This window comes from Juglans microcarpa x Juglans regia, chromosome 8S, assembly GCF_004785595.1.
Source record: "Juglans microcarpa x Juglans regia isolate MS1-56 chromosome 8S, Jm3101_v1.0, whole genome shotgun sequence".
NCBI lineage: Eukaryota > Viridiplantae > Streptophyta > Magnoliopsida > Fagales > Juglandaceae > Juglans > Juglans microcarpa x Juglans regia.
The window spans coordinates 6,653,078-6,725,166 of NC_054609.1; the positions used below are offsets into that span (position 1 = coordinate 6,653,078).

The following is a 72,089-nucleotide window of genomic DNA, read 5'->3' on the forward strand; positions in this document are numbered from 1 at the left end:
TTTAGTCTTAGGCTGGGTAATATTTTTATTACATCGACTTTTCATATTGGGTTTTGATTTCTAAAATAGACTGGTGTTTGGTTGAAATTAGATTAAGTATATTAAGTGGAAGTTGATGGATTTGGAAAATGATGGCTTTTTAGGGTTATGAGAATTTTAGGTTTTGAGGAATTAAAATAGGATGATTTTTAGCATTTCAGGTTTAGGTATCAAGATATGTGCTCGATCGAAAATTTACGGAAGTTACGTGATTATCTTATAGGTGATGATTGGTTTCGAATGGCACTGTTGTGAGAAAATTCAGAGAAGTTAAAAAATCTAGGTAAACGGGGTTTATAAGCTAGACTTTGCATAAAAAGAAAATGAACCAAGGTTGATTTTATGAAAAATATGAATGATATGTTTTCAAAAGAAGTGTAGAAACAACCACAGTTTTTTGTTCTGCATTATTCATGAAATCTGTATAAAAGAGGAAAGTATTTTTGTCATGACTGGTGTAGACATGAGCAAATTTTTGACATTTTGTTTTTGAACTATGCAAAAAGAGCGAATACGAAATTTATGAAAAATTTGTGCATGTGATGCAAAGATGTTCTGAACCTGTTTTTGAATATGTGAAATGATTTGAGTTTGTTTCGGTACTATGTTGAGATATGATGTGGCATCTGAAAATATTTGGTATGACTTTCTGATTCTGTATCTGATTCTATTTCTGGTCATGATTCGATGATTTTGTTTTGCTCTAATATATGGCCCTGCCACGGGTGATACTAGTGGTCTCTTGCCCTGTTAAGGGTGATAATAGTGACAATTGGCCCTGTCACGGGATACAATAGTGACCTTTAGCCCTGTCACAGGATATGATTGTGACCTCTGGCCCTATCACAGGACATAATAGTGATCTCTGGCTCTATGACATGATATAATAGTGACCTCTGGCCCTGTCACGGGATATAATAATGACATCTAACATCGCCACGGGATATAATAGTGGTCTCTATTCTTAGTGCAATCGCTTTAGTATTATGGTGATTTATGGTCTGCTTGACTTTCCACAGAATGCACAACCCTACCACGGGGGTTAAACATGGTCTTTGTTCTGATATGTTCTGATATGATATGATAAGATGATGATGTTCAGTCATGTTATGCGAAATGACATTTTTTAATATGAACATTTTGAACTATCACTCTGATATTCTGATAACATTTTTTGGATCTGCATTTTTGAAACTAAAATTTTTTGTTCTGCATTCTGAACTCTGTGAAAAGACTCATGTTTATATACTAGTATATGTTCTCTATTGAGTTGTTGATAACTCACCCCTTATATCCACAATATTTTTCAGATGGTTTGAATATTTCAGCTGAGGATCAAGATTATGAAGCATGGGTGGAATTGGTTAAGCATAGTGGTTGAAGCATAGAAGGTTTTTATGCTATTGAGAATTTGGAGTCTATAAATACATTGTTATAATGTGAGTTTAAGTGATAATAAGTAACTCTCCGACCCCATACGGGATTGGGGTATTACATTGCATATAAGATTTGAGAGATTCTCTCTGTCGACATCAGTTTCATCTTCATACCAATCAAGAAGCCAATCCAGTTGATGTGTCATAACGATCACACAATCATTGTTTCCAATCTTAATTACACAAGGTTTAACAATGAAGATATTCAGTCGGCAAGCAGAAGATTCAAGAGTGTTACGAATACAATACAAATAATTAAATCTACTTCTTCCCATCAGATTAAACTTTTGGGGGAAGTGGTGATTTCAAATGAGTTCAAACCCTGACTCCACACTTTAACCTATTTAATTAAATATTCTATGTATTGGGCCGACTCATTTTATGAGAGTTTGACCCACATTGCACACGGGAGGAGACATTGTTAAGAATATAATACAAATAATTAAATCAACCTCTTTAAAAATCTGATTTTGTTATCTTACTTGACCTAAGATAGGTATAAAAAAAATCTGATTTGACCTAAGATTACTTGTTTTATTAACTGAAATTCAAGGAGAGAAATATTTTTATGTCTAAAATATATATATTTAATGAATGTCATCCTAGTCTGTAACACTCGGCCCAATACGAAACGTGCGTTCGATTTTTCTTTTTAATTATGTACAAAGTCCACTTGGAATTTAACGAGTGATTTTAGGATTAGGCTTCGGGCCCAAAGTTTATTATGATGGAATGTGGACTTTTATAGGGCTTGAAATTACGTTTGATTCAGTTATTTTATTCGATTTTTGGCCAGACAAAGTTATGGAATGAGTTTGGCAAGTTTGGAATGCGAGTCGAGGTCCAATAGTATTTATGAAATACTCGACCCAGGAGAAAGATTGCGGGTAAACTAGATTTCTTTTGGACTGTTCTAACCGGCCTAATTTATTTATGAGGACCCAGCCCTTGATTTTTTTTTTAAATGTTGTTATCAATTTTAAATGGATTAAGGTTACAACTCTAGAGTTTCGTTCCCATTAAAATCCTTAAGCCTATTATACAGCCTCGTGCATTATGGTAGATGTTTTATTTTCAAACCCTGGTTAGTTCTTGGTTACCGTCACCACGTTCCCCACCATGCACATCTCCGCTCCACTAGGGTTTACAGTAGTTGGTATATCTATATACACGCATGATTTTGGACGTTCATCAAAACCTCATTTTTCCCAACCTAGGGTTGCCGTGCACTCTACCAAACTACCTATCGGTTTCCTTTGCTACTAGTTGCAGTAGTTTTGCTACCAGTCACAACCATTTCTCCTTAAGCCTTAGCCATGTAGCAAGACCACCAATTTTTCTTTTCTTTTCGTCACACCACCATATGACGCGAACCCCTCCAATTCTCACAAGACCACCATCACCGAAACCCTGACCGAACGCATTCGCGTTGCACCATTGTTGAGCCAGTTGCTAGTCACTGTCCAAAACCAACGACACAACCAGCCCACATGAAGCCGTAACCAATCCATACGAAAGCCCCCAGCCTCCATCTCTGCACCACCCTCAGAGTAGATCAATTGTGAGCCAGACTTCCTCCACCGTAAACATCTGCCCAGACCTCACCGCCATAGCCAGCAGTGAACCCACATTGGAAAACATCCTCAACCTCTCTGAAGGACCTCTGTTTTTTGCATCTCAAAACAGATCATTTCATCTTTTTCAGTGCCACCAACCACAGCAAGGGAAGCCCAGCGACACCGATGCCCCAACCACTTTGTGATCTGCCGCTGCCCAACCACCTTGTCGCCACTGCATTACTGCCCTCTCGGTGAGTATCCCCTGCGGCCTCTCTCCCTCTCACGGCTTACTCTTTTTCTCTCTCTCCATGTTTACTCTCTCTCATCTCTCTCTCTCTCCCCCTCACAGTTTGCTGCCCCTGCTACTATCCTCGCCGCCGTGGATAACCAACCAGGCCACCATTACTTGTGACTCTCGGTAAGCAGTTGCCATACGCCCCCTGTAGTAGAGATGTTTCAAAATAGGAAGTGTAATTTGTAGCCCTTGGGAGTATTACGTTGGTGCCCCTAAATGTTTTTTTTTTGATGGGCTTGGACAAATAAGTAATTTGATGGGTTTTGAGCTGAGTTTAATTGGAGTGGGGTTTTGTTAATGGGATTAGATTTAATATTTGTTAAGTGGGCTCCGACTTCCTTTAAAATAGTCCAAAAAGTTTGTTTTACATAAAATAGTTATGGTTCTTAAATTACTGTTGGTATTAAGGTCTAAAGAATTTAGAGTTTATGTCATGGTCGAGAAACTTTGAGTGAAAATTGATGTATTCGAGATTTGATGACATTTTAGGGTTACGAGAAATTTAGATTTTTAGGAAAATAGGTTACTTAGTGTTTAAGGTTCAAGTATTGAAAAATGTGTTAATTTCGGATGTTTATGGAAATTACGTGACAATCTTATTGGTGACGATTGATTTTTGTTTGGCATTGTTGTGGAGAAACTCAGAACAGTTAAGAAGTCCAAGTAAGTGAGTTCCTATGCTAGACTTTGAATAAAAATAAAATGGATTGAGGTTGATTTTTGGAAAATACGCATGTTTTGTTATGAACAGAAATCGAAATGACCTCAGTTATTTGTTTTGCATTACTCATGAAATTTTGTATAAGAGTAAAGTATATTCTGGCATGATTGGTGTAGACATGAACTTATTTTTAGCATTCTATTACTGAACTGGGAAAAAAGAGTGAATATGAAATTTGTTAATTTTTGCATGTGACGTGAAGATGTTCTGAATTTGTTTTGAAAAATGTGAAATGATCTGTATTTAATTTAGTACTCTGTTTTGATATGATGTGGTATCTGAAAAACCTTTGGTATAAATCTTTGATTCTATTCTAAAACTAATTCTGGTTCTGATATGGTGATTCTAATTCTGGTTTGCTCTAATATTTGGCCCTGTCACAAGATATAATAGTTACCTCTGGCCCTGTCACGAGATACAATAGTAACCTCTGACCCAGTCATGAGATATAATAGTGACCTCTGGCCCCGTCACGGGATACAATAGTGACCTCTAGCTCTGTCACGAGATATAATAGTGATCTCAGACCCCGTCACGGGATACAATAGTGACCTCTGGCTCTGTCACGAGATATAATAGTGACCTCTAGCCCTGCTACGGGATATAATAGTGGTTTCTGTTCTGAGTGAAATTCATTTTGATATCATAGTGATTTGTATTCTGCTTGACTTTCTGCAGAAACTAAAATGTTTTGTTCTAATATGGTCTCTGTTCTAATATGATGCACTGATATGTTATGATATGATATGATAAGATGATGATGTTCAGTTATGTTATGCCAAATGATATTTTTGAATATGAACATTTTAAACTGTCGCATTGATATTTTGATAATATGTTTTTGGATCTGCAGCTCTGAAACTAAAATGTTTTGTTCTACATTCTGAACTCTGTGAAAAGGTTTATGTTTATATAATAATATATGTCTTTTGCTTACTGAGTTGTTGATAGCTCACTCATTATCTCCACAATATTTTTCTGATAATTTTGTTGGTTAATCTGAAGAACAAGAGTATGAAGTTTTAGTAATGTTTGATGATCGTAGTAGAATAAGTGTCATTTGGTACAAGTATTTATTGGGTATGTTTAGTAGAGCTATTATTTTCGATTATTTTGGTACGTTAAGTTATGGTTATTTTTTAGTCTTTGGTGAGTTTTTAATTTATTTTATTGAGAATTTTTTTATTTTCTTAAAAAGGAACATGGATATTTGTATTGAACAAATGAATTAATATTTTATAAAATTTTTTAAATTTTATAATTATAATATTAGAGTTAATATTAAATAATAAAAGTTAACTCTCAACACGGGACCGGGGCATTACATAGTCAATTTAGAATATCCTATGTGATACTATTAATAGTGAAAATGATCTTCAGATTTCCTTCGTACTGACACCTATCCCACTGCTACTTTGCTGTTGACTTATACATAATTTACTTCCTACTGTTGGTTGTTTTTATCTGCTTTCGTTGTAAACGTGTAGGAAGTTAGCTCCATGCTATTTGAGAAGCTTGTCGCTGCAGGCATTGGGAATTGACCCGTTGTGATTGTGACTGACAGTTTTTTTTTTTTTTTCCTTCTTAAGAAGGAGAGTGTGGGTTCATGCCAGCCTGTGCGCATTCATTTGTTTGCTTGGTCGTACTGTATGGTCTTGATATTTTCTTCATTTTGATAGGCGTTGATGTGTGACATGATTATTTGATTAGGGAGTCTTTCTTTCCCTTGATTCGTTGCATGTTGAACAAATAAAAAATAGTGTCACACATTATTTACATGATGAGAATTGAAAAGGTTTTTCGGGAGGTAAGGTTGCTAAATTCCTGCAATTAGATGCACATTATGAAAGGTGCCCACATTTTTGCAGCAAACTAGCAGACATGCCTTGGCGATTGGGCCTCGTGTTTCGCCCTGCCCCCACTGTTTGTATATTGTCTTCAGAGACGAAACTTTTTTGGTACTTCAAATTGATCTGAATTGATATTAAGAAAAAATCTACTCAACCTCTTATTATTCATATAGTCTCTATACACCACACTTTATTTATTTTTTATTATTTTTTTAAATATTTAATATATGAATAACGAATAAAAACATTGAATTAGTTTAAAAAGAATAAATTCAAAAAAAATTGTAAAAAAGCTATTAAAAAATTAAAAAATTTAAAAACAGTGTGGTATGTGAAAGTTGTGAGGTTGTATAGCATTGCTGTGATATTAATAGCGTTTAGCTTGTATTGTTTATTAGATAGGGGAGCTAAGAAGTGGGTCACCTATATTAATAGAGCTCAATGTCTTCTTTTGACACCTTCATAAGAAAGGGATGCTTGATGTTCTCAGTTTCTCCGAGGAAGTCCACTGCCAGTTATATTATTGTATTATTCCCGTGTCTCTCACTGTAAATTTAAGAGGTAGTTGGTGACTGTTTTGCAGACCAAGGTAACTCCAATTGTTGAAGGTTATGGGGATGGGCTTTCCGAATGGAAGTAGTAGCCATTGAGTCTGCATATCCTGGATTTGATGATCTTGTTATAAGTATGACGTTGATAAACATGTCATTAAAAAAAAAAAAAAAAAAACACAAAAAGAGACTTCTTGTTTTTGTCCCGGACACCCGGTGTTAATAAAAAAAAATTAAAATAATTGGGGATGAGTTTAAAGTTTCATTGCTATTAGAGTGTTAGCTGCTCAATATCACTACATGCTCTATATCCCTCACCTCTAGCAATTGTTAGATACAATCCTCTATTAGAATTCATGTTGTATGTACTTGTTGGCACAGCAGGACTCGTGGATTTGATCCTGGCCTGCATGAGATTCTTTGTGAATACAGTAGCTATCCAGTATATCGAATAAATTTTGGTTTAGATGGTTGGCATCTTCCGACGTATGTGAACAGCCTTTGGGCTTATCCTTTTTTTTTTTTTATACGAAGATGACGGTACCCCAATCTTATTGATAGCCCGACCCTCACTTATAGTGGAGGAAAACCATAGTTACAACTAAGAACCTGGAGATTACAAATATTCAAGAAAGACCAAAATCCAGGCCTAAAACAAATCAAAACACCAAGCCAAAAACAAGACCAATAACAAACACTATATCATATATATACCCAGAAACCAGAATAAGTCGACCCAAAAAAAAAGATAAACATTAAAACATGTGAGGCAAACAAAACAGATCTAGTAACATAATAAAACAATCCTAAGTAGATCGAATAATAGGAAGACATAGTCTTTCTATAGGCAAAGAGCCCTTAAGGCGAGACGGAATATCCATAGAAGACCACCATAGGTCGTTGCTTCCCTACGCTCCCATCCTTGCCAGGAAAGCTCCCTCTCTAGAAATATGAAATACTCAGACCACGACCCCTTGATAATATCCATGACTTCATCCCAATAGTCGTCTAGGTACCAGTTATCACATCTATGTTCCTTTACCCACTTGACCACTAACAAAGAATCTAACTCCACATCAATATGCACAACACCCATATTTTTAACAATTCGAAGACCATGTAATAAACACATCAATCCAACATAGTTATTAGTGCTTGTGCCAATAGCAGTCGAGAATTCCATAACTAATTTACCATCCGAATCTCACAACACACCTCCAGCACCTGCCAAGCCAAGATTCCCTCTTGAGGCCCTATCAACATTGAGCTTCAATCTACCAGTTTGTGGACGCTGCCAACAAACTAAGTGAGAAATAGGCCTTAATAGGCCTTTTTGGAAGTTGGATAGGAATATTAAGCTCTCTCAGAAGAGCTTCATCCCGTGGAGTAAAACATTTTGTAGCCTTTAAGTTTACCCCAATTCTCGCCATCCAAAACTTAACTTGCATCCAAATTGACTCTGGCGACTGGAGCATCCCTTCCATCCGAGCATGACAACCCTACGCCACAAATGCCAGGTAATAATAGAGGGCAATATGCCTAGAATCTGCCCCATTTGAGAATTTCTTGATGCCCTAATTAACCAGCCATCAACAATGTGTTTCCACGTAGAACTTGAAACTCTTCCTAACCCAACCTGAGCTGCCACATATTGCCACACTTTAGGTGCAATTTCTCCAGTCGCAAGTATATTGTTTAAGTTCTCATACCCACCATTCAAACAACAATTACATTTAGAAACCACCTAAATGCCAACAGACTTCAATTTATCATCAACACTAGAGAGTTGTTAAAAGCTTCCACATGGTGACCGAAATATTCTATGGAACACAAGGGTGCCAAACCCACTCAGCCCCATGGATTTTGGGAGCTCGAAATATTGCTTTGGTAGTGTGTGTTACCAAAGCATTGATAAATATGTTGAAGAAGTTGTGTTATGATGAGTTGCAGATGGTGTTGTGTTAATCCAAAATTTCTACCTTAAGGAGATGAAATCACTTATTTAGGATGAAAATATTTGTAGGATGCATCCACTGCTAGGATAGCTCGACGCTTTCCGAGATGATCGGTTAAGGGATTGATCTTGGTAGATGTTGTAGTCTTTTATTCTGTTTTAAACGATTTACCACACATGCTTCATTTGGTTTTAGGAACTTGGCTTCAAATTCTTACTGTTTAAACATGACAAGCTTGAATCTGCTATCTTCTTTGTCAAGCTTGTTGTTTACCACGCTCCCTTTCCATCATGCCTTCACTGATATGTTTATATCTTTCATTTAGGTTTTAGAGTCAACCAATCATATTAATTCATGCAAATTGATCAGCCGCTCTGATCCTTCATATAAAGAAACACTAGAGTTTTTGTGGAAGATGAAAGCTCGTTGAAGAGATGCTTTCGTTATGGATTCTTTGCATAAAATTTGCCGAAGTGACCATGGCCAACTTCTGGAGCTGGGTTTTGAATGTTGTATTTAACACATCTAAACACAAACATAGAAGATGCAGAAGAAAAATTTTGACAATTCTGATTACAATTCATCGGGCAAGTTTGGCAGCCTGTTTATCAGAATACTCGAACTTCCATTGACGATGCCCTTAGACATGGTGTTGTTTATCATTGTCCAATACACAACATTTTTTTTGTAAATAAATCACAGATGTTCAGAATCTCATATCAGTTTCCCCTGTTTTTGTTTAGCTGTCTTGCTCCATTCCTAACAATTTTTTTGTTTTGTTTTCTTCTTAGTTTTACTACTGTCATTCTTTAGTGGTGCATCTGTGTGCTTGCTCCATTCCTAATGGTTCATTTGTTTTATTCATTTTTTCCTAGTTATTTTTCTCAACTCATATTGGCAAGCCTACTTCGATTAGGTATACAAAGGTGGTGCATGTACTTGAAAAGAGAAAGCAACAAGGCTCGTGCTTATTACTTTGGTGGTAGTGTAATAAGTAACTACGATCTTAACCTAGTGTTAAAAATAAAATGCAACCCACGAGCAGATAATGCGTAATATATCAGTCAAATATAATTTTATTACATCTAATTGAGTAATGTTAGATATAAGTTGCGAAGGTTGAGCGCTAGGGGTGAAAATCGAAGGTCTTGGTGCAGTTTTGGTCCAAAGTTGAAACTGTACAGATGCACTGAAAATATATTTATCTCGACTGAAACTGGCCAGTGAAGGGGAAGAAAACCTTGACGTTGGTCTCGGTTTTCTTCCGGTCGGTTACCGGCATTGTCGGTGGCGTGAAGAGAGAGAGAAAGGAATGAGAAACACAGATACAGACTCACAGATTCACAAAGTTACAATAAACTTGAACTCCATCATCACAGATTCACAAAATTACAAGATACACAACAAATATCAAACGATTCACAACAAATATCACACTATCAGAACACTATTGGTACCCTCTCTATAGAAATTAAAAGAACCCCGGTCCCCATCAACAACCCTCAAATGAATCGTCGATGAGCTTGAAACAGCACAAATGGATGGAGGGAGAGAGGGACAACAACGAAAGAGGAACCCAATGAAACCGGCAATGGATCGATTGCATTGGCATCAACGAGAGAGAGAGCTAAGAGCAGAAAGGGAGATGAGAGAATCAGAGAGAGAGAGAGAGAGAGAGATGAGAGAATGGTGCAGATAATGAGAAGGGAGAAAGGGGTGAGGGGGGGGGGGCGATCTTAACCTAATCATGAAATGACGCTGTTTGGTCTCAATTGAGTTGCCCCAAAACGATGGCGGTTTTATACAGGTATAAAATGAAAAAAAAAAAATATTGTAGAACCGGTTGGCCGGTTCAGCGGTTTTTCACTTGGTTGAATCGGGACTAGGCCAACTTCATTTTGAGCAAATATATGCCGCATGTCGGCCGCTTCTTCACCGGTTTGGGCTAGTTCCTGTCTCTGGCGCCTGGTTCTAGTCAATTTCAGCCGGTTTGGTCAATTCTTGTACACCCCTATTGAGCATACGCCATTTGAAAAATGTAAAAGAAATAAGAGATTCATATGAAAAAATCAACTTCTTTTATGGTAGATTCTGTTTTTTTTTTTTTAAGTGAAGTCTATGGAACTTGCACTCTAATATTATTAATTACAATCTTTTTATACTCCCCGGTTTGGATTGGAAACTCAACTCAACTTATCTCATCATTACAACTTTCTCAAATTTTCACACAAAATATAATAAACAATTCAACATTTTCAAATCCTAAAATAATAATAATATTAAATTATATTTTAACAATATTTTATTCAATTCTTCTAAAACCATCTCAATTCATGTCTGAATCCAAATGGGACAAATTTTTTAATAAAATAATATTGTCGTCTAATTTCAAACAAAATTTAAAAAATAGTAGTATTTTTATTAGAGTTAAAAAAATTATATTTTAAATTTTATTAGGAATTATGCTTTCTGGGCAGAAACCTCATATTAAACACCATTTCAAGTAGCGTAGCCCAACTCGAACACCAGATGACAAAACATAAAGCTCAAAATCGAAGTAAATTCACATCGAGTTCGAGTAGATGTTAGCGTTTTGCCCTGAGACTGCAGGCGGGCACTATCAGTGAATTTCAGACTACCATTGTCCCTCTTTCCTCCAGAACGATGTCATTGATGGAGACAGCCATGCAACAAGCTATTCTTCTTCCTCTATGACAAATACCATCTCTACCACCATTGAGTTCATCGAGAGTTGCAAGCGAATTCAATGTATGGGCAGAACAAGAACAAGAATTGGGGACTGAAAGAGCCTTAATTTTGTGTTGCTCTGATTCCTCGCCTGTAAAGCCTTTGAGCGGCATAGAGGCCAGGTGTAGTCAGTCTGGGCTGATCCCCATCCTGACAAAGGTTTCACAAAACAAAATGTCTGCCGAACTACCATTGTCAACTATGATCCTTGGGTTGTAAAGTTTGCAATCCACATCGTCACTACCAATGCGTCATCGTGCGGGTGGAGGATGCACTCTTCGTCCTTCTCGCCAAAGGTTATCGTGGTGCTCCCAGGGTGCCATGGCGCCTTGACAGAAGTTCTCCTGGTAGTGAACACCTCTTCATAGCGTGCCCTCTGGGTGTGTGCTCTCTTGGCCGACAAACTGACCCCCCTCATGTGTATCTTCCAGTGATATTGCGAATTTTCTTGATTGGTCTGTCTTCTGCCGGGTGGCTCCTCTGAGCTTTCGTCCTCTCTCCCTGCCTTCCTGGGCTCGTAACCCACCGAGGGCCTAATGCCCTCCCCTACGCCTGTCTTCCCAGTCCTCTGACTGGTGCCTCCGGTTCCGTTGGTCTTCCTCCCTTATTCTTTTCAAGGCATAACAATTTCTGGTGCTATGCTGGTCATCCATGTGGTACTCGCAGTATCGGTGGCCCTCTCTGTCCGCTCTCTTCGTTAGCTTGGTTGAATATCTCCTTCTACTGCCAAACTTGTGTGAGCGTGGGGCACCCCACGCGATCGGGTTAATGCTTCTCCCTTTCTCTTCATATCTGGCGCTCTTCTTTTTCCCCCTTTGCGGCTGTGACATCCTCTTTGTCCAATCGCCTTTCGATCTGCTTGCTCCATCTCAAACCATCGCGGTGCCGTTAGAGCCTTGATGAGTCCGTTCGCCAGGTCCATAGTCTCCCTCATCGTGGTGGGGGTCTTTCGCGCTATGTCAGCCATAGACGGACTCCTAGGCTAGATTCCCCCAGAAGGGCTACCATGGTGATCTTCCCATCTTTTTCGTCAATGTTTAGGCATTCTCGATTGAATTGGGAGAGATATGACTTCAGGCTTTCGTCGTCTCATTGTTTCACTGTAAGGAGGTAAGTAGCCGGATGCCTCCTTTTCCAGCTCGCCATGAACTGCGTTATGAAGAGGCGAGCCAGCTTGTTGAAGCTCTCTACGATCCCAGGCCATAGAGACCCGAACTAGGCCCGGGCGGCTCCTTTCTGTGTTAGTGGGAAGACTCGGTGGGGGATCTCTCCCGAGAAGCCGTGCAAGTTCATGTGGGTCTTGAACGTCTCTAGGTGCTCCAGTGGGTCCTTGAACCTATCATACACTTCCATCTGGGAAACCTTTAACTTGGGCAAGAGGGGTACCACCATAGCCCCCGCGTTGTACGAGAGGTCGGTGCAGATGAGTAACTAGTCTACGCTGGACGGCATGCTGATCCGCTTAGTCATTTCAACAAATTTGTCCCTAAGCTCTCGGAGCTCGAGGTGCATCTTGCACCTTTCCTCCTCTGCTGTGGCGTTCGCAGGGACTCGTCACGAATCCACATGTTAGTTGCCGCTAGGTTCGCCTCCTCCTACCAGCTCCTCGTTGGTCCTCCTGAGCGCTACGTTCTCCTGGCAGAGCGTCCAAGTTTCCTCCATCAGCTTCCTTATCATCTCATTCATTCATGCAAGTCTTGCCTCCATTGCTCCATTCTGGTTCTCCTCCCTTCGTGTAGTTTGGGACCGTGTCATTACCGGCATGCCAAGTACACGCTTTTATGGAAAATGTCCCATAGATGGCGTCACTATTGATGTCGTGTTTCACAGCCCGAACAGTACCACATCAGCCAACTCTCAGGACCTGCAGCTAAGAGAAAGAATAAGCTCCAGTGATGTTTAGGGTCACTCTGATGCCAAAGTCAGTAGAGAATATTTGAGTGATGAAGAAAGCTAAGTGAGTTGAATAGTAGAAGAGTTCAGAGAGCCTTTCCCTGGGAGGGATAGTTGTATTTATACCTGGGTTGGACTTGACTGCCAATGGAGATCGTGGGGTGTCAGGACATGCTCGGGTCAGACCTGCCACCACCCTCCTACCTTTGGCAGCACGTCGTTGCGTGTTGGGCTCCCTAACACGCATTGAATGTGGCATGTCTCTGACCTAGTGCACCCTCGACCAGACACGCCTAGCCGCCTGTGCTCTGTTGCAGTTGTCCGCTACGTACCCTATTGCAAGGCTTGGTAGCCCACCAAGGTCGCAGGAGATCGTTGCCTTATGATGGGCTCCTTGACCAAGCTGAGTCTGGTGCCAAGGCCTATTCGGATGGGTAGGCGGGTTGTGGGCTCGGCACACCGCTTCCTGGGCTCTTGGCCTGCTTTGGGTTTCCGCCTGAGGGGCTTGGGGCCTTCACGGCTTGATCTTTTTGGGCTTGAGCCACTCTCCGAAGGGCCCCTCACAATGGTGTTGTTAATCATTGTCCAATACACAACAATTTTTTTGTAAATAAATCATATATGTTCAGAATCTCAGATCAGTTTCCCCTGTTTTTGTTCAGTCGTCTTGCTCCATTCCTAACATTTTTTTTCTTGATTAGTTTGGTGGTGCATCTATGTGTTTGCTCCACTCCTAACGATTCATTTGTTTCATTAATTTTTCCTTGTTATTTTTCTCAATTCATATAGGCAAGCCTACTTTGATTAGGTATACAAAGGTAGTGCATGTACATGAAAAGAGAAAGCAACAAGGCTCGTGCTTATTACTTTGGTGGCAGTGTAGTAAGTAACTACGATCTTAATCTAGTGTAAAAAAATAAAGGGTAATACTAGGGCCACCGTTGTTAGACACCGTTTTGAGTCCCACTTGACGTGTGCACTCTACTGTGGCATTTTTTTCCTTTTTTTATTCATTTGCTTCCCACGCCTGTGCCCAGCTTTATTCCCCTCTGCACCCATTTTGTTTCCCCCAAGCTAGTGCTACCCCCAATTGACTGCCCCCAAACCTAGTACAAGACTAATTCTTTGTGAACGGTGTGATCCTTTTCCTTTTATGTTTATCCTCCAACCACAGGAATGATAAACCACTAGACATAAGCCAAAAGAAACAAACCATAGGACAGTAAGAATGAAAGTAGAAGCACCTGTAAATCCAACAGAGTGCAGATGGTGGTTAAAATATTAATGAATACAAATCAACAACAACAAAACAAGAAGACGATTGAAACATGCAGAAAATACAAACTGAAAATAGAAGATTTGAAACCAAAGGCCATTGGCCCTTCTTAAGAGATATTGTGGATATGCTTGAGTCTTTGATTGGAACCAATATTTTATACACCAGTGGATGAATTCTAGTTGACAGGAGAAGAATACCAGAAAAAATAAACAAAGTAAAAACAGATGTATTCCTCTTCAAGTAAATTTTAAAATATTGGATGAATTCTGCTAAATTACTAATTAAAATATCATTAAATTTTAAAATCCTATATAAATAACTATATATTATCACTATAGTCTATAGCATTAGTAGTTATACTAATGCAATATCACTTATATATTATGATATAATATAATATATCACTATATTATATATTATAATATACTACAATATATTATCACTATAATACTACGTTCTATAATATATATATATATATATATATTATATTATATAGTACTATATAGTATATTATATATGCTATATACAATATATCGAAAAAATCGGACCCAAACTGGTAAAACTGGAAGGGTCGGAGAATTACTACCTAGCTCTGATACCAATTGTAACGCCCCATACCCGGAAGGGTCAGAGAATTACTACTTCTCACTTACAAACTTGTCTCTCCAAGCACCTAAAACTCCAAATATTTCATAAATAACACACAATCCCATATTTCCAAATAACCATATTTCCAAATAACCATAATACAAACTCCATGAATCATCATTACAAAATAGCATAAACCAAAGGGTCCACAATTTTTCAATAATCTCGACAAAATAAAATGATACATATTTAAATCCCAATGGTCCAAACAACTCAAAGTACTTCAAATACTCAAGTTATACCCTTCTGCTAATAATGAGACTCGACCTTCTATCCATATCTAGTCAACCTCCAATTTCTAATCTAGACCCCCAACTGGGAAATCAATGTCATATGAAAATATATGAAGATAAGGGATAAGTTATCTACAACTCAGTAAATAGAGAACAAATACTAGTATGTAAACATGAGCCATTTTTTATAGAAAGAATGGTATGCAGAAATAAAACATTTCATTTTCATATGCACATCTCGAAACATGTTATTAGAAAAATCAGAGCAACTTTTCAATTTTTTCATATTCAAAAACCGTTTTGGCATAACATAACTGTACATCTTCATCTTATCATGTCATATCGTATCATATTATGTCATATACCATGTTTAATCTCCAAGGTAAGGTTGTGCTATCCCATGTGGCCAAACCAGGCAGTATCATGTTATGAAACTTCCCCTTTTGTTCAATCTTGTAGTTTATGTTTGAGCAATTAATGTTAGATACAGTCATAGGTTGTGCAAGCATGTGCACACTCATTTTGAAAAAAATTAAGATCCACTATTAAAAAATTAATTTTTCATCTAGGTCTCATATTTACTTTTTTTTATTTATTTAAAAAGAGTGTTCGGTGCTTAGGCACTTTATCATGACTACAAATAATATTTTTCTTTATGTTTCGTTCAATCTTACAGTTGGATTAGAACCCTAGATCACTGGCTGATTAGGAAAGAATCTCTACAATTTTATTTGCAGCAAGCATAGTAACGTTGTATTTTAGCTAGAAGTGCTTGACAAAGAATAACTACAATTAAGTATCTAATGGAGAAATTAGGTTGATTCCTCTATTTTTCTGCACTCTCCCTCTGTTGCTCGTATTGTGCCTTTGGTTTCTTCGATCAGCGAAATGATTGATAATTCTCCCAAAAATGCTCATGCACTTGCTTTATTTTCAACAGTTTGCAGCAGGAAACACAAATGCTCTACCACAACCATTAGTAGTGGTGAAAAAAAAATCAGTGAATCGGTAAACCGGACCAACCAGTGAGTTCGGTCCCATTCTAAATCGGTCTCGGTCCGGTACTAGTTCCATCTTTTTCAAAATTGGTCGAAATCAGTCCAGTTTCGATTTTCCTTTTTCTAACACTGGACTGGACTAGACCGGTTGTGACGCCCCGACTCCCACGTACAGAAATAAGGGAATCGTGACGTCAGGATAATGACAACACGGGTCATGCATCCCAACGAAATGTGCTCAAGTGTGTGCAACATGCAAAAGTGCACAATAAAAATCACAGTGGATAATATAAATAAGTCATCTAAGTACAAGAAGTTTAAATACAAATATTCAAAATAAATTACCTTTAAAAGTTATACAATCATCCCAAAATATATTACAAAGGCATATACATAATGTGACGCCCCGACTCCCACGTACAAAAGAACGGGAATCGTGACGTCGGGATGATGACAATACGGTCACGCATCACAATAAAATGTGCTCAAGTGTGTGTGCAACATGCAAATGTGCACAATAAAAATTCGTAGCGGATATTATAATAGTCAACTAAGTACCAGAATTTTAAATACAAATATTCAACACAATTTATCTTTAAAGAGTTATACAGTCATCCCAAATATATTACAAAGGCAATATATAAATTGATAAAAACATAACATGCTAAACAGGAGCAATCTCATATCACTCCACCAACGGAGCCAAATTAAGGCTCGTCATCATCATCTGCATCAAAATCTGCGATACCATAAAATGGTATCACAGGTAAGTATAAACCAAACAACTCTCGGGATAAAAATACATTAATGCAACCAACAATATGACAAAATGCATTTAGTCATAAAATACCACCATCCCTACCGTTCCTTTACACACAATGAATACTTAACAGAGCACTGTAGGCGGGAATCGCAGGTGGGATTCTACCACCGTCCCTGCTTACCACCATCCCTACCGCGTGCACCGTAGGCGGGAATCGCAGGCAGGACACAACCACCATTCCTGCTTACCACCATCCCTATCGCGTGCACCGTAGGCGGGAATCGCAGGCGGAACTCTACCACCATCCCTGTTTACCACCATCCCTACAGTCTCTTTTCCTTTTACTCAAATGAGAATCCAATTTTCAATAAACACATGAACATGTATGCAATCATGCAAAAACCCAATTTTCTTTACAAACATGATCATGCGTGCAATATGCGATGTACATGAACAAGCCATAACCAACAACCAACAACCACAATTCACAATGCAAACAAACACACAACAACTCCATCCACAATCCATCCGACCCCCAAAACTCCTCGGACTCAGTCCGGCAAAACAAACCAATTCACAGATAATATGTGTTAGTGCAAAAATATATTTAAATCATGAAAGTTCTTTAAGGAAAATATTTACAGCGCTATAATATGATTTCTGGAGGATCACGGAGTTGCAAAAGGTAGCGACTCAGCAACAACACAGTGTAAAATACACTGTGGCCGTGGGTCTCAAATACCCACTTTTCAACTGGGATAAACTAAGACCCAAAATTGATAGGGTAGGGCCTAGAGAGGTCGGTGAAGCCAATGGTGATGGTGGTTTGCCGTGGGTGGCAGAGCAAGGGGTGGTTTTAGGCCAAAGATGCACAAATCGGAAATGGGCTTGGTGGGGCTTCACCGGTGACGGATTGGAGCTGGGGTTGAGTCCATTGGGTTGTTAGAAGGTCGGGGATGAAGTAGTGAAGAAATGGTGGCCGGAGGTGGCGCGACGGCGGCGCAACGGAGCAAAGAATGGCGCGGCTTCGTGGGGTGCGTGCGGGCTACCGGCGACGAGGTAGGGGCTGGGATTTGGGGATTGAGGTCGCCGGAGGGAGGGGGAGCTGGTCGGCCGGGCGGTGTCGCACACGACGGCGTGACGGCAGCGGACTGGGTGAAGGTGACGGACACGGGGAGAGAGAGGGAGCTGGGTCGCGCGGGGAGGGGGGAAAGCAGGGGAAAAAGAAAAAAAAGAAAGGAAAAGAAAAAAAAAAAGAGGAAAGAGAAATTGGAGTGAAAGAAATGAGGTCCAGTCCTCACATCTTGAGTCACGAAAATGATCCAACGGAAATGATTTTAAAACAGCAAATCAATTAAAATAATTTAAACGTAATGATACAATGAAAATAAAATAATTAAATTCCACAATCAATTAATTTTAAAGAAGAACAATTTAAATGTATAACAATAAATAAATATTAAGAAAACATAACAATTTAATTCCCACAATTTAAAGATCATAAAATAAGCCATTTAAAATATCCGATAATTATAAAAGAAGAGAATAAATTTTGAATAAATAAATAAAAATGCTTCATTAAAAATGCACTAATTTACGGGGTGTTACGTCCTCCCCCCTTAAAATAAAATTTTGTCCTCGAAATTTGTAGAGTCAAACATCACGCTAAAACAGGATACATGATACAACCAGAACACGCTTGAGACAACATGCTATCACCAACGCCCAAAAACGTAAGTAATGCTCTCTCAAGTCTACTTCCATAGGCAATTCCATCATACTCACATTAGACTTCCAATGGCATCTTACGTCTAGTATTCTTAGGGTGGCTATGTTATCCAAAATCTCCATTTTTACAAGAACCTTAATACAAATCGAATAAATTCCAATGATTAATAACTCCATACAATAATCAGTGCTAACCTCAATCAACTCCTATGCTACAACTTCTAAACCTCCATTGAATTCGACCTTCAGTAACCTAATGCCTACTCCCAAAGTTAATCATCAATCCACCAAAGGAAAGTATAGCCTCAAAATTTAAATTCCTAGGTAATCTCAAGTCACAATTAATTCCTGTAGATAATCACAATAATTATTGCCCACCTTCATTCCATTGAGTAACCCACTTCGACTACACACTCCGATTGACTCACCAAAAACTCTAAGCCAAAATCTCTAGAATTTAATACTATTGTATTTATTCATCTTCAACACCTACCTAAGACACTTCTTCCAAGCCAAAAATGAGACAACGACCCCTGTACTCTCCGAAATGCATACACACTTACCACTACTACGCATCGATCTTATGCACACTTAGCTAGAACCAATAATCCTCCATACGTGCAAGCGATCCATCACTACCATTTCTATTATCCGGGCCTATATCCTCAAAATCAACAAGAATCATTTCCTACGTCCGCACCATCTATTATTCCTTAAAATTAATACGGATTAAATCCTCAACCTGTCACTAACTTCGAGCTAAAACCAATCATTATCTGAACTAGATCAACATCTTCAATCCTCAGAAAATACCCAAACTAGATCATTATCTTCCATCTCCAAAGAAGTTCTCTACTGAAAAATTCTCATATTTAGTAATTCAACTCTGATCATTCCCATTTTAATTCAGCCATTCAACTCTGCAATTCTAAAACCTTAACTAGATAAAAATCATTTCCTGAAATCTTGAAGATCAATGACCTTAATTCTAGAACATTCACCTTATAAAACTTGTAAATTCTAAAACCCCAAATGTTTCCAAATTACTTATCAAGGTCGACAAGATCGAAAATTTCTAATCTAAGTAATCCCTTAATTGCTTGTTGAACCTACCACCTTAAATCCAATAAACTTGTTTCCTAAAAACTAAGGGACCTCAAACCTTAGATGACCTTCTGAAAAATCTAACCTTGAAATTCGTTGAACTTACAACCTCCTACTCCATAAACTCACTACATAATTTTTTTCTTACGGAGGCTACGACCTCAATTAACCTAAGCGATTTAAAACTATTTCCCTCCTTAGCAGCAACTTGAGTTCCTACTCCAAATAGTTCACCCAAACCATGTCGTTCCCTTCAATCCGCGATATAATGAAAACAACCCAAGCCGATAAAAGTTCAAGCCGACTACACTAAATATTCAAGCCTAACAATGGCATTCACAGTCGTACCATCTTCCTGCCATAGCACAACCTTTAACCCCACTTCAAATCAAGCAAATTAAAATACAACTGTAGCAAAATAAATTAAAATACGACAATACAACATAAAATAAAATAGAATAAAATCAACAATAAAATATCATAAGACAAAATGAAGAAAACAATGAAGTAGTACACAATAAAATAATAGAGACAACTAAAATGGCCTACCATAAAATAACATAGTTAAACAAAATAAAGTAACATAAAATAAAATAAATAACCAACCAAAGTAACAATAAAATAATATAAATAAAGCAATTACAATAATATACTTGAAATTAAATAATTTAACTTACAACTTTAAAAATAAAAATTTATGGTACTTCACCTAAGGGACATGTGGGTTTACCCAGAGCCGAACTGCTCTGATACCACCTGTGACGCCTTGACTCCCACGTACAAAACAAGGGGAATCGTGACGTCGGGATGATGACATTACGGTCACGCATTCTAACGAAATGTGCTCAAGTGTGTGTGCAACATGCAAATGTGCACAATAAAAATTCGCAGCAGATATTATAATAGTCAACTAAGTACCAGAATTTTAAATACAAATATTCGACACAATTTATCTTTAAAGAGTTATACAGTCATCCCAAATATATTACAAAGGCAATATATAAATTGATAAAAACATAACTTGCTAAACAGGAGCAATCTCAGATCACTCCACCAACGGAGCCAAGCTAAGGCTCGTCATCATCATCTGCATCAAAATCTGCGATACCATAAAATGGTACCACAGGTAAGTATAAACCAAACAACTCTCGGGATAAAAATACATTAATGCAACCAACAATATGACAAAATACATGTAGTCATAAAATACCATTTTTTCCAGAAAATAATTATTTTCAACACACACCAAAAATCCCATTTTGGCCCAAAAATATAGTTTGTCATTTTCCCAGAAAATGATTCACACAAAACAACCCATTTATCAGACACTGTAGGCAGGAATCGCAGGCTGAACTCTACCACCGTCCCTGCTTACCACCATCTCTACCGCGTGCACCGTAGGCAGGAATCGCAGGCGGGACACAACCACCATCCCTATCGCGTGCACCGTAGGCGGGAATCGCAGGCAGAACTCTACCACCATCTCTGCCTACCACCATCCCTATAGTCTCTTTTCCTTTTACTCACATGAGAATCTTATTTTCAATAAACACATGAACATGTATGCAATCATGCGAAAACCCAATTTTCTTTACAAACATGATCATGCGTGCAATATGCGATGTACATGAACAAGACATAACCAACAACCAACAACCACAATTTACAATGCAAACAAACACACAACAACTCCGTCCACAATCCATCCGAACCCCGAAACTCCTCGGACTCAGTCCGGCAAAACAAACCAATTCATAGATAAAATGTGTTAGTGCAAAAATATATTTAAATCATGAAAGTTCTTTAAGGAAAATACTTACAGCGCTATAATATGATTTCTGGAGGATCACAGAGTTGCAAAAGGTAGCGACTCAGCAACAACACAGTGTAAAATACACTGTGGCCGTGGGTCTCAAATACCCACTTTTCAACTGGGATAAACTAAGACCGAAAATTGATAGGGTAGGGCCTAGAGAGGTCGGTGAAGCCAATGGTGGTGGTGGTTTGCCGTGGGTGGCGGCGCAAGGGGTGGTTTTAGGCCAAAGATGCACAAATCAGAAATGGGCTTGGTGGGGCTTCTCCGGTGACAGATCGGAGCTGGGGTTGGGTCCATTGGGTTGCTAGAAGGTCGGGGATGAAGTAGTGAAGAAATGGTGGCCGGAGGTGGCGCGACGGCGGGCTACTGGCGGTGAGGTAGGGGCTAGGATTTGGGGGTTGAGGTTGTCGGAGGGAGGGGGAGCTGGTCGGCCGGGCGGTGTCGCGCACGGCGGAGCGACGGCGGCAGTCTCGGTGAAGGTGATGGACACGGGGAGAGAGAGGGAGAGAGAGGGAGCTGGGTCACGCGGGGAGGGGGGGAAAGCAGGGGAAAAAGAAAAAAAAGAAAGGAAAAGAAGAAAAGAAAAAAAAAAAGAGGAAAGAGAAAATGGAGTGAAAGAAATGAGGTCCAGACCTCAAATCTTGAGTCACGAAAATGATCCAACGGAAATGATTTTAAAACAGCAAATCAATTAAAATAATTTAAACGTAATGATACAATGAAAATAAAATAATTAAATTCCACAATCAATTAATTTTAAAGAAGAACAATTTAAATGTATAACAATAAATAAATATTAGGAAAACATAACAATTTAATTTCCACAATTTAAAGATCATAAAATAACCCATTTAAAATATCCGATAATTATAAAATAAGAGAATAAATTTTGAATAAATAAATAAAAATGCTTCATTAAAAATGCACTAATTTACGGGTTGTTACACATAAACAATTGATTAAACGAGTCTCCACACACGAGAGCAATCCCATATCACTCCTCCAAAGGAGCCAAGCTTAAGGCTCGTCATTCACATCTGCATCAAAAGCTGCGATACCATAAAATGGTACCACAGGTAAGTAATAATTCAAATAACTCTTGGGATAAAACGCATTAATACAACCAAACAAACCGATCCTAAAACCTCATTTTTCTCAAAAATTATTATTTTCCAACACACGCCAAAATCCCAATTTCGCCCAAAAATATAATTCGTCATTTTTTCAGAAAATGATTCACACAAAAATCAACCATTTATCAGACACTGCAGGTGGGACTATACCACCATCCCTACCGCGTGCACCGTCGGCGGGAATCACAGGTGAGAAACAACCACCATTCCTGCTTACCACCATCCCTATCGCGTGCACCGTAGGCGAGAATCGCAGGTGGGACTCCATCACCATCCCTACAGTCTCTTTTCCTTTTTCTCAAACCAGTCCATTTAGTCATTTCAAACACACTCAGAATCATTTCACATGAAAATCTAATTTTCAAATAAACATATGAAAACTCAGTTTTTGTGACGCCCCGACTCCCACGTACAAAAGACAAGGGAATCGTGACGTCAGGATGGTGACAACACGGTCACGCATCCCAACGAAATGTGCTCAAGTGTGTGTGCAACATGCAAAGGTGCACAATAAAAGTCGCAGCGGATAATATAAATAAGTCAACTAAGTACCAGAAATTTAAATACAAATATTCAACACAATTTATCTTTAAAAAATATACAGTCATCCCAAATATAATACAAAAGGTAAATACATAAATTGATAAAAACATAACTCACTAAACAGGAGCAATCCCAGATCACTCCTCCAAGGGAGCCAAGCTAAGGCTCGTCATCATCATCTGCATCAAAATCTGCGATACCATAAAATGGTACCACAGGTAAGTATAAACCAAACAACTCTCGGGATAAAAATACATTAATGCAACCAACAATATAGCAAAATACATTTAGCCATAAAATATCATTTTTTTCCAGAAAAATGATTATTTCCAACACACGCCAAAAATCCCATTTTGGCCCAAAATATCCGTAAAACATTTTCCCATAAAATGATTCACACAAACAATCCATTTATCGGACACTGTAGGCGGGAATCGCAGGCGGGACTCTACCACCGTCCCTGCTTACCACCATCCCTACCGCGTGCACCGTAGGCGGGAATCACAGGCGGGACACAACCACCATCCCTGCTTACCACCATCCCTATCGCGTGCACCGTAGGAGGGAATCACAGGCGGGACTCTACCACCATCCCTGCTTACCACCATCCCTACAGTTCCTTTGCACACAATGAATACTTAATAGAGCACTGTAGGCGGGAATCACAGGCGGGACACAACCACCATCCCTGCTTACCACCATCCCTACAGTCTCTTTTCCTTTTACTCACATGAAAATTCAATTCCAATAAATACATGAACATGTATGCAATCATGCGAAAACCCAGTTTTCTTTATAAACATGATCATGCATGCAATATGCGATGTACGTGAACAAGTCATAACCAACAACCACAATTCACAATGCAAACAAACACACAACTCCGTCCACAATCCATCCGACCCCCGAAACTCCTCGGACTCAGTCCGGCAAAACAAACCAATTCACAGATAATATGTGTTAGTGCAAAAATATATTTAAATCACGAAAGTTCTTTAAGGAAAATACTTACAGTGCAATATAATAATTTCCGGAGGATCTCGAAGTTGCAAGTGGTGATTTCTGAGCAACACCACAGTGTAAAATACACTGTGGCCGTGCGTCACAGATACCCACTTTTCAACGAGGACAAACGAAGACCCAAAAATGGTAGGGTAGGGCCTAGAGAGGTCGGTGAAGCCAATGGTGGCGGTGGTTTGCCGTGGGTGGCGGCGAAATGGGCGGTAGAAGACCAAAATGCCCAAATCGGAAATGTAGTTGGTGGAGCTTCACCGGTGACGGATCGGAGGTGGGGTTGGGTCCAATGGGTTTCCAAGAGGTCGGGGATGAAGTGGTAGGAAGATGGTGGCCAATGGCGGTGCGACGGCGGCGCAACGTCGGAAAAGATGCCGCGGCTTCGAAGGGCTACTGGTGGTTAACGGCGGCACAGATGGAGGTGAGGTTGGTGGGGTGAGGTCGCCGGCGGCTGGGGAAGCTAGCGGGCTGGGCGGTGAAGGCCACCGCCGGCTCACGGCGGCACTGGCGTGAAGGTGGCCCGCGGCTTCGTGGGGTGCGTGTGGGCTACCGGCGGCGAGGTAGGGGCTGAGATTTGGGAGGTGAGGTCGCCGGAGGGAGGGGGAGCTGGTCGGCTGGGCGGTGTCGCGCACGGCGGCGCGACGGCGGCGGGCTGGGGGAGAGGAAGAACGGACGGAGAGAGAGGGAGGGAGAGGGAGTTGCGCGGGAAGGAGAAAATAAAGAAGAAAAAGAAAAGAAAGAAAAGAAAAAAGAAGGAAAGAAAAATGGAGGGAAAAGAAATGAGGTCCAATCCTCATAACTTGGGTCACAAAAATGATCCAACGGAGATGATTTTAAAACCACAAGTTAAATAAAATAATTTAAACGTAATGGTAAAGTCAAATTGAAATAATTAAATCCCACAGTAATTAATTTAAATATTAAAAGCAATTTAAATGCATAACAATAAATAAATATTTGGAAAGCACATAAAAATAATTTTCACCAAATTAAAATCATAGAAATAAACTTACTAAAAATCCAACCAATTTTAAAATAAGAGGATAAATTTTTGAACAATCAAAAATAATCCTTCAGTAAAAATACACTGAAATACGGGGTGTTACAGTTTTCAATAAACACATGAACATGAATGTATGTACACGAAAACTCAGTTTTATTTACAAACATGATCATGCGTGCAATATGCCATGTACATGAACAACGCCATAACAACAACCAACAATGCAAACCAAACACACAACAACTCCGTCTACAATTCATTTGACCCTCGAACTCCTCGGACTCAGTCCGGTATAACCAACCAGTTCACAGATAAAATGAGTTAGTGCAAAAATATATTTAAATCACGAAAATTCTTTGAAAAAATATTTACAGCGCTATATAGTGATTTCCGAAGGATCACGGAGATGCAAAAGGTGGCGACACAGCAACGTAACAGTGTAAAATACACTGTGGTCGTGGGTCTCAAAAACTCACTTTTGAATGGAGACAAACCAAGATCCAAAATTGATAGGGTAGAGCTTAGGGATGTCGGTGAAACTAGTGGTGGTGGTGGTTTGCCGTGGGTGGCGGCGTAGGAGGCGGTTTTAGGCCAAAAATGTCAAAAACGGAAATGGAGTTGGATGTACTTCACCGGTGACGGATCGGGGCTAAGGATGGTGCTTTGGGTTGCTAGGAGGTCAAAGATGATGTGGTGAAGAAATGGTGGCCGGAGGTGGCGCGATGGCGGCGTAAGGAATGCCGCGGCTTTGCATCGTGTGTGGATAAGAACGACAGAACGAGAGGAGCTGGAATTTGGGAGGTGGGGTCGCCGACCAATGAGGAAGCGAACGGTAGGGGCAGTGATGGACACGAGCGGCGCACGACGGCGCTGTGGGTGGAGGAGAAAACGGACGGGGGAGAGAAGAAAGCAGGTCGCGCGCGCGGGGGAAGAGAGAAAGAAGAAAAAGAAATGGAGAGAAAGAAAAGAAAAAGAAAAGAAAAAGGGGAAAAAGAAAAGTGAAGGGAAAGAAATGAGCTACAATCCTCACATCTTGGGTCACAAAAATGAACCAACAAAAATAATTTCAAAACAATAAGTTAAATAAAATAATTTAAACGTAATGATAAAATGAAGATAAAATAATTAAATCCAACAATCAATTAATTTAAAATAAAGAACAATTTAAATGCATCACAATAATAAATATTAAGAAAACATAGCAAATTAATTTTCACAATTTAAAGATCATAAAATAAACCATTTAAAATATCCGATAATTTTAAAACAAAAGAATAAATTTTTGAATTAATAAAAATAATCATTCAATAAAAATACACTAAAATACGGGGTGTTACACCGGTTCATATAAATATATAAACATATTTTATTTTTTTTATTATATAAAATATTTTTATTTGATTTTTTATATTATATATAATTTTTATATCTAAAATATATAATTATATATAAAATAATCTTGTATTATATGCCAAATTACCAATTACAATATCATTAAATTTTAAAATCCTATATAAATAACTATATATTATCACTATAGTCTATAGTATTAGTGGTTATACTAATGCAATATCACTATATATTATGATATAATATAATATATCACTATATTATATATTATAATATACTACAATATATTATCACTATATTACTATGTACTATAATATATATATATAGTATATTATATATGCTATATATAATATATCGGAAAAATCAGACCCAAACTGGTAAAACTGGAAGTACCAGTCTAGGGGTGTAACCGGTACAATTTCGGTTCTAAAAAATTCGATTTTAGATATATTTTAAATTTTAAAATATATTTAAAATCGGATTGAATCGGACTGATTACACCTCTAACGATTGGCATGTAGATCATGTGCATATACCAAGACAACAAATTTTGATATTGATGGGACATCTCTCTCATGATTTTTTTTTCCTTCTTCTTACTACTTTTGTCTTTATCGGCAGGACAGAAGAGATTGTGTAATTGTTATAATGCACCAAAAACCTGGAAATTATTAGGTAATTATTAAGTACTATATAATGCCCTCATCTTATTACAAAATGTTATGGATTAAAATTGCTTATATAAATACAAATTCTTATCAAGTGGTTGTGTTTTGTGACCACCTAATTAGAGCATTGGCAATGGCCTAGCCATTAGCCAATGCAAGTTCAAATTAGAAAGAAATATGAGAAAAAACTCCAGCGTTGGTCTAGCTAAACTTCATAAATTTTACATTTCTGCTACAGTAAATATTAGCAGCTCTCTATACTTGGCGAGGAACTGTACACAGGCCAAGCTATTTTTTTTATCATTTCTGCCTCCCGCTCTTTCTTTCCCTCGATTTTATTCTTCTTCATCCCAAAACCCTCATTTCATCTATCTTGATTTTTTTTCTCCCAAAACTCTGTCTTCGCCCTTTTTCCCCCGAAGCTCCCTTCTCTTCTTTGCCCTTTTCTTCTTCAATCCACAAGCCATAATCTCCCTTTTCTTCTTCAACCCGCAAGCCATAATCTTCTAGCCCCATTCTTGCTGAGACGTCGCTCTTCCCCAGCCCGCAAGTGTCCCTTTCTCTCCAGCGGTCGCCTTCTCCAACGGTTGCCGTCGTCTTCGTTCTCTCCAACGTAAGTCCCTCTTCCTCGCTCTTCTCTCCCTCTTCTCTCTGATTTCTTTTTCATTTTTTGCCCTTCTCTTTGTTCCTTCTTCTTATTTTGTGCTTTTGATTTGTGGGTTTTGTTTTGATTGTATGCGTTTTGTTAGAAATACTGCTCCTGCTTGGTTTGTCAAGAAAACACAAAAAAATAGTGAAGTTTCGTGTTGCTTTCCAAATCCAAATTAGTAAAGGGATGGGCTAGATGGCCTTGCCTTATCCTTCTCATAATTAAAAAAAAATAAAATTAGGCTGCAAAACTTTGATTACACATAGTCCATGGGTTTTTCTTTTCTTTCTATATGCATTATGGTTTATTGGAGATGTGTCGATTTCTATGACTTTCTTGATTCTGGTTTTGATTTCATGTCGATTCTGGTTTTGATTTGTTGGGGAATGGTTTCCTTCCGATTCTCCAACAATCTAAGCAGATTTAATGTTTGGGTGAATGGCTGAGAGAACGAGGCTAAAGAGATGGCTGCAGTATATTTTCTTAATGTTTGGGTGAAGTATATATTTCATCACAAGACCGAGTACATGAGGGACATGCACACTGAAACATGATTCATTGTGCATAATCACAAAAAGGAGACAGCAATGGTGGAAACCCAACTCTCTGAGGCCTGCTGTATGGTTGCTGGGAAAACTGATAAATAGATATCTAATTTTGGGTTTTGTTAGTTTTGGTTTCAAATGCATGAAGTTAGTTTGTAGTTGCAGAGTAAAAGCTGATCTTTTTATTAGATTTATTTATGTTGGTGGTTCAACTGTACAATTATCGATTTGCCATAAACTGAATATTAGTGTTGTTTAATTAAATTGCAGCCAATGATGAAACAAATGGTATTTGTACAACGTATGACAGTTCATGATTGCATTAATACCTACTGCCTTCGTTCTGAGGCCTTGCATTTCTTTTTTAATTGTGCAATTACTTCCTTTAGTTTTCTTTTGAATGAGGGTTGATTGATATGTTTCTTATATTTTATGGATAGCATATGGGCACTACAACACAATTGCTTTTTAGTGACGGTTAGGAAATTGTGACAGTCCCTAGACCCTCACTAAAAGGCATTTTCTGTGACAGTTTATGGAAACCGTCACTAAAGATAGAATGAGATTTTTTTACGTTCCAACGTATGGGAAATATGCGTTCGAACGTTACATATACGTTCAAACATTATGTCTGTTTACGTTTGAACGTAAAATGTTTTGGCGCAACCGTTCGAATGTTATTAATTTTACGTTCAAACGTAAAATGTTTGTACTAATGTTCGAACGTTAAGTAATAACATTCGAACATTCATTGTAAATTTAAATTAAATGACTTTAATTTAAAAATTATGTGATTTTTATTATGCATAATTTGTGAACAACTCTAAAAAATTGAATTGTATATATTTATATATACACACTTTGTAATATATAAATATATATTATTGATTTATATATATTTGAAATGCAGTGATTTAGTATTAAAGTTGAAAAATATAACATCAAAGAAGATTAAAAATTGAAATTAAAAAACGATAGAAATATTCAATAATATTTTTCGTTACAAATATTAAAAATAAAATACAAAATTTGATAGAATGTAGTAAACAACAGTCAGATGATAACGTTATCCGCAAAAGTCGAACTCCGTACCTCCTCAGTCAAGGTATCAACCTTGTCGTTGAGGATAGTTACACGATGGGTGAGTTCGGCAACAGACGCCGATATAGCCTCAAGCGATCGATCGATCTTATGATCGATATGCGCAGTCAGCTGTGAGATGACCGCATCAACCCAAGCAGGCCGCACATCTCCTGCAGATGTACTCGGCGTATGCTGACTACTACTCCCGGCATGACCTGGCTCAGGCTGCGTCGGAGGAACTAGATCCTCTACAGGGGGTGGCTGACGTCCCCTCGCCTGTCCAATGCTACATCGATGCGTGGTCATGTCGAGGGGGCTCATCTGATCTTTGACCCGCTCCTCTGGCTGGGTCGGCACTCCCCGTGCAAGTAATAGTCGGCTGATGAGGACACCATATGGGAGATTATCTGTGAAGACGATGCTCGCCTCGTAACGGATCCTCTGAAAGATGTGCAATGGCAAATCTATAGGATCTCCACGTGCCACTCGTATAAAAAATTGTGCCCAAAGCCGACTAAATGTGGTTTTATGAGCCACAGGATCGACATTTGTTGCAACAATAAGGTGCAACATGCAGAAGAAATGCAGCAGATGGTTCTGGTTGAAGGCGTTCTTCCGCTCGATCTGCATGCGATCCCTCCCGGTGAGGATGTAGAAATCCTCGTTTCGGTCATCATCCCGAGCCTCGACGCCAGTATCCTTAGCCTCTGACTGGCCTGCATCTCTGGCTGATGCTGGCTCACATCCCCGACCAGTAGATGATGTAGAAGTGCCTACATCCTCACAGGGTGTCAAGTGGGCAAATGTCTCCACTCCTCGACGAATCCCAAGGTGCTCGCCGATGACATCTGCTGATACCTCAATGGAAACACCACGTACAGTCACGGTGTGAGAGGATGCATCCTGAGGCATGTCACAAATCCCCATATAGAATTCTTGAACCATTAAGGGGTATACCTTCCCCCTCAATGTGCAGATATTTCCCCAGCCTCTATTGAGGAAAACATCTCTCAGGTTCGTCTGCTGCCAACAGAGTTCGTCGAACTCATTAATTAAGACCTCTCGCTCTACCATAACAGTACGAGCTCCGATACGGGCAGTGTCCGACGTGGCTCCTTCCCTCCCTCGTTTCCTAGTATGCAGTGGAAGAGCCATATCCTGAAAATAGAAAAGGAAAAAAAAAATTATTTACAATAATGCATTTTTTTGTATTAATTTTAAGATGCTCTGCCGTAACGTTCGAACGTTTTATCTTTAACGTTCGAACGTTAAAGATAAAACGTTCGGATATTTATTTATACGTTCGCACGTAAAATAATGTCAATATATTTACATTCAAACATAAAACAAATACGTTCGAATGTAACAATGTACGTTCAAACATAAGCAGTAAATAAATATTGGCTGACGTACGTTCGGACGTTAAAACAAATACGTTCGAACGTATTTGTTTTACGTGTGAGCATAAATATGAACGTCCGAACGTCGAAGCATGAATAATGTAGAAAATCATTACATTCGGATGTTATAATTAAACGTTCGAACGTGGAAGCCGTAACGGCTCTGTAATTTAAATGTCGTACATTCGAACGTCTTGGTGAAACATTCGAACGTTTCGACGCAGAATGGCTAAGTTGACTCAGCCATTATTGAAATCTCAAAAATTTCTCTACACGGTTCTAAATACCGAAATGTCACCGTGGAAAGAAGTATACACTTCAAGAAACATTTCTACGGTGACTATTTGGCCAATGACTAGGCGTGGTGGCCGGAAAATGACAACGAATATCCGGCAACCACTTATCCGGTTTTAAACAAAACTCAATCCAAATCTCAATAAAATACATGTTACTTGAATAAAACATGAATGTCTAGCTTTAGTGACGGTTGTGGCAGAGTTGACGGCGGCGGTGAAGGAGGCATGGCGCCGTGCAACAGAGTAGACGATTCGTATTGGAAATGTCGTTTCGACGTTCGGTTTTGGCCTTATATACACAGAACGTTCGAACGTACTTATTATTACGTTCGAACGTTTTTCAATTTAATATTATATTATAAATGTTTATGTTATATATTAGGATGTTATATAATATTATTGACAATTAGATTATTGGTTTTTTTGTGAGTGCTTGTTATATTTCTAAAGTTTAGCAATATGTTTATACATGTTGTTATGATTTTATGCTTACTCTTGAAATAATTGTGATTATTGTTTGTGAATTTTGTGAATAGTTTATGAGCTTATGGTGTTTATTGATGATTTAATAAGTAGTATATAGTTATAAATAGATATATAAAATGTAGTATATATATTATAGTATAAGTTAGTATATAATAAAGAATTTAATAAGTAACAATTTAATATATATTATTGATTTATATATATGGTATAATTTATATATTATATACATTTATATTCTCATTTAAAATATTATGCTATCATACTATACAATGTAGTATATAGTTATAAATAGATATATAAAATGTAGTATATATATTATAGTATAAGTTAGTATATAATAAAGAATTTAATAAGTAACAATTTAATATATATTATTGATTTATATATATGGTATAATTTATATATTATATACATTTATGTTCTCATTTAAAATATTATGCTATCATACTATATAATGTAGTATATAGTTATAAATAGATATATAAAATGTAGTATATATATTATATTATAAGTTAGTATATAATCAAGAATTTAATAAGTAACAATTTAATATATATTATTGATTTATATATATGGTATAATTTATATATTATATACATTTATGTTCTCATTTAAAATATTATGCTATCATACTATACAATGTAGTATATAGTTATAAATAGATATATAAAATGTAGTATATATATTATATTATAAGTTAGTATAGTAGGAATCGTACGTTCGAACGTTTCAAGTTAACGCTCGAACGTTAAAATAAGAGCGGGAAATTTCCCGCTCGATTAAGGTATCTGTGTGATTATTCAGACGTTCGGACGTTTAGACTATACGTTCGAACGTTATTTGTTGAAAATCACCAGAAAATTATGTACATCCAAACACTAAATATGTTAACGTTCAAACGTTTGTTAAATTAGTGCGGGAAATTTCCCGCTCAAATATGGTAACACTTTGATGAAATGTATGTTCGGACGTTTAAGTTAAATGTTCGAACGTTTATCTATAAATTTACGAACGTTCGAACGAAAAATTGTGATACATTCGAACATATATGAGGAAAGTGCGGGAACTTTCCTGCTAGATTTTATGTTATAAATAAGAAGGGTACGTTCGAACGTGTACTGTAAACGTCCGAACGTTATGAGCGGGGGAAATTTTAGCGTATAACGTTCGGACGTACAACTTAAACGTTCGAACGTTTAAACTAATAATTTACGGTATTAATCAGTACGCGCACGGGAGGAAGCGGATCATTTCTTCTTCTCCCGTGCGCGCAACAGACAGAGAGAGAGAGAGAGAGGGTGTTAGAGTGAGAGAGAGTTAGAGAGAGTTGAGTTTTGGTAAGAAAAAATTTTTATTTCTTGTCTTTATTTGAATTTTATGATATTTATACAATGTATTTTTGTTATAGAATATTTCTAATAAGTTAGTGTTGTATTTTTTTTAAGGATTGCTTATTTTGGGAAGTTGGAAGATTTTGATTTGTAAGAGGATATTGTGAGTGCTAGGTATATTTCTAAACTTTATCAATATATTGTTGTGATTTTATGCTTACTCTTGAAATATTGTGATTATTATTTGTATAGTTTGTAAATAGTTTGTGAGTTTTTATAAATATGTTGTGATATGAATTTGAAATATTGTGTTTCTTATTAGAAATATATTTTCATTAGGCTTTGTTAATACATGTTTATTGCTTACTCAACTTTAAAAATATGTTAATACATGTGGCATGTTATTTTGTGAATATATTGTGAGTTATTATGAATATGTTGTGATATGGACTTGAAATATTTAAATTATTATCTGTGAATGATGTTTGAATATGTTTACATTATTACAAATATATTATAAGTTAGTATAGTAGGAATCGAACGTTCGAACGTTTCAAGTTAACGTTCGAACGTTAAAATAAGAGCAGGAAATTTCCCACTCGATTAAGGTATCTGTGTGATTATTCAGACGTTCGGACGTTTAGACTATACGTTCGAACGTTATTTGATAAAAATCACCAGAAAATTATGTACATCCGAACACCAAATATGTTAATGTTCGAACGTTAGTTAAATTAGTGCGGGAAATTTCCCGCTCAAATATGGTAACACTTTGATGAAATGTACGTTCGAACGTTTATCTGTAAATTTACAAACGTTCGAACGAAAAATTGTGATACGTTCGAACATATATGAGGAAAATGCGGGAACTTTCCCGCTAGATTTTATGTTATAAATAAGAAGGGTACGTTCGAACGTGTACTGTAAACGTCCGAACGTTATGAGCGGGGGAAATTTTAGCATATAACGTTCGGACGTACAACTTAAACGTTCGAACGTTTAAACTAATAATTTTAGCATATAACGTTCGGACGTACAACTTAAACGTACAAACGTTTAAACTAATAATTTTAGAACTTAATCAGTACGCACACGGGAGGAAGCGGATTATTTTTTCTTCTCCCGTGCGCGCAACACAGAGAGAGAGAGAGAGTTGAGTTAGAGAGTTAGAGAGAGTTGAGTTTGGTAAGAAAAAATTTTTATTTCTTGTCTTTATTTGAATTTTATGATATTTATACAATGTGTTTTTGTGATATGGATTTGAAAAATTGTGATAATAATATTTCAAATTAAGTAATAACAAATAAAAGTAACTCTTTAAGAATTATAATAATTAAAATTATTGTATAACCATTGAAATTTAAGAATGATAATTAAATATTTATAATAATATTTGAAATTAAGTAATAACAAATAAAACTAACTCTTTAAGAATTATAATATTTAAAATTATATTATACTTCTTTTACAATTTAAGTATAACAATTAAAATTATATTTTAAGAATGATAATAATTAAAATTATAATATAACCTTTAAAATAATCTTCAATAAAAAAGTCTTGAAACTACTAAATAAGTAGAGTTTGAATATGTAAATATACTTATTTATTATAAACTAAAGAGAAAGGAAATAAGGATCAAATAGATTCTTATATAAAAATTATATACTTATTGTCTATATAAGTAAATAACTCACTCAATTAAGTATAACAATTAAGATTATAATTGTGGAATGATAATAATTAAAATTATATAATAACCTTTAAAATTCTATATAACAATTATAATCTCTAAATTTTGGTCTAATTGTTTGACTGTCATAGTCTCTTCGGCCTTGAGAGGAGAGTCGAGATCGGACAGTTTGTGACGGTTAAGTAATTAGACCAAAATTTAAATATTTCTTCAAGATCATTCTCCCTCGTTGTGTACAAGACATGAAACGTAGGGTCACATAATCTTCCATCCCTCTTTAGTTTAACAATATGGAGATATTGTTGTATGATTTTTTGTTAAATGCGTGTGACATTGCATAAATACCCTTAGACCCGTTTGGGAATCAGTGTACATTTATGTGTCCACTGATTCCTGAATTGTCCAGTGTGGACAGTTTGAGATTATATTATCTTTGCACATTTTTGTTACTCGCTACTTTTCACGTTTAATATGAAGTTTCTGTGTCTTTTTCTATTGTTCTTCGGCTATACTGTTCGTAGGTCACAATCCCGATATTTGAACATGTGTACTTGGAGAATTATGGGGAGGTGCTGCCGAAATTTCTACTAACGTAGAAATTAGTAGAGTGACGAGATTTGTGCAATATGGAGAATATAATCTCGAATGGGATAGGACCAACTACCTTATCAAAAAAGTAATGAGAATTGGAGCATGACATGCATGTGAATTTCCAATGTACGTGTTATTAATATATAGATATTTTAGAAATGGACAAAAATTGGATGCGTCTGGACGATAGACTTGGAAAGGATTACGTACCCTATGCATGTGGAGTAAGAACTTTCATTGATTTTGCACGGGCTTCTGCTGATAGTCGTGGTTACATTAAGTGTCCATGTCGAGGGTGTAAAAATTTGTGTGCGATAGGATTGGATGAAGTAGAGCGTCATATATTTGTGAACGGTATGGATCTGGGGTATACGCGATAGGTACTGCATGGTGAGCCGTATGAAGGGTCAGCAGATGTATTGGTTGATCATCACAATTATTTGCGGCACATGGATGATGATTATGAGCATGACGAGATGGAGGAGATGTTGGGTGACATTGGAGCTGGGATGTTTATGGATGAGGTTAACGACAATGCCTCAACTGGTGGATCAAGGACTGATTGTGAAAATTTCCCTTCACTGTGGGAAGATGCAAAGCGCGAGCTTTACCCAGGTTGTACAAAACATTGCAAAATGTCGTTTATTGTGCGGTTGCTTCACATTAAATCATTGTGTGGGATGTCGACGAAAGCAATAAACATGGTATTGGACTTATTTAACTAGGTGCTTCCCGAAGGGTCTGCATTGCCTAAGAACTTTTATGAAGCGAAACAGTTGAGAAAGAGATTAGGATTTGAGTACAAGTCCATACATGCATGCAAGAATGATTGTGTATTGTTTTGGAAGGAGAACGAGGAGAAACAAGCATGTCCTGTATGTGGAGAGTCGAGGTGGAAAGGTAAGAAAAACGTCCCGGTTAAGGTGTTGCGGTATTTTCCCTTGAAACCTATGTTGCAAAGACTATATATGTGTAAGAAAACAGCTCATGATATGAGGTGGCACGAAGAGAAAAGAGTTAAGAATGACGGGTATATGAGGCATCCAGCTGATTCACTTGCGTGGCAGTCTTTCGATAATCAGTATCCAGAGTTCGGGTTAGAAGCTCGGAATGTGCGCCTGGAACTCACAACCGATAGATTCAACCCTTTTGGGAATATGAGTACAAGTTATAACACTTGGCCCGTGGTATTGATTCCGTACAATCTTCCACCATGGAGGTGCATGCTGCGGTAATGTGGACCATAAATGATTTTCCGGCGTATGGGAATCTTTCTGGCTAGAGTACGAAAGGGAAGTTAGCGTGTCCGACGTGTAATAAAGAAACTGCTAGTGAGTGACTAAAATTTTCTCAGAAGTTGTGTTTCATGAGTCATCGACGTTATTTACCAGCAAATCATGCATGGAGAAGAGAATGTGCCAAGTTTGATGGGAGAGTAGAGGATAGGATTGCACCAAAAGAGTTGTTTGGAGAAGAGATAGTGGAACAACTGTAACATGTTAGAGCGAACAATTTTGGCAAAGGTCGGGGAAAGAACAAGAGAAAACGAGCCGTACCAGAATTGAATTGGACAAAGCGTAGTATTTTTTTTGACTTGTCGTATTGGTCGTCATGCAAGTTGCGACATAGTTTGGATGTAATGCACATAGAGAAGAATATTTGTGATAATATACTGGGTACATTGATGAGTATTAACAAAAAGACGAAAGACACAATCAAGACGAGGAAAGATCTTGAGAGAATGAGAATTAAACATAATCTGTATTTGCGGGTGGAAGGCAACAGGGTGGTCATGCTGCATGCATGTTTTACGATGACGAGGGAGGAGAGGATGGATTTCTGCAAATAGTTGCAAGGTGTGAAGTTGCCAGAAGGTTATGCTTCAAATATTGGTAGATGCGTGAGTCCTGATGATTGGAAAATCAATGGATTGAAAAGTCATGATTGTCACGTATTTTTACAGAAGTTATTACCTGTGGGAATTCGTGGGAAGCTTACATCTAATGTATGTGTGGCCATATCTGAACTATGTATGTTTTTCAAGGATTTGTACGCTTGGGTAGTAAATTGAGATGTGTTGTCGAAATTGGAAGAAGACATTGCTACTATACTATGTAAATTCGAGCAGATCTTTCCACCATCATTTTTTGATGTCATGGTCCATTTAGCAATACATTTACCGCGAGAGGTACTTCTGGGTGGACCGGTGCAGTTCCGTTGGATGTATCCAGTTGAAAGATATTTGGGTCGATTGAAGCGCACTGTTGGGAATAAAGCCAAAGCTGAGGGTTCAATAGCAGAGGCCTATATACACGATGAATGGTTAACATTTTGCTCTCTATATCTTCGTGGTGTTGAGACACGATTTAATCGTCAAGAGCGAAATGCTGATCTTGCTACTCCGCCTCCTGTGAGCTATCAGTGTTTTCCCAGAATGTACGACCCTTGGGTGCACAAACAGGTTACGATTTAATTGATGGAGAGTTGGGTAAAGTTCGGTGGTATGTGCTAAATAACTGCCGAGAGATTGATGATTATCTTAGGTATGTCACTTCATTTCTTTGAATAATTATAGTTTTCTTTAAATTATTTAGAATTGTTGTGCTCAAAATATACTTCTTTTGCAACATGTTATAACAGTGACCACATGGACAAACTTAGGACGGAAGGCATAGAAAATATAGAGGCAAGACACGAGGAGGAATTTCCCGGATGGTTTGAAGAACGTGTATGAACTAAAATTATATATATGTTATATTGTGAAATTTTTAACTCTGGATAATGAAATAATAAATATATACTATTTCAATTTATAGATTTTGGAATAACGTGCTCGTGATCCCGGATCAATTTCTTCTGAATTGTATGCATTGGCCCGTGATCCCTCAAATAGAGCACTTCGATATACTGCATGCACGGTTCGAGGTTATAGATTCCATACTTTGGACCGTGAACGTAATAGAAAGACTCAAAATTGTGGTGTGTTGGTCGAGGGGAGTCATGGAACAGATGATATTGACTATTATGGTGTCATACGTGATATTATCGGATTGAAATATCTGGGTGGGTCTGTAACATATGTCTTTAAATGTGATTGGTGGGATCTAGGCGGTGGTCGGGTTTCGATACATAGGGATAATCACTTTACGAGTGTCAATACTGCATCTAAATGGTACGAAGATGATCCATTCGTATTGGCTTGTCAAGCTACCCAAGTCTATTACTTGATTGATCCAATGAAAAGTGCTGATGAAGATGGTGGGGAGATAACTTGGCGAGTCGTACAAAGATTTGTTCCTCGAAATATATATGAAGCAGGAACGGGTGCAGATTACGAGAATAGTAGAGATGAAGATGACACTCCGATTGTTGAGGCATACCAGGAAGATGGAGAGGGTATTAACTTGTTTGTTGACCTCGGTGCACTCGAGTTGCTCCCCTTGTGTAGAGATGATGTCCCACCCGTACATCTCGACCCGTCTGTATTAAATGATCATTCAATTCAAGTCAGTGAGGAGGAAGAAGAAGAAGACGAGTCAGAAGATGAAGACGAATCAGAATCCGGGCAGGAGGTGGATAAAGATGATGAAGAAGAGGTGCATGATGATGATGAAGATGTTATTGATGGAGATTCTGAAACAAGCATGGAAAATTCATCTGAAGAATAAAAGTACTAAATATTTTATTCATATAGGTGACTATAAAATATCTTGAATTTTCATAATTTCTTCTAATTAATTTTCTTTGATATAATTAATTATTTTCAAGAATGCCGCCAAAACGACAACGAAGAAATGTGCCTCCGCCAAGTCCAAGTCCTGAACCCATTGAGGACTTCCCTCTCGAGGAATCCGTTCCTGAAGATCAAGCTAACACAGAAGAGAACAACAGCCAGTCGACACCTACCAGTAAGGAAATATTGTCGTTGATAATTATATATATAGTTAACACTTTTTTCTCAATAACTATATAATTATAATTATAGTATATCTATTATCATGTAGTTGATGCATCTGCACGTCGCGATCGTGGCTATACACGTGGAATCTCTCTTGAAAAAAATAGAAGGTATGGTAAACTGAAGATCACAATTCCTGATAATTCCACTGGAGGAGTGGATGATAGTGCAGCAGCGCTTTCCTCCTATATTGGCACAGTAGTTCGAGCTTATGCTCCATTTTATGTGCGCTCATGGCGAGATGTTCCGAATGAGATTAAGGAGCACATTCGAAATCGTGTGCTGTTGAGTTTACTTTTCAGTACATTTTTTTCACCTAGATTAATATATTATATTTTTTACCTGATTCCCTTATTAGGATGAATTCGACCTCGACTTTGGCCGTAGCGAGGATTTGAGAACCGTGAATGAGTTGATGGCTACACTATTCCGACGTGACAAAGGACGATGTCATGACCACTTCAAGAAGTTTGAGACGTTGGAAGAGGCTGCGCAGTCTCCTTTTCAGCAGATGAAGTTAGATGATTGGAGAAAGTATTGTGATCTTTTCGCATCTCCAGATTATCAGGTATTTTACATTTATATCTTTTAATTATTTACATTCATATTCGTTTTATATATTATATGTATACATATTACAATTAACATTTTTAATATATTTTGTAGCACTTGAGTTCTACAAATGCACAGAATAGATCCGTTCTGACTGTCCACCATCGTGCCGGTTCAAGGTCATTCCACCGTCTTGCTGAAAAAATGGTAATTAAAAAATTATAGAATTCATTTATTTTCCTGATATTATTTCTGATAAGTACTAATATTATCTTTTTAAAATTGCTAATATTCTCGCTTTGTTAGAAACGTGATGATCCTGAAAACTTTTCCCCCATTCATGTCTATGCTGCTGCTCACACTAATGAGCATAGTGAGTGGATGGATCCTGTCGCTGTAGATAATTATGTAAGCAGTGTTAATTTTGTTAAATAAATTATTTATATAATATTTTAATAGTTTATTTCTTATTTCTATTTCTTTTAATACGTTACTAATTATTTACGATCATTACCTTTTAAATTGCAGAGCAAAATGTTGGAGATGCAGTCGTCTTCTGAGGAATCCTGTCCTAGTGACATACACATATTCACGCAAGTGCTCGGGCCGCAGTCTAGTATGGCAAGAGGTTTGGGACGATCTATCAAGCATAAATGTTCATCCTCCTCAACCTCATCGGCTTCACAAATTAATAATCTTACGGCAGATTTAGAAGCTGCATGGCGTGAGAATGAGTATATGAGGTCGAGACAACAAGAGTTAGAGTCTCTCTTAGAACGACAGTCTCATTTAGAGACGCGTTTGCAGGACCAACAGAGAGACCAGGAGGAAAGAATACGCAGTGAAGTGCAAGAGCAAGTGCAACGGGAGATGATGGTGCAAATGGAGCGTGTTATGTCGTTGCAACAGAATCCCCGTGGGCGAGGGAAAAAGAAGAAATCAATTTTATCAATATTTCTGACTAGTTTTAATATCTAATTTTGTACTTTTATAAGACATTGTTACTTGTTAATTGGGTATGTAATATGAAACAATTGGTATTATGTTTTTAAATTTTATGAAATTAGTATTTCTGATCTGTACGTTTGAATGTAAATAAAAATCGTTCGAACGTTGGTTCACACTGTAACAAACGTTCGAACGTAAATACAATTGAATCGTTCGAACGTTAAACTATACGTTGGAACGAACTCACGCTAAAACGAACAAACCGTTCGAACGGTAAAGCGACTAACGTTTGAACAAAGAACTTGCATTCAGACGCTCCTTCGTTTACATTCGAAATAACGTCCGAACATTAAACGCGCTACGTTTGAACATTTACGTTTACGTTCGAACAAATATTCGAACGTTTATTGTAATTAATGTTCAGACGCATTAACATTCGAACGTAAATATGATACCTTCGAACACGATATCCAACGAACGCCAACTTCTCTCATTCGAACGCCAATCGGTCGGGTATAACGTCTGAATGTTTGATTTTACGTCTGAACGTGATTTTCTCTGACAGTTCATAACCATCACAAAAAAAGGAACGTTCGAACGTTGTACCGAATGGAACACTTCCAACTGTCACTAAAAATATTTTTTGTGACGGTTGAACAGTAAACCGTCACCAAATGTTTTATGTGATGCACTTTAGGTGACGGTCATGGTGACGGTTTCAAACCGTCACCAAATATGTTTAATGACGGTTTGCCATTTTTTTGTGACAGTTTTCTCTGTCACAAAACACACATTTTGTTGTAGTGCCTATGTTTAGTTCATGCATTTTTTCCATATACATTTGCTTGCATTTTTAAGTTCTGTCATGGGTTTTACTTAAATTTATTAAAATATCACAATGGCAGTTACACTACAGTCTCGTTCTTCGGAATAGTAGATTTTGATGCCGATGTTAGTTATAGTGGCGGGTATGAATAGGGAGACCCCACGCAGTCAGGAGATTGAGGAATGATGGCCTGTCCCCGTATAAATTGCTATCTTTTTATGTTGATGATGTTTAAATTTCTTAATTTTGATGGATGATTGTACGAATTCATTAAACTAATGTTATGGAGACAATGTGACTTACGGATAATTGTAGTTATGAAGTTATGAATTTTCTCCGGTACTGATGTATTTAGCATTATTCCTGACCTTATGTTTTTTCATTGTAAATTAATTGTACACTTGTTTTTTTGTTTTTTTGATACATGGGGGGAGGAGAGATTCGATCCTTGATTTGAGAAATTAAGGTGTTGCCAATTAATCCAAAAGATCTTGGCAATTGTATACTTATTTACTAAGCATGTGAGCACACACTTTTGTTATCACAAATATGAAGGGTGTGTAACCCATGCGGTGAACATCTCGACATCGTGGCTTCAGCCAAATCACAAACGAGACCAGGGGCGTTGCACCAAAGCTACAAGTGGGCCTAACACGCCATGGTACATTTGTGTGTGTAAACACGACAACAACTTCGGCTCATTGGCTTTAGGCCTGATTTGGATATTAAAGCCCTCAACTCATCTCATTTCAATATCCAAACACCACAAATGCAAATACTTTTCAGTTTCAAATCTTTAAATTTTTTCATCTAATCATTACTAATCATTAAAACTTTTCCAAATTTCTAAACAAAATACAAAAAAAAAAAAAAAAATCAATTTTTTCAAATCCCAAAACAAAAATAATATAAAAAATAATATTATAATAATATTTTAACTTTATAATATTTTTATTCAACTTTTTCTCTCTAATTTTCCAAAACCTCATAAAACATATTAACTCAAACCATTTCATTATTATTCATAAACTATTTCATTACTATTCACAGATTATCTCATCTTATCTTATTTCACAAACAGAACCTCGGCTGAATGTAGAATAACCACATGATGTAGAATAACCACATCATCTCATCCCCTTACAGTGTAGAATGTAGAAAAAGCCGCATAATCTAAAGCGCAAAAGATAATTAACCAGGGGAATTTTGCCCTTGCTCCCCTGGTCAGCTTTTGCGCTTGAGACTATGCTGCTTTTTCTTTCCCAGGTCGGGGGTTGCAGACTTCTTGGCACTCACATGTTGCACTCTTTTCCCCAACTATGCTCGAGTGGCCTTTTTTGTCTTTACTCTATATCTTGCAACAGCTCGTCTCCAGCTTGCGTGGTTGCATTTTGACGGTTCTGCTCCGTATCAAATGGCTCCCCTTCAGTCCCTTCGTCATTACTGTAATGCGTTAGGCGGTTATTTACTTCACACGTCGCATCATTGGATATGCTATGCTGGAATCGCGACGATCGTTGGATTCTAGTTCTTAGTGGGGTGCGTGAGTTCCGACTACCTCAGGATATCAATCGTCGAGCTCGTAAAGTCTTTTTCCCTCTCAGTGATGGGTTACTTTACTCATTCCCTCTTCTACTTGGTATTTTGTGTTCTATTTTTGCTTTCAAACACCTCTCTTTGTATCGTTCCCTCTAGTTTCTCTTCTTTCCCTCTAATTACCAATGCTTCCCAAGAAATCCTCGAGTCCTTCTAGATTGGATGGACCTTCCGACACTGCCCGTGCCACCGACAGTCAGAGCGGCACCATTCCAGAGGACTTTGCCGGTTTCTCGTGGCATTTGGAGGTGACTTTTGCTGAACTGGAGTCGTTGAAGGAGACCTGTAGGGTTTCTCGGGTGGTGAAATTCATAGCTCCTTCTCCTACTGAAGGGGCGGTAGATTATGAGGGTTACACCCCCAAGGTTGCGGTGTACCCCGCCATGTTCTCCTGTGGCCTCAAGCTGCCCTTCTGTCGACCAGTGCGATAAGTGCTAGGTTTCTTCGAGCTGGCACCTGCTCAGCTCTCTCCTAGTGCGTTGAGGACCCTTGTGTTATGTTGCATCATCTGGCATTGCGCGTTGGAGGAGGCCAGAGCTGACTACTCGGATCTTACCAAGCGCGAGTTTTTCCTCACCCACAATATTTTGAGGCGAGGCCATCACATCTACGACTTGAGACCAGTCGTCCGTGCTTGGGTGAAGGTGTAACACCCCGTATTTTAGTGTATTTTTACTGAAGGATTATTTTAATAATTCAAAAATTTGTTCTCTTGTTTTAAAATTATCGGATATTTTAAATGGTTTATTTTATGATCTTTAAATTGTGAAAACTAAATTGTTATGTTTTCTTAATATTTATTTATTGTTGTACATTTAAATTGTTCTCATTTTTAAATTAATTGATTGTTGGAATTAAATATTTTATTTTCATTTTATCATTACGTTTAAATTATTTTAATTGAGATGCTTTTAAAATCATTTTCGTTGGATCATTTTTTGTGACCCAAGATGTGGGGATTGTACATCATTTCTTTCCCTCTATTTTTCTTTTTTCCTTTTCTTTTCTTTTCTTTTTCTTTTCTTTTTCTCTTTCTTTTCTCTCCTCTCTCTCTCTCTCTTCTCGCGCGACGCACTCCCCTCCCTCTCTCCCGTGCACTTCTCTCTTTCCACCCAACCCACTGCCGTCGCGCCGCCGCCCCTCCCATCATCTTCCCCACCGGCCGTCGACCACCTCCCTCCATTTCAAGCTCCTCCATCACTGCCGATAGCCCCCACGCACCACACCAAGCAGCGGCGCTCTCTTCACTCCAGTGCCGCCGTCACGCCACCTCCGGCCACCATTTCTTCACCACTTCATCTTCGATCTCCTAGCAACCTAATGGACCCAACCCCAGCTCCGATCCGTCACCGGTGAAGCCTATCTATCTCCATTTTCGATTTGGGTGTGGCCTAAAACCACCATTTGCGCCGCCACCCACGGCAAACCACCACCTCCATTGGCTTCACTGACCTCTCTAAGCCCTACCCTATCAATTTCGGGTCTTAGTTTGTCTTATTCAAAAGTGGGTATTTGAGACCCACGGCCACAGTGTATTTTACACTGTTGCGTTGCTGTGTCGCCACCTTTTGCAGCTCATGATCCTTCGGAAATTATTATATAGCACTGTAAGTATTTTTCCAAATAACTTTCGTGATTTAAATATTTTTTTGCACTAACTCATATTATTGTGATCTGGTTGGACATGCCGGACTGAGTCCGAAGAGTTCGGGGGTCGGATTGATTGTGGATGGAGTTGTGTGTTTGGTTGGTATTGTAAAATGTTGGTTGTTGGTATGGTGTTGTTCATGTACATGGCATATTGCACGCATGATCATGTTTGTAAAGGAAACTGGGTTTTCGTGTACATGTATTCATGTTCATGTGTTTCATGAAAACTTGGTTTTCATGTGTTAAAAGATTTTAGGTGCGTGTGTATCACGACCCCAAGCCGAGATGGGGTATTATCTCTATGGAGCTTCTCTGGTCACTCGGGAGTGGAATATACTGAGTGACGTCCCCTGGGTTGTCGCTGGGCGACAACGGGTTCGGACGAGATGGTCTCGTGCCGACTCCGTGGTCCCTCTGCTGGCGGGGGCTAGAGGATGCTTGGCCATGAATGCACTGGGCGTGAAACTGGACATCGCTCATTGGGTAGCGGGTGCTTGGCCACGAATGCGCTGGGCGAGGAACTGAGCATCGCTACAAAGCCAGGACGTGCGGATGATCCCTAGGGGAGATCATGGTGCATTGGTTAATAGAATAATGAGCTGTTTTCTGGGAAAATAGCGTGTGTTGATTAAAAGGATTTTATGTGATTCATTTTCTGGGAAAATGAGGTTTTATTGATTTGGGTCATTTTCTGGAAAAATGACGGAGTATTATTTTTGGGCCAAATAGGATTTTGGCGTGTGTTGAAAATATCTATTTTTGGAGAAAATAGTATTTTTGGATCTAAGGCATATTTCATCATATGCATGCATGTTGGTCGCATTAATGTATTTTTATCTCATAGTTGTTTGGTCTATACTTACTTGGGGTATCATTTTGTGGTAATGCAGATTTCGATGCAGATGAGGCTGAGTGTGAGCCTGAGGATTCAGTTCCGCCCGAGGAGTGATCTGGGATCACTCGTTTTGGTTTGAGACTTGTAAAATATATATTTTGGATGACTGTATAATTTTTAAACCTTTTTACTGATTGTTTAAATTGTATTAATCATTCTGGTACTTAGTTGACTTAATTATCCGCTGCGTTGTTTATTGTACACTGTTGCATGTACACACACTTGGCACTATCGTTGGGATGTGTGACCCTGTTGTCACCATCCTGGCGTCTCGATTCCCATGTCTCCTTACATGGGGGTCGGGGGCGCCACAGAAGGCCTATCCAGAAGAAGTTTTTTTGAAACCTCTGCTAGCTGAGGACAACCTTCGTTGATACTTGGCTCCCCCGGCCAATTTGCGCTCCGACATAGGCTTCCCAATAAGGGAGGTCGCTGCCTAAGTCCGCAGCCGCTCTCCCAGCCCGCAGGTGGAGGGAAAGGGAAAAATACCCTTAAGGATTTCTCCCGTCAAATTTGACTCTGATGACTTTCCCATTCCTTCCGAAGGTCCTTCTATAGATAAATGAATTCTCATTCTTCATATCTTGCATCTGAGCTCGTCTTTGAGGCGACTTCCTACTTCCCAACCCTGCTTTCTGCCTTCATTTTTGCACATTCCAGCACACAACACTCCTGGTCTAGCAGTGTCTTGGTGGTCGCCGTCACCATACGACTCAATTAATTGCCTTATTACATCCCTATCAATTTTCTTAGAGGTAACCTCGGGCGTTATTGGCATATCATAGTGATGGAGATCTATGTTTGCCACTTATATTGGAATATGATCTGACTAGGCTTTGGTTTGTGGTGCCTTCACAACTTTCTGTCGTATTTAGTTGACTTATGTTGTAGGTCATTGTAATTCGTCGCTTTGCGTTGTAAATGGCTCTTTGTAAGTCTACAGCTTCACGTTGCAACTTGCTCTTTGTAACTATGCGGCTTCATGTTGTAACTTACTCTTTGTAACTCTGCGTCTTCATGTTATAACTTGCAATCATTAATGAGATTACTTTAAATTTTGTTGTGTCCGACCATTTCTCTTTGCGTATTTTTCTCTGTTGTTTTCCTTCTTATTATTTATTTTCTTTTCTCCTTTTTTTATGGCTAGTCAGGGGGTTTTGCAGTAGGAAATTATCGGCTTAGCATCAGGTAGGGGGTGGACAACCGTCATCCAGAGCTTACGGTCCACCCTGCCAATGCCCAACCTATACCTGATGACCCCGCAGGCCGACATCTCTCCTTCTCATATTGTTTTCATTTGCCTTTGTTAGGTATTCGTTCTCTTGAGGCCTTTAGCGACATCGTTTGACGAGGCCAATGTCCCTCCGCTTTCTTCTTATCCCAATTTCCTCTTTTTGCCGTCCGTCTCTTAAATGCGCTTTACCCCTCCTAGTCCTTTGGTTCTTCCATTTTATGTTGTTGTGCTTTATTTTGGCATGTAACTGAAAGAAAAAGAAGAGAAGTGTTTTCAGTGTTTGTTGGCCTTCGCTCGTTGCTGCTGGCCTAGGGGTTGGAAATCTTCCCCTAAGAGGTAAGTCGAGCAAGGGGACTTTCGGCTACCTCCTCTAGGGAGGCCGGGTAGCGTTTTGCTAACCCACATCTATGCCCCTCTCATGTGGCACCGTGGTTGTGGAGTTGGATATAAATAGTCCAGGCTTCTTTTTGCCATAATGATGGCTGGTGTAGATTATTTGGGTAGTCGTGGGGCTAGTCCCGCTCCCCATCGCGGGGAGACAAGGTGGCCTTTGGCTCGACCCGTCTCTTTGGTCTGCGGGGAGGTAGGCTATCCGGACAATTTGGAATTGGACCCTTTTCCATTTGTTGGCGTTATGCATTTAATCCCTGATTAGAAGATAAAAATGTCATCATAGTTTTATCCTTAGATTTGTAGGAGTTAGACTTCATAAACCTGAGCTCTTTGGCCTGTGCCGCAATGTGCTTGTTGCTTCTTCCCATTGTTGATGCATCATTCTTTGTCGCAGTATTCTGGCGGTCGATGGACTTGGCCCCCACTCCGTCTGAGCTAGGTCGGAATGTCTCATGTCAAGCCGAATTTTTGTCCAACGAGGCGGCAATTCAAACAACAACGTGGCTAGTCTGCTCATTCGCAGCGGTGGGAGTTGGGGTAAGTATTCAGCAACCTCAAGGCTAGACCTGCTCTCTTTCATGGGAGGGACAAGGCGGCCTTTGGCTCAACCCATCCCTTTGTTTCTCGCGGGAGGTAGGTTGTTAAGCAGTCCTACTGGACCCATTCCCACCAATTGACACCGCCGGGAAGGATAAGTGTGGGTCAGACTCGTGCTGATCCCACACTTCGTGGGGCCAGTCCTATTCTCTGCCGCTGGGAGACAAGGCGGCCTCTGGCTTGGCCCGTCTCCTGGATCTGCGGGGAGGTAGATCATTTAGGTAGTTTGTATCTGTAACCGCTCCCGCCTGTTGATGCTTACGAGAAATATAAGTTTTCATCTTAGAGTAGCTGAGGACTACCCGCACTCTATCGAGAAAGGGTTGGAATGCCTCAATCCAAACCGCCCCTTTACCCCTCCCCCTAAGGAGGTAATTCGGACATCGATGTGGCTGATCTGCTCCTTTGCCGTGTAACACCCCGCTCATTCTTTCTGACGTAAACAAATTCCGAGGACAGAATTTATTTAAAGAGGGGAGAATGTAACACACCGCTCATTTTTTCTGACGTAAGCAAATTTCAAGGACGGAAATGATGTAACAGTCTGCCCCTTCTCTCTAGCGATTGTGAGCCTCGTTATGCATGTTGAACCTCAATGGCATGTTTCTAAAGATATTATGTGATTTCTAAAGTATGCCCAATGTTTTAAATACATTGGAAATATTTATATGGGGTATTTTCAGTATTATTGAACTAAGTTTGATTTTAAATATGAAAATTATAATATTTTTGAAGAGGTCCAAAAATATTATAATTGTCGGAAATCATTTTAATATCATTTATTAAAATGATTTCAGCAATTTAAAATATTATGAGATTTAAATTATGTTGAAAGCACTAATCAATTAAATGGTTTTATTCATTTAAAGATATTAAATAAGACTTCATCATTTTATTAATGATGAAAGAATATTATTTTATAAACTAAAGTTTAGTTTAAATAATATTCTCACCATTGGCGAACCCCACGTAGCCCTCTCTCTCCTCCTACAATAGCTCCTCTAAAATGGGTTTTACCTATTTCTCTCCCGTGCGCCACCGTACGCGGCTACCCAGGCCACCACAGCTCCATCACCTCACACCGGCGACCACCTCTCACAAACCCAGCCACCATGAACCTCCCTCTCCCTCTCAGTCGCACACACGCACACAACCCATAAATGAGTTTCACAAGGTTCTACTGCCATCGACGGCCCTAGCGCCGCCGTGCGTTAGTCATAGCCTCACCGTGACACCTCCCCGACCTCCAAGCCAGCCAAGCCTTCCACCTCTCTCAAACTATGTTCTATTCGAACGAATTATTTCAATTCAGTTCAATATACTATAATTCTTTAATAATCTAATTTAAAAATTATGGTTAATTATATTCTTACCTGTTCATTTGAATAGAGTTTCTTTGTTCATTCGAACAAATTTATTTTGTTCGAACAGAAATAATGTTGTTTGCAACTAGGAGTTCGAACGGACTAGAGTTTGTTCGAACGGAAGAAGCCAAATAGTCATGGCTGAGTTGACTCAGCCCCGAACTGAAAAACTTCCTATCTAGATGTTATCCTTTGTTTTAATTGGTAGAAATGATTAAGGAGCGAAGCCCAATCATTTCTACCGATTATTTTGATGTTATTTCCACGGAATACACCAAAATGGGTGGATTTCGGATTAACAATAGAGGTGGAGAGTTGACCGATACCTCTTAGAAGTTCAAATCTGGGGTTCCTACGGTGGTTGAGTGGCGGTTTTCACGGTGGAGTTAAGGGGCGAACTCGGCAGGCTCTCGGTGGATGCTGGTTCGAATGAGAGAATTTTGTTTCATTGTATTCGAACTGAGTCTATAAGGACCATGGCATCTCGTTCAAACTGGATAAATATCCGTTCGAATGGTTATTATATTAATATATTTATAATTATATTACTAATAATAATATATAATAATAATATTATTACAAAGTATAAAAGTATAAAAATGAAACTAATAATAGTATTATAATACTTTTAATTAATATATTTAGTATATTATTTTTAAATATATTGTTTCTATTATACTAAGTACATACTAAGAGCATTAACATTAGATTCATCATTTTCATCTTCAAAATTTGGTGAAAAGTACATGTTTTCCATAAACTCAAAATCTCCCTATCCATAACCACACATTGAATTAGCCATTGGATTCATCAAAATAATAATATAATATGGTTTTTTTAATAATAATATTTTTAATTTATTTTTTTCATATTTTACAATTATACTAACTATATGTTAATTAATAATTTAATACTTAAATTATTGTTTCCCAACTTAAATATATTGTGGCTCAAAATTAGAAAATAATAATTTAAGTAAATAAAATAATAGTTATAGAGTGTGAATAGTGACTCTTCAAATTTGAAGATGAATTGGAATGCACAATTCGTCAAAGTTTCAGATTTTAATGTTTGGTGAATCCATTGCAGTGATTTTGAACATGAATTCATCAAATTTTGAAGATTAAACTATAGTAGTTATACGTTATATAGCTACTATAGTATAAGTATTATCTATAGTTACTATATAGCTATAGCTATTATAAGTTATGATAACTATACAAGTTAATATAATTAATATAAATATAGATATACTGGATATTAGCTATATAGCTACTACAATGTAAGTATTATATAGTTACTATATATATATAGTAGCTATTAGTTATATAGCTACTACAGTATAAGTATTATAAGTTATAATAACTATACAAATTAAAATAATTAATATATATAGTAGTTATTAGTTATATAGCTACTACAATGTAAGAATTATAAGTTTTGATAATTATACAAGTTATGATAAGTACTATAGTTAAAACAGTTACTATAGCTACTTCAGTGCAAGTATTATAAGTTATCATAACTATATAAGTTATCATAACTATAGTAACTAGTTACTAGTTACTATTATAAGTTACTATAACTATAGTTATTATAGATTATATCACAAGATAGTTATATAATATATAGTGCAAAATTAGAAGACCAAGAGTATATATATATTAATAAGTACTATATATTAATAGTTAGTATATAGTATAAATATTATATTAACTATTAGACTTGTAGTACATTATATATTATCAATTATAATATAAAATTGTTGGTAAAATATATAGTTATTATATAGTATATAATATTAAAATATTTTGTGATTGGTTTGAACCCAAAAACGTCCCGTTCGAATGGTGTTATCTCTTGGAATGTGTTTGGAGGGAAACTTCGCGCCAAATATTCTGAATGTCAGTTTATTCGAATGTCAAAATTCGTCATTCGAACGCTCTGCAAGAAACAGTGTTACAAAAATACCCTTTGAGGTGGTTTACATTTGAAAATATGCCAAAGAATATTTTGATTTCTTAGTTCAAACAACAAAATGACACGTTCGAACGTGAAATAAATAGCTGCAGAATTGGCGCCTACTTGAAATTTTCGTGTTCGAATGGGTAGATTTCCAGTTCGAACAGGACTTCACAGATTCATATACCTGAACCTCCCGTTCATTTTCACAGTTGATGAATGTTTAATAGGAGGCAGAGCACGGCTTTGTGATTTTGTGTGTGTGAAAGTGTTGTGGAGAAAGAGATACTCACAGACTTAGTGAGAGAATGGATTCTTGAGAGAGAGAGGAGAGGTTCGAACAAAATGTATGTTTTTTTTTCTATGTTTTTTTGTATTTTGAGTTTCATTAATATTAGTTTATTGCACATGATTTAGGTTTTCTCATAATGTGTTTTCTGCTTATGTAGGTATTGTGGATTGATATTTTTGTTTGGATTGCTTGAATTTAAGGTAATATTTATAATTTTTATATTTTTGATAATTTATAGTTTTTAATTAATTATGTTAAGATGCATGTTGTATATTTGTGTTTGTGCAATTCTATTTAAAATGGGCATTCTGACAATATACATCTTATGAGATTATGATTGTGAAAATTGTGTTTTGTGGCAAATGTTTTCTCTGTTTCGTGTCTGGAATCTGGGTTTGTCCCGTTTGAACGCTATAACGTTAGTTCGAACGGGATTCTGTGGGAGTAGAATATTGTTCGAACAGAATCCAAATAAAACAAAAATTATAAATGAATCAAATATAAAAATATAGATTAATATAATATAATTACAACATAGTTTATATAAAATTAAATTAGAAACTTAAAATATAGATATAACATAGCAATTGTTAATAGTTAAATTAATGTATAAAGCTTATAAAAAATTTAATTAAAAAATAATATAGTATAATTAAAAAATATTATGCACTAAAATTAAATTAGAAACATAAAATATAGATATAACGTAACAATTGTTAATAGTTAAATTAATGTATAAAACTTATAACAAATTTAATTAAAAAATAATATAGTATAATTACACCATATTATGCACTAAAATTAAATTAGAAACTTAAAATATAGATATAACATATCAATTGTTAATAGTTAAATTAATGTATAAAACTTATAACAAATTTAATTAAAAAATAATATAGTATAATTACAAAATATTATGAACTAAAATTAAATTAGAAACTTAAAATATAGATATAACATAGCAATTGTTAATAGTTAAATTAATGTATAAAACTTATAACAAATTTAATTAAAAAATAATATAGTATAATTACAAAATACTATGCACTAAAATTAAATTAGAATGTAGCAATTGGTGATTAATTAGGAATGTAATGTTGCAATCATGTATTTGTGATTTGGAATTTGATTTCATTGTATAATTGTATTATGAGTTAGATAGTTTTGAATTTTAGGGTTATTTTTATATGTACTTAAACCTTAGACCCGTTCGAGAGTTGTGGCCAAATTTTTTCTTAAAGAATGTTTTGGTACAACTCTTGAATTGTCCGAAATGGACAGTTTGAGATTCTATTATCTATTGTGTTAGGTAATTAAAATTTTGGTTCAGCGATTCCTTACATTATTCGAGTATGTGGTCTGTAAGTTTCTCGGCCCATTAATAGGGTTGACGACTTATCATGACTAGCATACTTGGAGAATAGTAGGGAAATACTGCCGAAATTTATACTAACATTAGAGTTTAGGACTGTGACGCCCCGACTCCCACGTACAAAAACATGCGAATCGTGACGTCAGGATGATGACAACACGGTCATGCATCCCAACGAAATGTGCTCAAGTGTGTGCAACATGCAAATGTGCACAGTAAAAATCGCAGCGGATAATATAAACAAATCAACTAAGGACCAGAAATTTAAATACAAATATTCAAAACAAATTATCTTTAAAAAAAAGTTATACAGTCATCCCAAAATATATTACAAAGGCAAATACATAAATAATTGATAAAACAAATCTCGATATACAGGAGCAATCCCAGATCACTCCTCCAACGAAGCCAAGCTAAGGCTCGTCATCCACATCTGCATCAAAAGCTGCGATACCATAAAATGGTACCACAGGTAAGTATAAACCAAACAACTATCGGGATAAAAATATATTAATGCAACCAACATGAATGCATATGACAAAATACACTTAGCCATAAAATACCATTTTTCCTAGAAAAATGATTATTTCCAACACATCCCAAAATCCCATTTTGGCCCAAAAACATAGTCCGTCATTTTCCCAGAAAATGATTCACACAAAACAAACCATTTATCGGACACTGTAGGCGGGAATCGCAGGCGAGACTCTACCACCGCCCCTGCTTACCACCATCCCTACCGCGTGCACCGTAGGCGGAATCACAGGCGGGACACAACCACCATCCCTGCTTACCACCATCCCTAACGCATGCACCGTAGGCAGGACTCACAGGCGGGACTTTACCACCATCCCTACAGTTCCTTTCCACACAATGAATACTTATCAGAGCACTGTAGGCGAGAATCACAGGCGGGACACAACCACCATCCCTGCTTACCACCATTCCTATAGTCTCTTTCATTTTTCTCACATGAAAATTCAATTTTCAATAAACACATGAACATGAATGCAATTACACGAAAACCCAGTTTCCTTGCAAACATGATCATGCGTGCAAATATGCCATGTACATGAACAACACCATACCAACAACCAACAATGCAAACCAAACACACAACAACTCATTCCACAATCCATCCAACCCCCGAACTCCTCGGACTAAGTCCAGCATGTCCAACCAGATCACAATAATATGAGTTAGTGCAAAAATATATTTAAATTACGATAGTTCTTTGGAGAAATACTTACAGTGCTATATTATAATTTCCGAAGGATCACGAAGCTGCAAGAAGTGATGGCTCAGCAACGAAACAGTGTAAAATACACTGTGGCCGTAGGTCTCAAAAATTCACTTTTGAGTGGGGATGAACCAAGACCCGAAATTGATAAGGTAGAGCTTAGAGGTGTCGGTGAAGCCAATGGTGGTGGTGGTTTGCCGTGGGTGGCGGCATAGGAGGTGATTTTAGGCCAAAAAGCCCAAAACGGAAATGTTGATGGATGTGCTTCACTGGTGGCGGATCGGAGCTAAGGACGGGTGCTTTGGGTTGCTAGGAGGTCGAGGATGAAGTGGTGAAGAGATAGTGGCCAGAGGTGGCGCGATGGAGGTGCACGAGCTCAAAGGGCGCTGCGGTTTTGCATCATGCGAGTGAGGTAATGGCGGCAGGAGCTGGGAATGGAGGGGGAAGGCCGCCGGTGGGTGGAGAAGGAGGAGGAAGGGGCGGTGAAGTGCACGACGGCGCATAAATTCTACAACCCGAATGGGTTTCACACGGCCAGCGGGGAGAGAGAGAGAGCGTGGGGAAGGAAATCTAGGGTGGGAGAGGTCGCTGGAGTGTGGGGAAGGAGGTGGGACGGGAGGTGTCTCCGGATGGTGGCGCACAGAGGCAGGCTAGTGGACGAACGACAAGGACGCAGGGGAGAGAGGGAGAGCAAGTCCCGCGAGGAGAGAGAGAAGGAAGAAAAAGAAAATGGAGGAAAAAAGAAAAGAGAAGGAAAGAAAAGAGGAAGAAAAAAAAATGAAGGAAAAGAAATGAGGTTCAATCCTCATATCTTGGGTCACAAAAAGGATCCAACGAAAAAGATTTTAAAACAGCATCTCAATTAAAATAATTTAAACGTAATGATAAAATGAAAATAAAATAATTAAATCCAACAATCAATTAATTTAAAATAAGGAACAATTTAAATGCATCACAATAATAAATATTAAAAAAACATATCAAATTTAATTTTCACAATTTAAAGATCATAAAATAAACCATTTAAAAATCCAATAATTTTAAAACAAGAGAATACATTTTTTGAATTAATAAAAATAATCCTTCAATAAAAATACACTAAAATACGGTGTTACAAGGACTGAGTATATTTGTGATATAGATAATAGTCTCTCGAGTGGGATAGGATCAACTACCTTATAAAAGTTGGATTTTTTTTATAGTGTTTATCCCATGAATTTTGTATTTTTTGATAGACATCCGACAAGTAACGAAAATACAATGGATAAAAGTTGGATGCTACTAGGAGATAGACTTGGGCGAGACTATAAGGAGTATGCACAAGGGGTGAAGTTTTTATAGAGTTTGCTCGTATAAGTGTTGACAGTCAAGGATTTATAAGATGTCCATGCAAGAAGTGTAAAAATCTTAGTTCTTATAACTTGGTGGTAGTGGAGGATCATTTATTTGTAAATGAAATTGATCCTAAATACTCACCCTGGGTCTTACATGGCGAACCATTTCTTAAATGAGTTAGATTTAACAGTCAGACCAATCAAATGGAGGAGGGTAACGACATCGACATAGACGACATTAATGTGAATGATCGTGATGACATGATGATAATGGAGAGGATATGACTGAGATGTTATGCGGTCTGCGGGTAGGAATATTTGGGATGAAAGATGGAGAATGAACATCTACACAATCATTTGAGAGTAATGATAATTTTTTAAGACTGTGGGAGGATGCACAAAGAGAGTTGTACGAGGGGTGCACTCGTCATAGCAAGTTGTCTTTTACGGTGAGGTTGCTTTATATTAAGTCTATTTGTCGTATTTCTGCCAAGGCTATCGACATGTTGCTAGAATTATTTAAGGAGGCTCTTCCTCAGGATAACGTAGTACCCCGTAATTTTTATGAAGCGAGGGCTAGGATTTGATTATAATATCATCCACGCTAGTAAAAATGATTGTGTTCTCTACTGGCAGCAATATGCAGAATTAGGCTCATGCCCAATGTGTCATGAGTCAAGATGGACATTTGATAAACGTAATGTACCCCGTAAAGTGTTAAGACATTTTCTGTTGATTCCTCGACTTCAAAGATTGTTTACGTCCCGGTTGAGTGCCAAAGACATGTCTTGGCATTAAACAGAAATAGTCCAAGATGAAAACTTTCTCTCGCATCCTGCAAATTCCTTACAATGGAGGAAATTTGACGTCGAGTATCCATGGTTTGCTGAATAACCTCGCAATGAACGTCTTGGTTTAGCAACGGATGGTTTTAATCCATTTGGCAACATGAGCACTTCTCAGAGTACTTGGCCTGTCATATTAATGCCCTATAACTTGCCACCTTGGAAGTGTATGAAGGATCCATATTTTATGATGACTCTACTGATACCAGCGCCAAGGTCACCAGGGAATGAATTAGATGTATATCTGCAATCACTGATTGCAGAGTTGAAAGAGTTGTGGGATCAGTCAGGGTGTTAGTACATATGATGCAGCTTGTCAGGGGAGTTCAAGATGCATGCTGCAGTGATGTGAACAATAAATGATTTTCCTGCATATGGAAATTTGCCTGGTTGGAGCACAAAAGGTAAAATGGCATGTCCTGTTTGCAATAAAGATATACAGTCTCAATGGTTGAGTTATGGTAGGAAATTATGTTTTGTAACACCCCATATTTTAGTGTATTTTTATTGAAGGATTATTTTTATTAATTCAAAAATTTATTCTCTTGTTTTAAAATTATTGGATATTTTTAAATGGTTTATTTTATGATCTTTAAATTGTGAAAAAATTAATTTGAGATGTTTCCTTAATATTTATTATTGTTATGCATTAAAATTGTTCTTCTTTTAAATTAATTGATTGTTGGATTTAATTATTTTATTTTCATTGTATCATTACGTTTAAATTATTTTAATTGACTAGCGGTTTTAAAATCTTTTTCGTTTGATCATTTTTGTGACCCAAGATGTGAGGATTGGACCTCATTTCTTTCCCTCCACTTTTCTTTTTCTTCCTTTTTCTTTTCTTCTTTCCTTTCTTTTCTTTTCTCTCCTCTCTCTTCTCTCCCCGCGTCCGCGTCTTCCTCACCCAGCCCACTATAACACCCCGTAAATTAGTACATTTTTAATGAAGCATTTTTATTTATTTATTCAAAATTTATTCTTTTATTTTATAATTATCGGATATTTTAAATGGGTTATTTTATGATCTTTAAATTGTGGGAATTAAATTGTTATGTTTTCTTAGTATTTATTTATTGTTATACATTTAAATTGTTCTTCTTTAAAATTAATTGATTGTGGAATTTAATTATTTTATTTTCATTGTATCATTACGTTTAAATTATTTTAATTGATTTGCTATTTTAAAATCATTTCCGTTGGATCATTTTCGTGACTCAAGATGTGAGGACTGGACCTCATTTCTTTCATTCCATTTTCTCTTTCCTTTTTTTTTTCTTTTCTTCTTTTCCTTTCTTTTTTTTCTTTTTCCCCTGCTTTCCCCCCTCACCGCGCGCGCGACCTAGCTCCCTCTCTCTCCCTCTCTCTCCCCGTGTCTGTCACCTTCACCCAGACCGCCACGTCGCGCCGCCATGCGCTACACCTCCCGGCCAACCAGCTCCCCCTCCCTCCGGCGACCTCACCCCCTAAATCCCACCCCTTGCGTCGCCACCCACGGCGAACCACCACCACCATTGGCTTCACCGACCTCTCTAAGCCCTACCCTATCAATTTTGGGTCTTAGTTTGTCCACGTTGAAAAGTGGGTATTTGAGACCCACGGCCACAGTGTAATTTACACTGTGTTGTTGCTGAGTCGCTACCTTTTGCAACTCCGTGATCCTCCAAAAATCATATTATAGCGCTGTAAGTATTTTCCTTAAAGAACTTTCGTGATTTAAATATATTTTTGCACTAACACATATTATCTGTGAATTGGTTTGTTTTGCCGGACTGAGTCCGAGGAGTTTCGGGGGTCGGATGGATTGTGGACGGAGTTGTTGTGTGCTTGTTTGCATTGTGAATTGTGGTTGTTGGTTGTTGGTTATGGCTTGTTCATGTACATCGCATATTGCACGCATGATCATGTTTGTAAAGAAAATTAGGTTTTCGAATGATTGCATACATGTTCATGTGTTTATTAAAAATTGGATTCTCATGTCAATAAAAGAAAAGAGACTGTAGGGATGGTGGTAAGCAGGGATGGTGGTAGAGTCCCACCTGCGATTCCCGCCTACGGTGCACGCGACAGGGATGGTGGTAAGCAGGGATGGTGGTTGTGTCCCGCCTGCGATTCCCGCCTACGGTGCACGCGGTAGGGATGGTGGTAAGCAGGGACGGTGGTAGAGTCCCGCCTGTGATTCCCGCCTACAGTGCTCGATTAAGTATTCATTGTGTGGAAAGGAACTATAGGGATGGTGGTAAGCAGGGATGGTGGTTGTGTCCCGCCTGTGATTCCCGCCTACGGTGCACGCGGTAGGGATGGTGGTAAGCAGGGACGGTGGTAGAGTCCCGCCTGCGATTCCCGCCTACAGTGTCCGATAAATGGGTTGTTTTGTGTGAATCATTTTCTGAGAAAATGACAAACTATATTTTTGGGCCAAAATGGGATTTTTGGTGTGTGTTGGAAATAATCATTTTTCTGGAAAGAAAAATGGTATTTTATGACTAAATGTATCTTGTCATATTGTTGGTTGCATTAATGTGTTTTTATCCCTAGAGTTGTTTGGTTTATACTTACCTGTGGTACCATTTTATGGTATCGCAGATTTTGATGCAGATGATGATGACGAGCCTTAGCTTGGCTCCGTTGATGGAGTGATTTGAGATTGCTCCTGTTTAGCGAGTTATGTTTTTATCAATTTATATATTGCCTTTGTAATATAGGTGAGATGACTGTATAACTCTTTAAAGATAAATTGTGTTGAATATTTGTATTTAAAATTCTGGTACTTAGTTGACTATTATAATATCCGCTGCGAATTTTTATTGTGCACATTTGCATGTTGCACACACACTTGAGCACATTTCGTTGGGATGCGTGACCGTATTGTCATCATACCGACGTCACGATTCCCGTTCTTTTGTACGTGGGAGTCGGGGCGTCACATGTGGTATCAGAGCAGTTCGGCTCTGGGTAAACCCACATGTCCCTTAGGTGAAGTACCAGAACTTTTTATAGTTGTAAGTTAAATTATTTAATTTAAAGTGTATTATTCTAATTGCTTTATTTATATTATTTTATTGTTACTTTGGTTGGTTATTTATTTTATTTTATGTTACTTTATTTTGTTTAACTATGTTATTTTATCGTAGGCCATTTTAGTTGTCTCTATTATTTTATGGTGTACTACTTCATTGTTTTCTTCATTTTGTCTTATGATATTTTATTGTTGGTTTTATTCTATTTTATTTTATGTTGTATTGTCGTATTTTAATTTATTTTGCTACAGTTGTATTTTAATTTGCTTGATTTGAAGTGGGGTTAAAGGTTGTGCTATGGCAGGAAGATGGTACGACTGTGAATGCCATTGTTAGGCTTGAATATTTAGTGTAGTCAGCTTGAACTTTTATCGGCTTGGGTTGTTTTCATTATATCGCGGATTGAAGGGAACGACATGGTTTGGGTGAACTATTTGGAGTAGGAACTCAAGTTGCTGCTAAGGAGGGGAATAGTTTTAAATCGCTTAGGTTAATTGAGGTCGTAGCCTCCGTAAGAAAAAAATTATGTAGTGAGTTTACGGAGTATGAGGTTGTAAGTTCAACGAATTTCAAGGTTAGATTTTTCAGAAGGTCATCTAAGGTTTGAGGTCCCATAGTTTTTAGGAAATAAGTTTATTGGATTTAAAGTGATAGGTTCAACAAGCAATTAAGGGATTACATAGATTAGAAATTTTCGATCTTGTCGACCTTGATAAGCAATTTGGTAACATTTGGGGTTTTAGAATTTACAAGTTTTATAAGGTGAATGTTTTAGAATTAAGGTCATTGATCTTCAAGATTTCAGGAAATGCTTTTTATCTGGTTAAGGTTTTAGAATTGCAAAGTTGAATGGCTGAATTAAAATGGGATTGATCAGAGTTGAGTTACTAAATATGAGAATTTTTCAGTAGAGAACTTCTTTGGAGATGGAAGGTAATGATCTAGTTTGGGTATTTTCTGAGGATTGAAGATGTTGATCTAGTTCAGATAATGATTATTTTTAGCTCGAAGTTAGTGACAGGTTGAGGATTTAATCCATATTAATTTTAAGGAATAATAGATGGTGCGAACGTAGGAAATGATTCTTGTTGATTTCGAGGATATAGGCCCGGATAATAGAAATGGTAGTGATGGATCGCTTGCACGTATGGAGGATTATTGGTTCTAGCTAAGTGTGCTTGAGATCGATGCGTAGTAGTGGTGAGTGTGTATGCATTTCGGAGAGTACAGGGGTCATTGTCTCATTTTTGGCTTAGAAGAAGTGTTTTAGGTAGGTGTTGAAGATGAATAAATACAATAGTATTAAATTCTAGAGATTTTGGCTTAGAGTTTTTGGTGAGTCAATCGGAGTGTGTAGTCGAAGTGGGTTACTCAATGGAATGGAGGTGGGCAATAATTATTGTGATTATCTTCAGGAATTAATTGTGACTTGAGATTACCCAGGAATTTAAATTTTGAGGCTATACTTTCCTTTGGTGGATTGATGATTAACTTTGGGAGTAGGCATTAGGTTACTGAAGGTCGAATTCAATAGAGGTTTAGAAGTTGTAGCATAGGAGTTGATTGAGGTTAGCACTGATTAATGTATGGAGTTATTAATCTTTGGAATTTATTCGATTTGTATTAAGGTTCTTGTAAAAATGGAGATTTTGGATAACATAGTCGCCCTAAGAATACTAGACGTAAGATGCCATTGGAAGTCTAATGTGAGTATGATGGAATTGCCTATAGAAGTAGACTTGAGAGAGCATTACTTACGCTTTTGGGCGTTGGTGATAGCATGTTGTCTCAAGCGTGTTCTGGTTGTATCATGTATCCTGTTTTAGCGTGATGTTTGACTCTACAAATTTCGAGGACGAAATTTTATTTTAAGGGGGGAGGATGTAACACACCGTAAATTAGTGCATTTTTAATGAAGCATTTTTATTTAATTATTCAAAATTTATTCTCTTATTTTATAATTATCGGATATTTTAAATGGGTTATTTTATGATCTTTAAATTGTGGGAATTAAATTCTTATGTTTTCTTAATATTTATTTATTGTTATACATTTAAATTGTTCTTCTTTAAAATTAATTGATTGTGGAATTTAATTATTTTATTTTCATTGTATCATTACGTTTAAATTATTTTAATTGATTTGTTGTTTTAAAATCATTTCCGTTGGATCATTTTCGTGACTCAAGATGAGAGGACTGGACCTCATTTCTTTCATTCCATCTTCTCTTTCCTCTTTTTTTTTTTCTTTTCTTCTTTTCCTTTCTTTTTTTCCTTTTTCCCCTGCATTCCACCCTCCCCACGCGCGCGACCCAACTCCCTCTCTCTCCCTCTCTCTCCCTGTGTCCGTCACCTTCACCCAGACCGCCGCCGTCGCGCCGCCGTGCACGACACCGCCCGGCCGACCAGCTCTCCCTCCCTCCGGCGACCTCACCCCCCCCAAATCCCAGCCCCTACCTCGCCGCCGGTAGCCCGCACGCACCCCACGAAGCCGCGGCATTCTTTGCGCCGTTGCGCCGCCGTCGTGCCACCTCTGGCCACCATTTCTTCACTACTTCATCCCCGACCTCCTAGCAATCCAATGGACCCAACCCCAGCTCCGATCCGTCACCAGTGAAGCACCACCAAGCCCATTTCCGATTTGTGCATCTTTGGCCTAAAACCACCCCTTGCGCCGCCACCCACGGCAAACCACCACCACCATTGGCTTCACCGACAACTCTAAGCCCTACCCTATCAATTTTGGGTCTTAGTTTGTCCCCGTTGAAAAGTGGGTATTTGAGACCCACGGCCACAGTGTATTTTACACTGTGTTGTTGCTGAGTCGCTACCTTTTGCAACTCCGTGATCCTCCAGAAATCATATTATAGCGCTTTAAGTATTTTCCTTAAAGAACTTTCGTGATTTAAATATATTTTTGTACTAACACATATTATCTGTGAATTGGTTTGTTTTGCCGGACTGAGTCCGAGGAGTTTCGGGGGTCGGATGGATTGTGGACGGAGTTGTTGTGTGCTTGTTTGCATTGTGAATTGTGGTTGTTGGTTGTTGGTTATGGCTTGTTCATGTACATCGCATATTGCACGCATGATCCTGTTTGTAAAGAAAATTGGGTTTTCGCATGATTGCATACATGTTCATGTGTTTATTGAAAATTAGATTCTCATGTGAGTAAAAGGAAAAGAGACTGTAGGGATGGTGGTAAGCAGGGATGGTGGTAGAGTCTCGCCTACGGTGCACGCGATAGGGATGGTGGTAAGCAGGGATGGTGGTTGTGTCCCGCCTACGATTCCCGCCTACTGTGCACGCGGTAGGGATGGTGGTAAGCAGGGACGGTGGTAGAGTCCCGCCTGTGATTCCCGCCTACAGTGCTCGATTAAGTATTCATTGTGTGGAAAGGAACTGTAGGGATGGTGGTAGAGTCCCGCTTGCGATTCCCGCCTACGGTGCACGCGATAGGGATGGTGGTAAGTAGGGATGGTGGTTGTGTCCCGCCTGTGATTCCGCCTACGATGCACGCGGTAGGGATGGTGGTAAGCAGGGACGGTGGTAGAGTCCCGCCTGCGATTCCCGCCTACAGTGTCCGATAAATGGGTTGTTTTGTGTGAATCATTTTCTGGGAAAATGACAAACTATATTTTTGGGCCAAAATGGGATTTTTGGTGTGTGTTGGAAATAATCATTTTTCTGGAAAAAAAATGGTATTTTATGACTAAATGTATCTTGTCATATTGTTGGTTGCATTAATGTATTTTTATCCCGAGAGTTGTTTGGTTTATACTTACCTGTGGTACCATTTTATGGTATCGCAGATTTTGATGCAGATGATGATGACGAGCCTTAGCTTGGCTCCGTTGATGGAGTGATTTGAGATTGCTCCTGTTTAGCGAGTTATGTTTTTATCAATTTATATATTGCCTTTGTAATATATTTGGGATGGCTGTATAACTCTTTAAAGATAAATTGTGTTGAATATTTGTATTTAAAATTCTGGTACTTAGTTGACTATTATAATATCCGCTGCGAATTTTTATTGTGCACATTTGCATGTTACACACACACTTGAGCACATTTCGTTGGGATGCGTGACCGTATTGTCATCATCCCGACGCCACGATTCCCTTTCTTTTGTACATGGGAGTCAGGGCGTCACACCCACCGCTGTCGCGTTGCCATGGCCAGTACCGCCCAGCCCATCGTCTTCCCCTCCCTCCGGCGACCACCTTCCTTCAGTTTCAGCCTCCCTCATGCCGCCGTTAGCCACCATGAGCTCCTCAAAGCCGCGGCATTCCTTGCGCCACCGCCGCGCCACCTCCGGTCACCATTTCTCCACCACATGATCCTCGACCTCCTAGCAACCCAATGCATCCATGCTTAGCTCCGATCTGCCACCGGTGAAGCACATCCAACTCCATTTCCTTTTTGGGCATTTTTAGCCTAAAGCCACCTCCTATTCCGCCACCCACGGCAAACCACCACCACCACTAGCTTCACCGACATCCATAAGCCCTGCCCTATCAATTTCGGATCTTGGTTTGTCTCCGTTCAAAAATGGGTATTTGAGACCCACAGCCACAGTGCATTTTGCACTGTTACGTTGTTGTGCCGCCACTTCTTGCAGCTCCGTAATCCTTCGGAAATTTTATTATAGCATTGTAAGTATTTTCCTAAAGAACTTTCGTGATTTAAATATATTTTTGCACTAACTCATTTTAACTGTGAACTGGTTGGTTATGCCGGACTGAGTCCGAAGAGTTTGGAGGTCGGATGGATTATGGACGGAGTTATTGTGTGATTGGTTTGCATTGTTGGTTGTTGTTGTGGTGTTCTTTCATGTATATGGCATATTTGCACGAATGTTTATGTTTGTAAATGAAAACTGGGTTTTTACATGATTGCATACATGTTTATGTGTTTATTTGAAAATTGGATTTTCACGTGAAATGATTTTGAGTGTGTTTGAAACAACTAGATTGACTGGTTTGAGGAAAAGGAAAAGGGACTGTAGGGATAATGGTAAGCAGGGATGGTGGTAGAGTCCCGCCTATGATTCCCGCCTACGGTGCACGCAATAGGAATGGTGGTTGTGTCCCGCCTGTGATTCCCGCCTACGGTGCACGCGGTAGGGATGTAGTATAGTCCCGCCTGTGATTCCCACCTACAGTAATCTGATAAGTATTCATTGTGTGGAAAGGAACTATAAGGATGGTGGTAGAGTCCCGCCTGTGATTCCCGCCTACGGTGCACGCCGTAGGGATGGTGGTAAGCAGGGATGGTGGTTGTGTCCTGCCAGTGATTCTCTCCTACGGTGCACGCGGTCGGGATGGTGGTATAGTCCCGCCTTGGATTCCCACCTACAGTGTCCGATAAATGGTTGATTTTTGTGTGAATCATTTTTTAGAAAAATGACGAATTCTATTTTTGGGCCAAATTGAGATTTTAGCGTGTGTTGGAAAATAATCATTTTCGGGAAAAATGTAGTTTTGGGATCTGTTTGTTGGTTGCATTAATGCGTTTTTATCCTGAGAGTTATTTGGATTATTACTTACCTGTGGTACCATTTTATGGTATCGCAGATTTTGATAGCCTTAAGCTTGGCTCCGTTGGAGAAGTGATCTCAGATTGCTCCCGTATATCGAGATTCTTTTTATCAATTATTATGTATTTGTCTTTGTAATATATTTTGGGATGACTGTATAACTTTTTAAAAATGATTTGTTTCGTATATTTGTATTTAAACTTCTGGTATTTAGATGACTTATTTATATTATCCGCTGCGATTTTTATTGTGCACTTTTGCATGTTGCACACACTTGAGCACATTTCGTTGGGATGCGTGACCCGTGTTGTTATCATCCTGACGTCACGATTCCCGTGTTTTTGTACGTGGGAGTCGGGGCGTCATAGGTGGTATCAGAGCAGTTCGGCTCTGGGTAAACCTACATGTCCCTTGGGTGAAGTACCAGAAATTTTATTTTTTAAAGTTGTAAGTTAAATTATTTAATTTAAAGTGTGTTGTTTTTATTGGTTTTATTTATTTTATTGTATACTACTTTCTTTGTTTATTTATTTTATTGTATGTTATTTTATTTTATTCGTTTTATTTTATGGTAGGTTATTTTATTTTATTTTTAATTATTTTATTGTGTACTGCTTCATTGTTTTCTTCATTTTGTCTTATGATATTTTATTGTTGGTTTTATTCTATTTTATTTTATGTTGTATTGTCGTATTTTAATTTATTTTGCTACAGTTGTATTTTAATTTGTTTGAGTTGAAAGTGAGGTTAAGGGTTACGCTATGTCAGGAAGATGATGCGATCGAGAATGCTATTGTTAGGCTTGGACATTTAGTGTACTAGGCCTGAACTCTTGGTTATTGGTTTGTTTTTAATATCGAGGCTTGAAGGGAACGACATGGTCTGGGTGATCTCTTTGGGGAATAGGATAATTGAGGTTTTAGATTTTGTGGAGATATGACAGGGGGTTTTAGAATAGAAGGTTGTAACTTCAACAAGCTTCAAGGTTAGATTTATGAGAAGTTTATCAAAGGTTTGTGGCTCTATAGTTTTTAGGAAATAAGTTTATTAGATTTAAGGTGGTAGGTTCAACAAGCATTTGAAGGATTACTTAGATTAGAAGTTTTCGATCTTGCCGACTTTGTTAAGCAGTATGAAAACATTTGGGACTTTAGAATTTTCAAGCTTTATAAGGTGAATGTTTTAGATTTAAGGTCATTGATCTTAAAGATTTCGGGAAATGATTCTTATCTAGTTTAAGGTTTTAGAATTACCGAGTTGAAGGGCTGAATTGTAATAGGATTGATCAGAGTTGAGTTACTGATATGAGAATTTTTTAGGAGAGAACTTCTTTGGAAATGGAAGGTAATGATCTGGTTCGTGTATTTTCTGAGGATTGAAGATGTTGATCTAGTTCAGAAAATGATGTTTAATTGATTTGAGTCGATCGGCGTGTGTAGTCGAAGCGGATTACTCAATGGAATGAAGGTTGACAATAATTATTATAATTATCTACAGGAATTAATTGTGACTTGAGGTTACCTAAGAATTTAAATTTTGAGGTTATTCTTTCTTTGAAGATCGAGCATCCAGTTGGTTGGATTAAAGACATTGCTATTAACTTGAAGAGAGATTGATGGGTCGTCATGTTTGGTGCATGATAAGATCTTGGAAGTTGAAGCTTAGGCATCAGCGGTGGATAATATGGTCAAGTAGGTGAGTTAATAAAGCAATAGGATCCTTGGGTGATTTGCATTGGCTTTTGGTGGATTGATGATTTGAGCAGTATGGCTTGCCTTGAGGTTATTGAAAGAACTAGTCGTACTGATACTAGCTCATAGGAGTAGAAGTAGGTGGGTGAGTTACTGAGAAGGTTTCGATAATGTTTTGGTGAAGTCAATGATGGTTCGTAGTGAGTTTAGTCACCGCTAGATTAGATGTTATTCAGAATGTAGGTGATGAGCTTTTGGGTTTAGGTTGTCGGGTAGAAGTTTATAGGCGCTCATATTGGTTGGCCGGGTTGGAATTGAGTCTTTTAGGGTATGTTCCTTATCGTAGATGAGACGGATGTATTTTGGGTTGAGGTTACCTATTTTCAATTTGGGATGCTGAGATTGGTTGTTATTGGTTTTCTGTTAATGATCATAGATGTATTTTGCGGAATATTGATTTTGATTAAGGCAATGAAGTTACTTGAGGACTATGGGTGATAACTCGTAGTTTTGGGAAAGACAATATTTTCTACTAAATTATGATAAGAGTTTTTCGTTAATAGGTATGGAGTCATCTTGTGCTCGATGGTGTTAGTTTTATGAGGACATAAATTTTATGTATGTGGCGAATTATCAGAGTGCGCAGTAGAAGCGTGATATTTATGGTTGTAGTTAGGAGTTCGAATTTTGTGCCGATCTTGAGGAATTGATGGTAACTTGAATTTTGGAGACGATACTTGTAGTTGGAGATTAATCATTTGGTTATAGCATAGGCATAGGAGTCGATTGAGGTTAGCACAGATTATTGTACGGAGCTATTAATCATTGAAATTTATTGGATTTGTATTAAGGTTCTTGTGAAAAGGGGAGATTTGGGATAACATAGTCACCCTGGGAATATTGGACATGAGATGCCATTGGTAGTCTAATGTGAGTATGATGGAATTGCCTATGGGAGTAGACTTGAGAGAGCATTACTTACGCTTTTGGGCGTTGGTGATGGTATGTTGTCTCAACCGTGTTCTGGTTGTATCTTGTATCCTATTTTAGCGTGATGTATGGCCTTACAAATTTCGAGGACGGAATTTTTTTTAAGGGTGGGAGAATGTAACACCCCATATTTTAGTGTATTTTTATTGAAAGATTATTTTTATTAATTCAAAAATTTATTCTCTTGTTTTAAAATTATCGGATATTTTTAAATGGTTTATTTTATGATCTTTAAATTGTGAAAAAATTAATTTGAGATGTTTCCTTAATATTTATTATTGTTATGCATTTAAATTGTTCTTCTTTTAAATTAATTGATCGTTGGATTTAATTATTTTATTTTCATTGTATCATTACGTTTAAATTATTTTAATTGACTTGCGATTTTAAAATCTTTTCCGTTGGATCATTTTTGTGACCCAAGATGTGAGGATTGGACCTCATTTCTTTCCCTTCACTTTTCTTTTTCCTCCTTTTTCTTTTCTTCTTTTCTTTCTTTTATTTTCTCTCATTCTCTCTCTTCTCTCCCGCAGAAGCTCTCCTCTCTCTCCCCGCGTCTGCGTCTTCCTCACCCAGCCCACCGCCGTCGTGTCGTCGTGGCCGGCATCGCCCAGCCCATCGTCTTCCCCTCCCTCCGGCGACCACCTCCCTTCAGTTTCAGTCTCCCTCGCGCCGCCATTAAACACCATGAGCTCCTCAAAGCCGTGGCATTCCTTGCGTAGTTGCGCCGCCGCCGCGCCACCTCCGACCACCATTTCTTCACCACATCATCCTCGACCTCCTAGCAACCCAATGCACCCATCCTTAGGTCTGATCCGCCACCGGTGAAGCACATCTAACTCCATTTTCGTTTTGGGCATTTTTGGCCTAAAACCGCCTCCTACGCCGCCACTCACGGCAAACCACCACCACCACTAGCTTCACCGACATCCCTAAGCCTTACCCTATCAATTTCGGATCTTGGTTTGTCTCCGTTCAAAAATGGGTATTTGAGATCCACGGCCACAGTGCATTTTGCACTGTTACGTTGCTGTGTCGCCACTTCTTGTAGCTCCGTGATCCTTCAGAAATTATATTATAGCACTGTAAGTATTTTTCCAAAGAACTTTCGTGATTTAAATGTATTTTTGCACTAATTCATTGTAACTGTGAACTGGTTGGTTATGCCGGATTGAGTTCCAGGAGTTCGGGGGTCGGATAGATTATGGACGGAGTTATTGTGTGATTGGTTTGCATTGTTGGTTGTTGTTGTGGTGTTGTTTCATGTATATGGCATATTTGCACGCATGTTCATGTTTGTAAATGAAAACTGAGTTTTCACATGATTGCATACATGTTCATGTGTTTATTTGAAAATTAGATTTTCATGTGAAATGATTTTGAGTGTGTTTGAAACGACTGGATTGACTGGTTTGAGAAAAAGGAAAAGAGACTGTAGGGATAGTGGTAAGCAGGGATGGTGGTAGAGTCCCGCCTACGGTGCACGCGATAGGGATGGTGGTAAGCAGGGATGGTGGTTGTGTCCCGCTTGTGATTCCCGCCTACGGTGCACGCGATAGGGATGGTGGTAAGCAGGGATGGTGATTGTGTCCCGCCTGTGATTCCCGCCTACAGTGCATGCGGTAGGGATGGTGGTATAATCCCGCTTGTGATTCCCGCCTACTGTGCACGCGGTAGGACAAGATGATATCTCTTAAGGAAACTGCTGCGGATCCATCTGATGCATCATCTGTCAAAGATGCTCAGATCCTTTCTCAAGTTCTTGGATCACGTTCTAGATATTTGAGGGGTTTAGGACGTTGCGTAAAACCATCCTCATCATCATCATCATCGTATTCTCGAGCCAAATCGAATGATGACAAGGCTAAGGAATTGGAGGAAGCAGCACTTGAGATAGAACGATTGAAGTTCAAGGAAAAAGAGCTGCTGGCCCGATTAGATCAAGCAACGGATTTGGAGGCGAGATTAGAAGAGAGGATGCATTTGAATAACCAAAAAATGTTTGAACAATTCCAGTCAATGATGTCCCAAAACTCTATGCCACTACCATAGTCTTCAAATTTATCTTTTGTTTAATTGCTATTATGATGTTCCAAAATATTTGAACAATTGATGTTTGAATTACAAATTATGTAGAATTAATATGATATTTTTAATTAAATTCTGATCTATATGATTAATACAGTTCGAATGGTAGATAACAAGTTCGAACGGTAAATTAGCATTTGTAATTTTATTCGAACCAAAACAAACCCATTCGAACGGAAACTACCCCATTCGAACGACAAAAGAGAAATACGGACGTTCGAACAATAAATTAAGAATTCAAACAACAGTTATGTGCAAAACCCCATTCGAACGGATATAATTTCAGAAAATAAAATTTTTGTTCGAACAAACATAATTTTTGTTTGAACATAAGTCATTTAAAAAATTTATTAGTTTGAACACATAAAATCTGTTCGAACACTCCATTCGTTCGAATATGATCAAATATGGACATTAGTTCGAATGAATATTTCATATTGTTCGAATGGACATCTCGGTTCAGACGGATAGATATTCCATTCAAACAATATATTGAGACGAAATCGGTTCGTCTAAAAAAAAATTATCCGTTCGAACGGTTTCGACTGGATCTGCTCAATTTCGTCTTTAAAAATGATTTTTTGAGATGAATTTTGATTTTCGTCTCCAAAAACTTTTTGAGACGGTCTTTTCACGACAAATTTGAGACGAAATTTTTTCATCTCCAAATATAATTTGGGACGAAAATTGTGTTTTTTGAGACAAAATTTTTTGTCTCAAAAAACACAATCTCTTTTAGTGATAGTACTATTTAATGGGATCATCAATAGATCTTCAAAGTATAGTATTTTTTATATTGAGAAGGGAATTTGTTGCTTAACGAAGATGTTATACCTTTATGAGTTAGTTAACTGTTTCAATTAATGTAGAATTGTAGTTGAAATTGATTCTAATATCAAGGTTGTAGTATAACATCTATGGCACAAATTGGATGAGGAATAGGGTTCAGATGAGGTGGAGGGTACATATGTGTTGGGTCTTAGTCAATGAGAGGACAACCACATCCTCCAATACTTTCATCATGGACCCCAAACGATAATGACAGCGAGGCTAGCTCTAACGACTCAACGCAGCCTCCAAGCATAGGTCTTGAGATAGAAGTTGCGAATCCAATAATGGGTGGCCCCACAAGTAGAGACAACAATGATAATCTAAATGGTTGATCAGTTATTGTGGTGAATATTGTGAATATCTCTAAGCTTGTGAATATCCTCAGCCTCCAAGCATACTAGTATAGATACATGTAACGTTTAAAATGTGTATACCAAGTCCTAATACTAGCACTGAATATCTTTATATTCCCTGTAGTAGAAAATGTTCTGGAGCCAATACCATCAAACATTTCACCATAAAGATGTAGACGGGGGCCCACCAAATGCATTGAGTTTGATAAGCTTCGGAAGCACGGGAAAATACTTATGAAAATCAATGATAGACAAACCACACAATGTTGTCAGAACGTTACAATGTTTATGAAATGGGTCACATGGATATTGAAGCATCATGCGGATATGAGTTATGCATGATGGACTGATGTACCCATGGTTGAGAAGGATGAGCCGATCAACCGTGTTCGGGTAAGCTAAATTTAACTTGCTATGATATGCTTTAGCTTGTCATATATGATTATGTTTCAAACTAATTACTTCATACATTTAGGGTGACTTCATATTAGATTGGAAATTGGAAAACCATCGCAAGATGGTGTGGAAATAGTTGCGTAAGTGATGAAATGCTTCCTACCATGAGCTGCACAAGAAATATTTGTCATATGGTAGCCATTAAGAAGCATTGGCTGGTGGGATTGGGTTGGACGGGCGGTTGGGCCCCTTGTTTGGGTGAAGTTATGTGATAAATGGGTATGCAAGGCATTCAAGGTAAAAGTTGGTGCACATTCCTGTATGCTTTTAGGATAGTTGTGGTCTGGAAAAGGATAGTTTTCAATTACAAAGATCTTATATTAAGTTTACAATTATTTTGTTTCATTTGTAGAAAATGTCAAAGCAAAGTAAAGAGAACCGTCACAAGCTGAAAACCAATCACATTGCCGGGAGGAAGTCATTTGTGAGAATCTTAGAGGAGTAGGTATGCATTTAGTTAACTACAAATTTAACTACACTATTCCAATTCCCAATCCAATAAGAAAATCTTCATCACGTTAGGGGTGGGCAGCGGGGGCCTGCCCCCATGAAGGACCCCTAGCAAGGGCAGGGGCCGGGCTGACCCTAGCTGGGCCCCGCCCCACACCCCGCTCTGCATTCTCCCAAATTTATAATAAAAAATATTATATTTTATATTTATAT

The 72,089-nt window shown here is 38.1% G+C and overlaps 1 long non-coding RNA gene and 1 other non-coding gene across 2 annotated transcripts; both read left to right on the top strand.

The window, feature by feature from the left end:
• Positions 1-17,982: 17,982 nt before the first annotated feature.
• On the top strand, positions 17,983-24,986 carry LOC121243867. The gene is made up of 3 exons (XR_005936313.1): positions 17,983-18,027; positions 21,994-22,019; positions 24,893-24,986. It is a non-coding gene; the product is annotated as an uncharacterized LOC121243867 (long non-coding RNA).
• Positions 24,987-28,789: 3,803 nt separating this feature from the next.
• LOC121245159 lies at positions 28,790-28,872 on the top strand. Its single transcript, XR_005936566.1, has one exon. It is a non-coding gene; the product is annotated as a small nucleolar RNA U83 (small nucleolar RNA).
• Positions 28,873-72,089: the final 43,217 nt, after the last annotated feature.